At 49.3% G+C, this 66772-nt stretch overlaps 12 protein-coding genes across 12 annotated transcripts; all 12 read left to right on the forward strand.

Annotated features, from left to right (window-relative positions):
• Positions 1–301: 301 nt before the first annotated feature.
• Positions 302–742, forward strand: LOC149975826 (histone H3). The gene has a single exon (XM_090206564.1). The coding sequence runs from the start codon at positions 302–304 to the stop codon at positions 710–712; it is 411 nt and encodes a 136-aa protein (XP_090062690.1). The 3' UTR covers positions 713–742.
• A 9203-nt stretch (positions 743–9945) lies between these two features.
• LOC118940138 (histone H1) lies at positions 9946–11749 on the forward strand. The gene has a single exon (XM_090204274.1). The coding sequence runs from the start codon at positions 10042–10044 to the stop codon at positions 10663–10665; it is 624 nt and encodes a 207-aa protein (XP_090060400.1). The 5' UTR covers positions 9946–10041; the 3' UTR covers positions 10666–11749.
• A 384-nt stretch (positions 11750–12133) lies between these two features.
• LOC118940435 (histone H3) lies at positions 12134–12613 on the forward strand. The gene has a single exon (XM_036949919.2). It carries the CDS (start codon positions 12173–12175, stop codon positions 12581–12583), a length of 411 nt encoding a protein of 136 aa, XP_036805814.1. The 5' UTR covers positions 12134–12172; the 3' UTR covers positions 12584–12613.
• Positions 12614–20199: 7586 nt separating this feature from the next.
• Positions 20200–22873, forward strand: LOC118940136 (histone H1). The gene has a single exon (XM_090204275.1). It carries the CDS (start codon positions 20304–20306, stop codon positions 20925–20927), a length of 624 nt encoding a protein of 207 aa, XP_090060401.1. The 5' UTR covers positions 20200–20303; the 3' UTR covers positions 20928–22873.
• Positions 22005–22873, forward strand: LOC149975827 (histone H3-like). Its single transcript, XM_090204276.1, has one exon. It carries the CDS (start codon positions 22343–22345, stop codon positions 22841–22843), a length of 501 nt encoding a protein of 166 aa, XP_090060402.1. The 5' UTR covers positions 22005–22342; the 3' UTR covers positions 22844–22873.
• A 7595-nt stretch (positions 22874–30468) lies between these two features.
• LOC149975828 (histone H1) lies at positions 30469–32272 on the forward strand. Its single transcript, XM_090204278.1, has one exon. The coding sequence runs from the start codon at positions 30565–30567 to the stop codon at positions 31186–31188; it is 624 nt and encodes a 207-aa protein (XP_090060404.1). The 5' UTR covers positions 30469–30564; the 3' UTR covers positions 31189–32272.
• A 384-nt stretch (positions 32273–32656) lies between these two features.
• Positions 32657–33136, forward strand: LOC149975829 (histone H3). Its single transcript, XM_090206587.1, has one exon. It carries the CDS (start codon positions 32696–32698, stop codon positions 33104–33106), a length of 411 nt encoding a protein of 136 aa, XP_090062713.1. The 5' UTR covers positions 32657–32695; the 3' UTR covers positions 33107–33136.
• Positions 33137–40815: 7679 nt separating this feature from the next.
• On the forward strand, positions 40816–41703 carry LOC149975830 (histone H1). Its single transcript, XM_090204279.1, has one exon. It carries the CDS (start codon positions 40920–40922, stop codon positions 41541–41543), a length of 624 nt encoding a protein of 207 aa, XP_090060405.1. The 5' UTR covers positions 40816–40919; the 3' UTR covers positions 41544–41703.
• Positions 41704–43011: 1308 nt separating this feature from the next.
• LOC149975831 (histone H3) lies at positions 43012–43491 on the forward strand. Its single transcript, XM_090206588.1, has one exon. It carries the CDS (start codon positions 43051–43053, stop codon positions 43459–43461), a length of 411 nt encoding a protein of 136 aa, XP_090062714.1. The 5' UTR covers positions 43012–43050; the 3' UTR covers positions 43462–43491.
• A 9954-nt stretch (positions 43492–53445) lies between these two features.
• On the forward strand, positions 53446–53922 carry LOC149975832 (histone H3). The gene has a single exon (XM_090206589.1). The coding sequence runs from the start codon at positions 53482–53484 to the stop codon at positions 53890–53892; it is 411 nt and encodes a 136-aa protein (XP_090062715.1). The 5' UTR covers positions 53446–53481; the 3' UTR covers positions 53893–53922.
• A 7676-nt stretch (positions 53923–61598) lies between these two features.
• LOC149975833 (histone H1) lies at positions 61599–64272 on the forward strand. The gene has a single exon (XM_090204280.1). It carries the CDS (start codon positions 61703–61705, stop codon positions 62324–62326), a length of 624 nt encoding a protein of 207 aa, XP_090060406.1. The 5' UTR covers positions 61599–61702; the 3' UTR covers positions 62327–64272.
• Positions 63407–64272, forward strand: LOC149975834 (histone H3-like). The gene has a single exon (XM_090204281.1). The coding sequence runs from the start codon at positions 63742–63744 to the stop codon at positions 64240–64242; it is 501 nt and encodes a 166-aa protein (XP_090060407.1). The 5' UTR covers positions 63407–63741; the 3' UTR covers positions 64243–64272.
• Positions 64273–66772: the final 2500 nt, after the last annotated feature.

Consider the following 66772-nt stretch of genomic DNA (forward strand, 5'->3'; position numbering starts at 1 on the left):
ATGAAGGATAACAACTAGTAGGCTAGAATGAGAGCATTATTGCGCGTAAAGTGTAACGTTGCTCGCGGCCCTAACAAAAGACCCAAGCGCGCCTCGGCGAGGGTGGGGGTTGCATTTTGGGGCGGCACGGAGAGGCCGAGCCTCCCGTCCAATGGGCGGCGGAGGAGGCCTCCGCAACGGGCCAATCAGGGCGGTGCGGAGATGGTGACCAATGAGCAGACGCCGCTGCCGGCTTTATAAACTTCACATAGGCATTTTGAGGCTATACTCCGACTGTGAAAGAAGGAAGCTAGCTAGCGCCATGGCCAGAACCAAGCAAACCGCTCGCAAATCCACCGGTGGCAAAGCACCCAGGAAGCAGCTCGCCACCAAGGCTGCGCGCAAGAGCGCCCCGGCCACCGGCGGCGTGAAGAAGCCTCACCGTTACAGGCCCGGCACCGTGGCTCTTAGAGAGATCCGTCGTTACCAGAAGTCCACTGAGCTGCTGATCCGCAAACTGCCTTTCCAGCGCCTGGTGCGAGAAATTGCCCAGGACTTTAAGACCGACCTGCGCTTCCAGAGTTCCGCAGTGATGGCCCTGCAGGAGGCAAGCGAGGCTTACCTGGTCGGCCTGTTCGAGGACACCAACCTGTGCGCCATCCACGCCAAGAGGGTGACCATCATGCCCAAGGACATCCAGCTGGCCCGTCGTATTCGCGGAGAGCGCGCATAAACGATGACCTGATCTCCAAAATCCCCCAAAGGCTCTTTTAAGAGCCACCTCCATATTTCAGTCAAAAAGGCACAATTGTTCCATTTGTACACGCCCCTTTCCCACCGTGTATGTTCCCTGTTCTCGAGTCACTACAGACCGTGGTTCGATTCCAGGCTGTATCACCACCGGCCGTGATTGTAAATAAGAGTTGGTTCTTAACTGACTTGAGTCGTTTCAATAACGCTCTCTATATGTGATTAGATGTATGCCTAGAGTAGAAGAGGGGAAAAATACACTAGCAGTAATGAGTGATAGTAATGATATAGGGCAAAAAGTGTCAAAAATGGTCACTATGTAGCTAAGAACAACTGACTTTGAAAGTCCCATGTTGCAGTGCCGCTGATGAGAGGGGAAAAGTTTACCGTGGAGCACGGAGGCCATCTAGTGGTTAAACGCGGGTACTGTCAGCGTGTGAGCACGTCATAGTGGCTCCCTATTGGTATTTGATCTTCAGGCCAGCGTTTCCCAAACTCGGTCCTCGGGTCCCCAAGTGGGGCACGTTGTGTTTTTTCGATTCCAATTGCTCTTGGAATGTAACATGCTAGAGTCTGTCTATTCCTTTGTGAAAATGGCCATTCAATGATTTCTGGGCCATGTGACATTCCTCGATGGCCCCAAAAATCCATGTTTTGATCCGATCATTACAACGTTAGCTGTGTGCACCCCATAATTCATGCGACTGACTAAGCTATTGAAAGTAAAATGATATATCTCTGTCCGGCGCAAGTGAAAGGTGGTCGAAAAAAATTGTTACCAACGTTGTGGTTGAAGGTACAGGAAATGTTGTAGGCCACCAAATTAGACGTGATATTATTAAGTCGCCCTTCTGTGCTTGTTTGTGTGCGTGCATAGGTAAGTTGTTTCGATATGGTGGAATAAATGGAGAAATGAAAGGAATGTATTTAGTGGGATGAATTCAGTGTGCGATTGAATATTCCAATGCCATACCCATTGATAGGCCTTTAGACTAGATCCGAGATCCCTTAAGAGAAAAGGTATCAGGACAGCAGGAATCAATAGATGTAATCGTCAAGGGCTTGCAAAACAGCTGTTACGAAGCTGCCGGGATGATTGCCCTATTAGTAGTTGACCAATTACAGAATAGCAATCACCAATGCAGGCAGGTACGTGGTGATTGCTGCATTGGCTTCGTAAATAGGCTTCATAGGAACTAAATGGCTCAGCACATGACACCTTCACAGTGCAGAATATTTGATACTATTGACTCCGGTTGAGTAGAGTCGTGTGTCTTTGGCGTGATTTGAAGTCGACTTCTGATGTGGGATTTAGTTCATTTTTCAAAGAAGATTTGCTGACGAATCGAAACCCCTTGACCAAATGATACGACAAAGTAAAGGCCCTAAATACAGGCTGCCAGTTAAATGCAGCAATGACACGGCTAAAGTGTGTCATTGCAGGACAAAAGAGCAGGAATTGTCTGCTGTTGCATCTTCACTCATGAGACAGGTAATAGGGGAGCTCCGTGGTGCTGAAAAGGACAGCGCCCCTGGCCATTTGCCAAGGCCTATTTCCCGTTGGAGGGATTTTTGACATGCTATAGGCACAGTTCAGTACACCCCTCACCCCTATCCTGTAATTGGTCCCAGAATCATCCACTTGATTCCCGACCACCAACCGATTGTCGGGGTGCATTGGTGTAAAATGTGGTCGTCGAGATCAGGTTCTATGGCATCTGTACCTTTTTTTGGAGCTACCTACACCAGTAGGGGAGCTTACAGATAAAGAGTGCACTAGGCTAGAGAGAAAAGTAGCATTCCGTTTTTCATTTTCTCTCTTTTGATACTTGAGAAACATAGATTCACATGACGTCCAAATCTGCAAGAGACAAAAGCAGCAGAAAATCAGCAGGTGAAGAAAAGGGTTAAGTGAATATGATTTAAGAGCAGTCAAATGAAGTAATAGTGACATAGATTGTAAGAAATGAAATGTACCATGTGAACATTGCATTGTGGCTTTAGAAGAGCATGTATTTGTAGATGAATGACAGATTAGGTTTGGTGACAAAGTAACTGTATAATTTGAGGTACTCTACATGAGCATGTGTTTGCCTATTTGATGATCTGTTGTAGTTAATGTTTGATTTTGAGCACATACTTGTTGTGACAATTGCATCAGGTTGAGGGAGAAATGGTCTGTGTGGCCATTGTGAGTGGCACTTCTGATCCAGCAGGTGGTGTTAAGATCCCTCCCTATGTGGCTTTGAATGATGAGCCAGTGTTGGCAAAATGACTTGTGGTCCAGCGGGTGGCGGTGAAATGCCTCCCTATCTATATGACTTGCCCTATTCCTTTGACATTGTTCACTTGATTGGAGATGATTCCGGTCTTCTTCATGAGCACTCCTGCATGTCTTCCTTCCTGTCTTGCCATGTGGGTTCCACGGAGGTGTGTGTTTTTGTTAGATATCACTGGGCACATTCCTAACGTGGAGGTGGTTTGCATAGCTCATGTCATGTGGATATATAAAGTATTGTATTGTAAGGTATGTTAGTCTACGGACGGTCTGACATTGCTCGTCCATATATTGATGTATTCCAATTGCATTTGGGTGTATTGTGTGGAATGTTGGAACATGGTTAGATATTACTTGTTAGACTTGACTGTGCTGTTGGAGCTAGTAACACAAGCATTTCCGACATCTGCTAAACAGGTGTATGTATATCTCTCTAGTCACCCCCAAAACCAATTCTTTCTTTGGCCGCCTCTCCTTCCAGTTCTCTGCTGCCAATGACTGGAACGAACTACAAAAATCTCTGAAACTGGAAACACTTATCTCCCTCACTAGCTTTAAGCACCAACTGTCAGAGCAGCTCACAGATTACTGCACCTGTACATAGCCCACCTATAATTTAGGCCAAACAACTACCTCTTTCCCTACTGTATTTAATGAATTTATTTATTTTGCTCCTTTGCACCCCATTATTTTTATTTCTACTTTGCACATTTCTTCCATTGCAAATGTACCATTCCGGTGTTTTACTTGCTATATTGTATTTACTTTGCCACCATGGCCTTTTTTTGCCTTTACCTCCCTTATCTCACCTCATTTGCTCACATCGTATATAGACTTGTTTATACTGTATTATTGACTGTATGTTTGTTTTACTCCATGTGTAAGTCTGTGTCGTTGTATGTGTCGAAGTGCTTTGCTTTATCTTGGCCAGGTCGCAATTGTAAATGAGAACTTGTTCTCAACTTGCCTACCTGGTTAAATAAAGGTGAAATAAAAAAAAGAATAAACAAATAAATGTGTCTATTTGATTAGGATTAGGACTTTTCCTCTATGTGTCGCACTTCCATTTCCACTTTATGTCCCCGTTAGGGAGCTGTCATTTATGCTGCAGGCTAATTACTACCAATGTCATTGTGGTCCAAGTTCAACTCCTAGCCTATAGGGTGTGGTAACAGGCCCTCTGTTATTTGTTGTTGTACTCTGCATGTGAAGTATCTGCACTGCAGCCTATAGAGGAACTAAGCCCTTGATAATAGGGGAACGTAAGCTGTTGAACACAAACTCCCAGTCCTATGATGTTGCTCTGTGAAGGAGGTTAGCTTTTCAGCATTCAATTCCTGGCAGCCTTCTTCTCCCTGGTTGATTTGTGAATGTGAGTGATTCGAGAATGTTTGGCTTGGGTATCCAAGGTGTTTGAGATTGTTGAGGACCAGTGTTCCGAGGGGCTGACTGTGACATCATAAAGCGGAATGTAGTTAGCGTGCTGTTTGAGGGATTCCAATTCAGTCCGTTGCGGCCTTCCAGGCAGTGCAGTTGTGCTTCAAGTGTGCTCTCTGTGTGATGACTTGTTGTGCCTACACGGAGTACAGCTACGAACGGACGTGGCATTTGGGGTAAGCCTAAGCCTTTTCGTAACCTTAACCTATTTCTTCTAACTTGCTATGACAAAGTGCTTTGATGACACTAGTTGCATCCCAGCTAGTTGAACGCTTGTCAGTCGTTCTCCTAAAAGGCAACCTCTGTTGCTCGATGTACTAAACCGAGGGCCGGCAGCCACTAAGTACATGTAAGAGACAATTGTGGCAACAATAAGTTGTAAGATGATACCTAGTCACATCTGAGATGTGAATCAACTGCACCGATTGGTCAATCGCCAGTATGTGCCCTTGGGCCTCATTTGTCCCCTTTGAAATGACCTGTTGAGATCATTCAATGCAACATCTGAGGCTCTCTGGCCTATAAAGGATCCACCTCATACCACTATTTCCGTAATATAAGGCTATGTTATTGTTTTTTGAAAAAAGTACCATACAATATTTGCACATCCCTATCACCTCTGTACGCATAGGAAAATGATCCCTTTATTGTGTGTGTGTTGGGTGGGTGTCTGAGGAATGTTTTACTGCATTTCAGCTTGCAGAGGTATCACCACCCGTCCCATGGCCACCTGGATCATGTCTAGGGAAGAAAAAGAAGAATGACGTTATTACATGGCCTTCAAGAGCTACATGACTGCTGAGGTGACATTACGGACCCCTTAGGATTTGTGGCATTCCTTGTGTATTTGTTTCCCGTTTGTGCCACTTCGTTTCTCCTTTGTACTTGTGACACTATTTGAGGTTTTTAACGCCTATCTCTATTAGGTGTGACTGGCAACTGCAGTGGGTTGAATCCTACTAGTTCAGTGTTTCCCAACTCCAGGCAGGGGTAGAGTAGGCATTTTTGTTGAAGCCCTGGAGAGGCACAGCTGATTGAAAGAGTTGAATCAGGCGCAACAACAACAACAACAACAAGAACAACACCAATCAATGTGAAGAGTGGGACATCACAGTTGGGCCTTGTGTTCAACATAGCTCAGTATTTGAGTGTGTTTCCCGCGCATGCAAGTAGCTTTGATTTCTTCTTCCTCCATAGTTCCCTAGAACGAACGCCCTCCCCTTTGCAGCAGAGGCCAGGCAAAAGCGCGCGCTTTCTGTGCCACTGGCTTCAATCAGGTCCACCAAACGCAGATAATAAGAGCACCGAGCACCGAAAATTACGTCATTAATTCACTTGAACTCAGCTAGTGAACACACGATGTCTGGAAGAGGTAAAGGCGGCAAGGGACTCGGAAAAGGAGGCGCCAAGCGTCACCGTAAGGTTCTCCGCGATAACATCCAGGGAATCACCAAGCCCGCCATTCGCCGTCTGGCTCGCCGTGGCGGCGTGAAGCGTATCTCCGGGCTGATCTACGAGGAGACCCGCGGTGTCCTGAAGGTGTTCCTTGAGAACGTGATCCGTGACGCCGTCACCTACACCGAGCACGCCAAGAGGAAGACCGTTACGGCCATGGACGTGGTCTACGCTCTGAAACGCCAGGGACGCACCCTGTACGGTTTCGGCGGTTAAACGCACTCTTCTCGGAACGTCAACATCCCGACTTGAACCCAAAGGCTCTTTTAAGAGCCACCCACATCCGCTTCAAAAGGGTCAAATCCATTATCGTAGGAAACCATGAGCCACTCTTGAGTGGACAGGGAGGGAGTATTCGTGACAGGAGGCTATGTTCAGTGCAGGCTTTGCGTACAGTCGTATTAAACCATGAGCCACTCTTGAGTGGACAGGGAGGGAGTATTCGTGACAGGAGGCTATGTTCAGTGCAGGCTTTGCGTACAGTCGTATTAAACCATGAGCCACTCTTGAGTGGACAGGGAGGGAGTATTCGTGACAGGAGGCTATGTTCAGTGCAGGCTTTGCGTACAGTCGTATTACTGAGGCACCACGGCTGGGAAATCCCCACCAAGTACCAAAAAGGGGGGCCTTATTTCTAGCCATTGTAGGACTTTTTTGGAAACACACCATTCCCCACCAGTGACAGAGCATAGGCTATGGTCTTTGTTAGGGAAGCAAGCCTCTGAGTGGAAGGCTCTTATGCGCGCTCAGCTCCACTGGGCAAATGGCAGGGGCGCCTATGAGAAAGCAGGGGTGTGTCCACGGCCGGCGAATTAGCTTAGCTTCGTCTTCATAAGAGGGAAAGGGCTCTCCACCCCCTCATTCGTTTGTGAGAAGCAGCGAGACATCAGCATCATGCCCGAGCCAGCAAAGTCCGCGCCCAAGAAGGGCTCCAAGAAAGCCGTCACCAAGACCGCAGGGAAAGGCGGCAAGAAACGCCGAAAGTCGAGGAAGGAGAGCTACGCCATTTACGTGTACAAAGTCCTGAAGCAGGTCCACCCCGATACCGGCATCTCCTCCAAGGCCATGGGAATCATGAACTCGTTCGTGAACGACATCTTCGAGCGTATCGCCGGAGAGTCGTCTCGCCTGGCCCACTACAACAAGCGTTCCACCATCACCTCCAGGGAGATCCAGACCGCAGTGCGCCTGCTGCTCCCCGGAGAGCTGGCCAAGCACGCAGTGTCCGAGGGCACCAAGGCCGTGACCAAGTACACCAGCTCCAAGTAAACAGCCCATTTGGAGTGCTGTAGTAACCCAAAGGCTCTTTTAAGAGCCACCCAACCTGTCAGTGAAAAAAGCAAATCCATATGTGTGTGTGTGTGGAGGACATGTCAAAAAGGGGGGAGAGGGAATAAATGATGCTGACATGAACAGGGTAGGAATGTGTGCATGGTAGTATAACACAGTGAGTGGGATTCCACTCGTGCTCCGATGACTGGAGCCTGTGTAACAGTATAACTTTAGGCCGAACCAGGGACCCTCTGCACACATCATCAACAACAGTCTCAGAGCAAGTGACGTCACCGATTGAAACTAGCCGTTTCACATCCCTTACACACACCTGTACAAGAGGGAGGAGGAGAGAGAAGAAGAGGCTCCAAATCTCTCTCTCTCTAGGCCTATATCAGGGCGGACAAGCACATGGGGCGCCAGCCTCCATAGCGCCGGCCGCACAGCCAGACACCAAGACCCACAGACACAAAGACCGGCACGAGTGAGTCACGCTGCGGAGTCAAGCGAGGAAGGACTGCGAGAAGGCCACAAGCCTATCTCTCTCTCTCTCTCTCTCTCTCTCTCTCTGACACGCTTTTGAAAGAGACACACAGACAGAGAGAGAGACTACCTAGCACAAGAAAACACACAGGCTCCAAATCCAACTAATAAACTCATACTAATAAAACATCACACACACACACACACACACAGTGCAAGTAATACACAGTGCGAGGAATACCTATGTGAGAATGCTGTTCATCGACTACAGCTCGGCATTCAACACCATAGTACCCTCCAAGCTCGTCATCAAGCTCGAGACCCTGGGTCTCGACCCCGCCCTGTGCAACTGGGTACTGGACTTCCTGACGGGCCGCCCCCAGGTGGTGAGGGTAGGCAACAACATCTCCTCCCCGCTGATCCTCAACACTGGGGCCCCACAAGGTTGCGTTCTGAGCCCTCTCCTGTACTCCCTGTTCACCCACGACTGCGTGGCCACGCACGCCTCCAACTCAATCATCAAGTTTGCGGACGACACAACAGTGGTAGGCTTGATTACCAACAACGATGAGACGGCCTACAGGGAGGAGGTGAGGGCCCTCGGAGTGTGGTGTCAGGAAAACAACCTCACACTCAACGTCAACAAAACTAAGGAGATGATTGTGGACTTCAGGAAACAGCAGAGGGAACACCCCCCTATCCACATCGATGGAACAGTAGTGGAGAGGGTAGCAAGTTTTAAGTTCCTCGGCATACACATCACAGACAAACTGAATTGGTCCACTCACACAGTCAGCATCGTGAAGAAGGCGCAGCAGCGCCTCTTCAACCTCAGGAGGCTGAAGAAATTCGGCTTGTCACCAAAAGCACTCACAAACTTCTACAGATGCACAATCGAGAGCATCCTGGCGGGCTGTATCACCGCCTGGTATGGCAACTGCACCGCCCTCAACCGTAAGGCTCTCCAGAGGGTAGTGAGGTCTGCACAACGCATCACCGGGGGCAAACTACCTGCCCTCCAGGACACCTACACCACCCGATGTCACAGGAAGGCCATAAAGATCATCAAGGACATCAACCACCCGAGCCACTGCCTGTTCACCCCGCTATCATCCAGAAGGCGAGGTCAGTACAGGTGCATCAAAGCTGGGACCGAGAGACTGAAAAACAGCTTCTATCTCAAGGCCATCAGACTGTTAAACAGCCACCACTAACACTGAGTGGCTGCTGCCAACACACTGACACTGACTCAACTCCAGCCACTTTAATAATGGGAATTGATGGGAAATGATGTAAATATATCACTAGCCACTTTAAACAATGCTACCTTATATAAATGTTACTTACCCTACATTATTCATCTCATACGCATACGTATATACTGTACTCTATATCATCGACGGTATCCTTATGTAATACATGTATCACTAGCCACTTTATACTATACTATGCCACTTTGTTTACATACTCATCTCATTGTACATACTGTACCCGATACCATCTACTGTATCTTGCCTATGCTGCTCTGTACCATCACTCATTCATATATCCTTATGTACATATTCTTTATCCCCTTACACTGTGTACAAGACAGTAGTTTTGGAATTGTTAGTTAGATTACTTGTTATTACTGCATTGTCGGAACTAGAAGCACAAGCATTTCGCTACACTCGCATTAACATCTGCTAACCATGTGTATGTGACAAATAAAATTTGATTTGATTTGATTTAAGCATGTCGTTGGACAGTGTATTATTTCGTTTGCCTCCTGGACACATGACGAATACAACGTGAAACTAGTCTCAGCCAGGCCTCACAAGTGCATGTGTTTTAAGGTCCCCAAAAGAGCTCTCCTTTAAAACACCAAGGAGCACATCAGGGGACGCCAAACCATTTGATTCCCTTGCCAGACATCTCGGCTCACTCCACAATCAATGGTGCTCGCAATCGGATGCACTTTTAGGCCATTTAGGAGACAAATAGCACAGGAAAAGCAGTGCGCACCGCTCCACCCGACAGTCGAACGGTGAGGTTTTGAGCGAGTCGCAGCAAAATGCACGGGGCTTCTGCAGCCCACATGACTTTATTCTGAACGGACACAAGTCTGCTCGCTGGGCCGTTCGCTTTTGGGCCAAAAACACGGCTCCGTCGGTGACTTTTGGCCCGATATTGGCGACCAGAAAACACAAGTGAAAGAGCATTTGGCCAGCCCGGAGAAGCCGAGCTGGGTGGCTTGAGTCTACATGGTTCTCATGTCGCGTTTAAGGCCAGCCCCCTGCACGGTGTGGAGCTTCAATAGCGCAGAGCAGCGTCTACAGCAAAGTACTCCTCCTCACAGACTACCGTAGTGTTGTAAGTGTGTGTGTTTACCGGACCGAACGACAGACATGGCAGAAGTCGCACCAGCACCCGCCGCCGCCGCGCCGGCCAAGGCACCCAAGAAGAAGGCAGCAGCCAAGCCCAAGAAAGCGGGACCCAGCGTAGGCGAGCTCATCGTCAAGGCGGTGTCCGCCTCCAAGGAGAGGAGCGGCGTGTCCCTGGCCGCGCTCAAGAAGTCTCTGGCGGCAGGCGGCTACGACGTGGAGAAGAACAACTCCCGTGTCAAGATCGCCGTCAAGAGCCTCGTCACCAAGGGCACCCTGGTCCAGACCAAGGGCACCGGTGCTTCCGGCTCCTTCAAGCTCAACAAGAAGGCCGTCGAGGCAAAGAAGCCCGCCAAGAAAGCCGCAGCCCCCAAAGCTAAGAAGGTGGCCGCCAAGAAGCCCGCCGCCGCCAAGAAGCCCAAGAAGGTAGCAGCCAAGAAGGCCGTGGCCGCAAAGAAGTCCCCCAAGAAGGCCAAGAAGCCCGCTACACCCAAAAAGGCAGCCAAGAGCCCAAAGAAGGTGAAGAAGCCCGCCGCAGCGGCCAAGAAAGCGGCCAAGAGCCCCAAGAAGGCTACCAAGGCAGCGAAGCCCAAAGCCGCCAAGCCCAAGGCGGCCAAGGCCAAGAAGGCAGCCCCCAAGAAGAAGTAAACCTATTACAAACAGTGTTCTTTCTACTCGACACATGTTGTTACCACAAAAGGCTCTTTTAAGAGCCACCCACCTCTTTCCATAAAAGCGCATGTCATTCCATTCCACCTACCTACCCGTGGTGCAAAAGAAATGAAATGAATGACTTTTACGCACCACATTTTCGAGTGGCTAAATGGCTTTACATTTGTCACTCAAGAGTGCAGCACCCTCACCAGTCAACATTGTTGTGATGTGTTAGAATTGGCATGTCACATTGATCCTGATAATAAGAAGCATACATACTATAGTGGGTTGGACAGCAGCCATTGGTATTATGAGCCACTCTCGAATTGATTGATACATGTTTCAGTGATTTGAGTAGTCACTTTGGCGCTCCCGCCAACGTGAAAAAGTCACAAAAGTCGGAGGGAAACAGAGTAGCCTAGCCCTCGTCACTCTGCTGCCTGCCTGCCTGCGGGTGGGTGGGGGCGGGCTTAGGGCTGACTGCCTGTCTGTCTGTCCCTCCCTCACTCCAATTGGATAAGGCCACACCGGTCCGGTGGCCAATCGATGGCTTTTGTGGCGAGGTATAAGTAAGGCTCTCGAGGTGGCCAGCGGCTCATTCAGACTTTCTGTGACATACTGAAGCTACCAATATGAGCGGAAGAGGCAAAACCGGAGGCAAGGCCAGGGCGAAGGCAAAGACACGTTCATCCCGTGCCGGGCTCCAGTTCCCCGTGGGCCGTGTGCACAGGCTGCTGCGTAAAGGCAACTACGCCGAGCGTGTGGGCGCTGGCGCACCAGTGTACCTGGCCGCAGTGCTCGAGTACCTGACTGCTGAGATCCTGGAGTTGGCCGGAAACGCTGCCCGTGACAACAAGAAGACTCGTATCATCCCCCGTCACCTGCAGCTGGCAGTCCGTAACGACGAGGAGCTGAACAAACTGCTTGGCGGCGTGACCATCGCTCAGGGTGGTGTTCTGCCCAACATCCAGGCAGTGCTGCTCCCCAAGAAGACTGAGAAGGCCGTCAAAGCCAAGTAAAATCGCTGGTGCGGCTGCAACTTGACTACTCAACCCCCAAAGGCTCTTTTAAGAGCCAACCACCTAGCTCAACAAAAGCGCAAAGTGTCCGTTCTATGCCTGGCCAACTATTTGGCGTGTTTGTTAGATACACACACACACATATACACGGCACCGTATCAAGTGCCCACATGAGGCCTAAATGAAGGATAACAACTAGTAGGCTAGAATGAGAGCATTATTGCGCGTAAAGTGTAACGTTGCTCGCGGCCCTAACAAAAGACCCAAGCGCGCCTCGGCGAGGGTGGGGGTTGCATTTTGGGGCGGCACGGAGAGGCCGAGCCTCCCGTCCAATGGGCGGCGGAGGAGGCCTCCGCAACGGGCCAATCAGGGCGGTGCGGAGATGGTGACCAATGAGCAGACGCCGCTGCCGGCTTTATAAACTTCACATAGGCATTTTGAGGCTATACTCCGACTGTGAAAGAAGGAAGCTAGCTAGCGCCATGGCCAGAACCAAGCAAACCGCTCGCAAATCCACCGGTGGCAAAGCACCCAGGAAGCAGCTCGCCACCAAGGCTGCGCGCAAGAGCGCCCCGGCCACCGGCGGCGTGAAGAAGCCTCACCGTTACAGGCCCGGCACCGTGGCTCTTAGAGAGATCCGTCGTTACCAGAAGTCCACTGAGCTGCTGATCCGCAAACTGCCTTTCCAGCGCCTGGTGCGAGAAATTGCCCAGGACTTTAAGACCGACCTGCGCTTCCAGAGTTCCGCAGTGATGGCCCTGCAGGAGGCAAGCGAGGCTTACCTGGTCGGCCTGTTCGAGGACACCAACCTGTGCGCCATCCACGCCAAGAGGGTGACCATCATGCCCAAGGACATCCAGCTGGCCCGTCGTATTCGCGGAGAGCGCGCATAAACGATGACCTGATCTCCAAAATCCCCCAAAGGCTCTTTTAAGAGCCACCTCCATATTTCAGTCAAAAAGGCACAATTGTTCCATTTGTACACGCCCCTTTCCCACCGTGTATGTTCCCTGTTCTCGAGTCACTACAGACCGTGGTTCGATTCCAGGCTGTATCACCACCGGCCGTGATTGTAAATAAGAGTTGGTTCTTAACTGACTTGAGTCGTTTCAATAACGCTCTCTATATGTGATTAGATGTATGCCTAGAGTAGAAGAGGGGAAAAATACACTAGCAGTAATGAGTGATAGTAATGATATAGGGCAAAAAGTGTCAAAAATGGTCACTATGTAGCTAAGAACAACTGACTTTGAAAGTCCCATGTTGCAGTGCCGCTGATGAGAGGGGAAAAGTTTACCGTGGAGCACGGAGCCCATCTAGTGGTTAAACGCGGGTACTGTCAGCGTGTGAGCACGTCATAGTGGCTCCCTATTGGTATTTGATCTTCAGGCCAGCGTTTCCCAAACTCGGTCCTCGGGTCCCCAAGTGGGGCACGTTGTGTTTTTTCGATTCCAATTGCTCTTGGAATGTAACATGCTAGAGTCTGTCTATTCCTTTGTGAAAATGGCCATTCAATGATTTCTGGGCCATGTGACATTCCTCGATGGCCCCAAAAATCCATGTTTTGATCCGATCATTACAACGTTAGCTGTGTGCACCCCATAATTCATGCGACTGACTAAGCTATTGAAAGTAAAATGATATATCTCTGTCCGGCGCAAGTGAAAGGTGGTCGAAAAAAATTGTTACCAACGTTGTGGTTGAAGGTACAGGAAATGTTGTAGGCCACCAAATTAGACGTGATATTATTAAGTCGCCCTTCTGTGCTTGTTTGTGTGCGTGCATAGGTAAGTTGTTTCGATATGGTGGAATAAATGGAGAAATGAAAGGAATGTATTTAGTGGGATGAATTCAGTGTGCGATTGAATATTCCAATGCCATACCCATTGATAGGCCTTTAGACTAGATCCGAGATCCCTTAAGAGAAAAGGTATCAGGACAGCAGGAATCAATAGATGTAATCGTCAAGGGCTTGCAAAACAGCTGTTACGAAGCTGCCGGGATGATTGCCCTATTAGTAGTTGACCAATTACAGAATAGCAATCACCAATGCAGGCAGGTACGTGGTGATTGCTGCATTGGCTTCGTAAATAGGCTTCATAGGAACTAAATGGCTCAGCACATGACACCTTCACAGTGCAGAATATTTGATACTATTGACTCCGGTTGAGTAGAGTCGTGTGTCTTTGGCGTGATTTGAAGTCGACTTCTGATGTGGGATTTAGTTCATTTTTCAAAGAAGATTTGCTGACGAATCGAAACCCCTTGACCAAATGATACGACAAAGTAAAGGCCCTAAATACAGGCTGCCAGTTAAATGCAGCAATGACACGGCTAAAGTGTGTCATTGCAGGACAAAAGAGCAGGAATTGTCTGCTGTTGCATCTTCACTCATGAGACAGGTAATAGGGGAGCTCCGTGGTGCTGAAAAGGACAGCGCCCCTGGCCATTTGCCAAGGCCTATTTCCCGTTGGAGGGATTTTTGACATGCTATAGGCACAGTTCAGTACACCCCTCACCCCTATCCTGTAATTGGTCCCAGAATCATCCACTTGATTCCCGACCACCAACCGATTGTCGGGGTGCATTGGTGTAAAATGTGGTCGTCGAGATCAGGTTCTATGGCATCTGTACCTTTTTTTGGAGCTACCTACACCAGTAGGGGAGCTTACAGATAAAGAGTGCACTAGGCTAGAGAGAAAAGTAGCATTCCGTTTTTCATTTTCTCTCTTTTGATACTTGAGAAACATAGATTCACATGACGTCCAAATCTGCAAGAGACAAAAGCAGCAGAAAATCAGCAGGTGAAGAAAAGGGTTAAGTGAATATGATTTAAGAGCAGTCAAATGAAGTAATAGTGACATAGATTGTAAGAAATGAAATGTACCATGTGAACATTGCATTGTGGCTTTAGAAGAGCATGTATTTGTAGATGAATGACAGATTAGGTTTGGTGACAAAGTAACTGTATAATTTGAGGTACTCTACATGAGCATGTGTTTGCCTATTTGATGATCTGTTGTAGTTAATGTTTGATTTTGAGCACATACTTGTTGTGACAATTGCATCAGGTTGAGGGAGAAATGGTCTGTGTGGCCATTGTGAGTGGCACTTCTGATCCAGCAGGTGGTGTTAAGATCCCTCCCTATGTGGCTTTGAATGATGAGCCAGTGTTGGCAAAATGACTTGTGGTCCAGCGGGTGGCGGTGAAATGCCTCCCTATCTATATGACTTGCCCTATTCCTTTGACATTGTTCACTTGATTGGAGATGATTCCGGTCTTCTTCATGAGCACTCCTGCATGTCTTCCTTCCTGTCTTGCCATGTGGGTTCCACGGAGTTGTGTGTTTTTGTTAGATATCACTGGGCACATTCCTAACGTGGAGGTGGTTTGCATAGCTCATGTCATGTGGATATATAAAGTATTGTATTGTAAGGTATGTTAGTCTACGGACGGTCTGACATTGCTCGTCCATATATTGATGTATTCCAATTGCATTTGGGTGTATTGTGTGGAATGTTGGAACATGGTTAGATATTACTTGTTAGACTTGACTGTGCTGTTGGAGCTAGTAACACAAGCATTTCCGACATCTGCTAAACAGGTGTATGTATATCTCTCTAGTCACCCCCAAAACCAATTCTTTCTTTGGCCGCCTCTCCTTCCAGTTCTCTGCTGCCAATGACTGGAACGAACTACAAAAATCTCTGAAACTGGAAACACTTATCTCCCTCACTAGCTTTAAGCACCAACTGTCAGAGCAGCTCACAGATTACTGCACCTGTACATAGCCCACCTATAATTTAGGCCAAACAACTACCTCTTTCCCTACTGTATTTAATGAATTTATTTATTTTGCTCCTTTGCACCCCATTATTTTTATTTCTACTTTGCACATTTCTTCCATTGCAAATGTACCATTCCGGTGTTTTACTTGCTATATTGTATTTACTTTGCCACCATGGCCTTTTTTTGCCTTTACCTCCCTTATCTCACCTCATTTGCTCACATCGTATATAGACTTGTTTATACTGTATTATTGACTGTATGTTTGTTTTACTCCATGTGTAAGTCTGTGTCGTTGTATGTGTCGAAGTGCTTTGCTTTATCTTGGCCAGGTCGCAATTGTAAATGAGAACTTGTTCTCAACTTGCCTACCTGGTTAAATAAAGGTGAAATAAAAAAAAGAATAAACAAATAAATGTGTCTATTTGATTAGGATTAGGACTTTTCCTCTATGTGTCGCACTTCCATTTCCACTTTATGTCCCCGTTAGGGAGCTGTCATTTATGCTGCAGGCTAATTACTACCAATGTCATTGTGGTCCAAGTTCAACTCCTAGCCTATAGGGTGTGGTAACAGGCCCTCTGTTATTTGTTGTTGTACTCTGCATGTGAAGTATCTGCACTGCAGCCTATAGAGGAACTAAGCCCTTGATAATAGGGGAACGTAAGCTGTTGAACACAAACTCCCAGTCCTATGATGTTGCTCTGTGAAGGAGGTTAGCTTTTCAGCATTCAATTCCTGGCAGCCTTCTTCTCCCTGGTTGATTTGTGAATGTGAGTGATTCGAGAATGTTTGGCTTGGGTATCCAAGGTGTTTGAGATTGTTGAGGACCAGTGTTCCGAGGGGCTGACTGTGACATCATAAAGCGGAATGTAGTTAGCGTGCTGTTTGAGGGATTCCAATTCAGTCCGTTGCGGCCTTCCAGGCAGTGCAGTTGTGCTTCAAGTGTGCTCTCTGTGTGATGACTTGTTGTGCCTACACGGAGTACAGCTACGAACGGACGTGGCATTTGGGGTAAGCCTAAGCCTTTTCGTAACCTTAACCTATTTCTTCTAACTTGCTATGACAAAGTGCTTTGATGACACTAGTTGCATCCCAGCTAGTTGAACGCTTGTCAGTCGTTCTCCTAAAAGGCAACCTCTGTTGCTCGATGTACTAAACCGAGGGCCGGCAGCCACTAAGTACATGTAAGAGACAATTGTGGCAACAATAAGTTGTAAGATGATACCTAGTCACATCTGAGATGTGAATCAACTGCACCGATTGGTCAATCGCCAGTATGTGCCCTTGGGCCTCATTTGTCCCCTTTGAAATGACCTGTTGAGATCATTCAATGCAACATCTGAGGCTCTCTGGCCTATAAAGGATCCACCTCATACCACTATTTCCGTAATATAAGGCTATGTTATTGTTTTTTGAAAAAAGTACCATACAATATTTGCACATCCCTATCACCTCTGTACGCATAGGAAAATGATCCCTTTATTGTGTGTGTGTTGGGTGGGTGTCTGAGGAATGTTTTACTGCATTTCAGCTTGCAGAGGTATCACCACCCGTCCCATGGCCACCTGGATCATGTCTAGGGAAGAAAAAGAAGAATGACGTTATTACATGGCCTTCAAGAGCTACATGACTGCTGAGGTGACATTACGGACCCCTTAGGATTTGTGGCATTCCTTGTGTATTTGTTTCCCGTTTGTGCCACTTCGTTTCTCCTTTGTACTTGTGACACTATTTGAGGTTTTTAACGCCTATCTCTATTAGGTGTGACTGGCAACTGCAGTGGGTTGAATCCTACTAGTTCAGTGTTTCCCAACTCCAGGCAGGGGTAGAGTAGGCATTTTTGTTGAAGCCCTGGAGAGGCACAGCTGATTGAAAGAGTTGAATCAGGCGCAACAACAACAACAACAACAAGAACAACACCAATCAATGTGAAGAGTGGGACATCACAGTTGGGCCTTGTGTTCAACATAGCTCAGTATTTGAGTGTGTTTCCCGCGCATGCAAGTAGCTTTGATTTCTTCTTCCTCCATAGTTCCCTAGAACGAACGCCCTCCCCTTTGCAGCAGAGGCCAGGCAAAAGCGCGCGCTTTCTGTGCCACTGGCTTCAATCAGGTCCACCAAACGCAGATAATAAGAGCACCGAGCACCGAAAATTACGTCATTAATTCACTTGAACTCAGCTAGTGAACACACGATGTCTGGAAGAGGTAAAGGCGGCAAGGGACTCGGAAAAGGAGGCGCCAAGCGTCACCGTAAGGTTCTCCGCGATAACATCCAGGGAATCACCAAGCCCGCCATTCGCCGTCTGGCTCGCCGTGGCGGCGTGAAGCGTATCTCCGGGCTGATCTACGAGGAGACCCGCGGTGTCCTGAAGGTGTTCCTTGAGAACGTGATCCGTGACGCCGTCACCTACACCGAGCACGCCAAGAGGAAGACCGTTACGGCCATGGACGTGGTCTACGCTCTGAAACGCCAGGGACGCACCCTGTACGGTTTCGGCGGTTAAACGCACTCTTCTCGGAACGTCAACATCCCGACTTGAACCCAAAGGCTCTTTTAAGAGCCACCCACATCCGCTTCAAAAGGGTCAAATCCATTATCGTAGGAAACCATGAGCCACTCTTGAGTGGACAGGGAGGGAGTATTCGTGACAGGAGGCTATGTTCAGTGCAGGCTTTGCGTACAGTCGTATTAAACCATGAGCCACTCTTGAGTGGACAGGGAGGGAGTATTCGTGACAGGAGGCTATGTTCAGTGCAGGCTTTGCGTACAGTCGTATTACTGAGGCACCACGGCTGGGAAATCCCCACCAAGTACCAAAAAGGGGGGCCTTATTTCTAGCCATTGTAGGACTTTTTTGGAAACACACCATTCCCCACCAGTGACAGAGCATAGGCTATGGTCTTTGTTAGGGAAGCAAGCCTCTGAGTGGAAGGCTCTTATGCGCGCTCAGCTCCACTGGGCAAATGGCAGGGGCGCCTATGAGAAAGCAGGGGTGTGTCCACGGCCGGCGAATTAGCTTAGCTTCGTCTTCATAAGAGGGAAAGGGCTCTCCACCCCCTCATTCGTTTGTGAGAAGCAGCGAGACATCAGCATCATGCCCGAGCCAGCAAAGTCCGCGCCCAAGAAGGGCTCCAAGAAAGCCGTCACCAAGACCGCAGGGAAAGGCGGCAAGAAACGCCGAAAGTCGAGGAAGGAGAGCTACGCCATTTACGTGTACAAAGTCCTGAAGCAGGTCCACCCCGATACCGGCATCTCCTCCAAGGCCATGGGAATCATGAACTCGTTCGTGAACGACATCTTCGAGCGTATCGCCGGAGAGTCGTCTCGCCTGGCCCACTACAACAAGCGTTCCACCATCACCTCCAGGGAGATCCAGACCGCAGTGCGCCTGCTGCTCCCCGGAGAGCTGGCCAAGCACGCAGTGTCCGAGGGCACCAAGGCCGTGACCAAGTACACCAGCTCCAAGTAAACAGCCCATTTGGAGTGCTGTAGTAACCCAAAGGCTCTTTTAAGAGCCACCCAACCTGTCAGTGAAAAAAGCAAATCCATATGTGTGTGTGTGTGGAGGACATGTCAAAAAGGGGGGAGAGGGAATAAATGATGCTGACATGAACAGGGTAGGAATGTGTGCATGGTAGTATAACACAGTGAGTGGGATTCCACTCGTGCTCCGATGACTGGAGCCTGTGTAACAGTATAACTTTAGGCCGAACCAGGGACCCTCTGCACACATCATCAACAACAGTCTCAGAGCAAGTGACGTCACCGATTGAAACTAGCCGTTTCACATCCCTTACACACACCTGTACAAGAGGGAGGAGGAGAGAGAAGAAGAGGCTCCAAATCTCTCTCTCTCTAGGCCTATATCAGGGCGGACAAGCACATGGGGCGCCAGCCTCCATAGCGCCGGCCGCACAGCCAGACACCAAGACCCACAGACACAAAGACCGGCACGAGTGAGTCACGCTGCGGAGTCAAGCGAGGAAGGACTGCGAGAAGGCCACAAGCCTATCTCTCTCTCTCTCTCTCTGACACGCTTTTGAAAGAGACACACAGACAGAGAGAGAGACTACCTAGCACAAGAAAACACACAGGCTCCAAATCCAACTAATAAACTCATACTAATAAAACATCACACACACACACACACACACAGTGCAAGTAAGCATGTCGTTGGACAGTGTATTATTTCGTTTGCCTCCTGGACACATGACGAATACAACGTGAAACTAGTCTCAGCCAGGCCTCACAAGTGCATGTGTTTTAAGGTCCCCAAAAGAGCTCTCCTTTAAAACACCAAGGAGCACATCAGGGGACGCCAAACCATTTGATTCCCTTGCCAGACATCTCGGCTCACTCCACAATCAATGGTGCTCGCAATCGGATGCACTTTTAGGCCATTTAGGAGACAAATAGCACAGGAAAAGCAGTGCGCACCGCTCCACCCGACAGTCGAACGGTGAGGTTTTGAGCGAGTCGCAGCAAAATGCACGGGGCTTCTGCAGCCCACATGACTTTATTCTGAACGGACACAAGTCTGCTCGCTGGGCCGTTCGCTTTTGGGCCAAAAACACGGCTCCGTCGGTGACTTTTGGCCCGATATTGGCGACCAGAAAACACAAGTGAAAGAGCATTTGGCCAGCCCGGAGAAGCCGAGCTGGGTGGCTTGAGTCTACATGGTTCTCATGTCGCGTTTAAGGCCAGCCCCCTGCACGGTGTGGAGCTTCAATAGCGCAGAGCAGCGTCTACAGCAAAGTACTCCTCCTCACAGACTACCGTAGTGTTGTAAGTGTGTGTGTTTACCGGACCGAACGACAGACATGGCAGAAGTCGCACCAGCACCCGCCGCCGCCGCGCCGGCCAAGGCACCCAAGAAGAAGGCAGCAGCCAAGCCCAAGAAAGCGGGACCCAGCGTAGGCGAGCTCATCGTCAAGGCGGTGTCCGCCTCCAAGGAGAGGAGCGGCGTGTCCCTGGCCGCGCTCAAGAAGTCTCTGGCGGCAGGCGGCTACGACGTGGAGAAGAACAACTCCCGTGTCAAGATCGCCGTCAAGAGCCTCGTCACCAAGGGCACCCTGGTCCAGACCAAGGGCACCGGTGCTTCCGGCTCCTTCAAGCTCAACAAGAAGGCCGTCGAGGCAAAGAAGCCCGCCAAGAAAGCCGCAGCCCCCAAAGCTAAGAAGGTGGCCGCCAAGAAGCCCGCCGCCGCCAAGAAGCCCAAGAAGGTAGCAGCCAAGAAGGCCGTGGCCGCAAAGAAGTCCCCCAAGAAGGCCAAGAAGCCCGCTACACCCAAAAAGGCCGCCAAGAGCCCAAAGAAGGTGAAGAAGCCCGCCGCAGCGGCCAAGAAAGCGGCCAAGAGCCCCAAGAAGGCTACCAAGGCAGCGAAGCCCAAAGCCGCCAAGCCCAAGGCGGCCAAGGCCAAGAAGGCAGCCCCCAAGAAGAAGTAAACCTATTACAAACAGTGTTCTTTCTACTCGACACATGTTGTTACCACAAAAGGCTCTTTTAAGAGCCACCCACCTCTTTCCATAAAAGCGCATGTCATTCCATTCCACCTACCTACCCGTGGTGCAAAAGAAATGAAATGAATGACTTTTACGCACCACATTTTCGAGTGGCTAAATGGCTTTACATTTGTCACTCAAGAGTGCAGCACCCTCACCAGTCAACATTGTTGTGATGTGTTAGAATTGGCATGTCACATTGATCCTGATAATAAGAAGCATACATACTATAGTGGGTTGGACAGCAGCCATTGGTATTATGAGCCACTCTCGAATTGATTGATACATGTTTCAGTGATTTGAGTAGTCACTTTGGCGCTCCCGCCAACGTGAAAAAGTCACAAAAGTCGGAGGGAAACAGAGTAGCCTAGCCCTCGTCACTCTGCTGCCTGCCTGCCTGCGGGTGGGTGGGGGCGGGCTTAGGGCTGACTGCCTGTCTGTCTGTCCCTCCCTCACTCCAATTGGATAAGGCCACACCGGTCCGGTGGCCAATCGATGGCTTTTGTGGCGAGGTATAAGTAAGGCTCTCGAGGTGGCCAGCGGCTCATTCAGACTTTCTGTGACATACTGAAGCTACCAATATGAGCGGAAGAGGCAAAACCGGAGGCAAGGCCAGGGCGAAGGCAAAGACACGTTCATCCCGTGCCGGGCTCCAGTTCCCCGTGGGCCGTGTGCACAGGCTGCTGCGTAAAGGCAACTACGCCGAGCGTGTGGGCGCTGGCGCACCAGTGTACCTGGCCGCAGTGCTCGAGTACCTGACTGCTGAGATCCTGGAGTTGGCCGGAAACGCTGCCCGTGACAACAAGAAGACTCGTATCATCCCCCGTCACCTGCAGCTGGCAGTCCGTAACGACGAGGAGCTGAACAAACTGCTTGGCGGCGTGACCATCGCTCAGGGTGGTGTTCTGCCCAACATCCAGGCAGTGCTGCTCCCCAAGAAGACTGAGAAGGCCGTCAAAGCCAAGTAAAATCGCTGGTGCGGCTGCAACTTGACTACTCAACCCCCAAAGGCTCTTTTAAGAGCCAACCACCTAGCTCAACAAAAGCGCAAAGTGTCCTTTCTATGCCTGGCCAACTATTTGGCGTGTTTGTTAGATACACACACACATATACACGGCACCGTATCAAGTGCCCACATGAGGCCTAAATGAAGGATAACAACTAGTAGGCTAGAATGAGAGCATTATTGCGCGTAAAGTGTAACGTTGCTCGCGGCCCTAACAAAAGACCCAAGCGCGCCTCGGCGAGGGTGGGGGTTGCATTTTGGGGCGGCACGGAGAGGCCGAGCCTCCCGTCCAATGGGCGGCGGAGGAGGCCTCCGCAACGGGCCAATCAGGGCGGTGCGGAGATGGTGACCAATGAGCAGACGCCGCTGCCGGCTTTATAAACTTCACATAGGCATTTTGAGGCTATACTCCGACTGTGAAAGAAGGAAGCTAGCTAGCGCCATGGCCAGAACCAAGCAAACCGCTCGCAAATCCACCGGTGGCAAAGCACCCAGGAAGCAGCTCGCCACCAAGGCTGCGCGCAAGAGCGCCCCGGCCACCGGCGGCGTGAAGAAGCCTCACCGTTACAGGCCCGGCACCGTGGCTCTTAGAGAGATCCGTCGTTACCAGAAGTCCACTGAGCTGCTGATCCGCAAACTGCCTTTCCAGCGCCTGGTGCGAGAAATTGCCCAGGACTTTAAGACCGACCTGCGCTTCCAGAGTTCCGCAGTGATGGCCCTGCAGGAGGCAAGCGAGGCTTACCTGGTCGGCCTGTTCGAGGACACCAACCTGTGCGCCATCCACGCCAAGAGGGTGACCATCATGCCCAAGGACATCCAGCTGGCCCGTCGTATTCGCGGAGAGCGCGCATAAACGATGACCTGATCTCCAAAATCCCCCAAAGGCTCTTTTAAGAGCCACCTCCATATTTCAGTCAAAAAGGCACAATTGTTCCATTTGTACACGCCCCTTTCCCACCGTGTATGTTCCCTGTTCTCGAGTCACTACAGACCGTGGTTCGATTCCAGGCTGTATCACCACCGGCCGTGATTGTAAATAAGAGTTGGTTCTTAACTGACTTGAGTCGTTTCAATAACGCTCTCTATATGTGATTAGATGTATGCCTAGAGTAGAAGAGGGGAAAAATACACTAGCAGTAATGAGTGATAGTAATGATATAGGGCAAAAAGTGTCAAAAATGGTCACTATGTAGCTAAGAACAACTGACTTTGAAAGTCCCATGTTGCAGTGCCGCTGATGAGAGGGGAAAAGTTTACCGTGGAGCACGGAGGCCATCTAGTGGTTAAACGCGGGTACTGTCAGCGTGTGAGCACGTCATAGTGGCTCCCTATTGGTATTTGATCTTCAGGCCAGCGTTTCCCAAACTCGGTCCTCGGGTCCCCAAGTGGGGCACGTTGTGTTTTTTCGATTCCAATTGCTCTTGGAATGAGTCTGTCTATTCCTTTGTGAAAATGGCCATTCAATGATTTCTGGGCCATGTGACATTCCTCGATGGCCCCAAAAATCCATGTTTTGATCCGATCATTACAACGTTAGCTGTGTGCACCCCATAATTCATGCGACTGACTAAGCTATTGAAAGTAAAATGATATATCTCTGTCCGGCGCAAGTGAAAGGTGGTCGAAAAAAATTGTTACCAACGTTGTGGTTGAAGGTACAGGAAATGTTGTAGGCCACCAAATTAGACGTGATATTATTAAGTCGCCCTTCTGTGCTTGTTTGTGTGCGTGCATAGGTAAGTTGTTTCGATATGGTGGAATAAATGGAGAAATGAAAGGAATGTATTTAGTGGGATGAATTCAGTGTGCGATTGAATATTCCAATGCCATACCCATTGATAGGCCTTTAGACTAGATCCGAGATCCCTTAAGAGAAAAGGTATCAGGACAGCAGGAATCAATAGATGTAATCGTCAAGGGCTTGCAAAACAGCTGTTACGAAGCTGCCGGGATGATTGCCCTATTAGTAGTTGACCAATTACAGAATAGCAATCACCAATGCAGGCAGGTACGTGGTGATTGCTGCATTGGCTTCGTAAATAGGCTTCATAGGAACTAAATGGCTCAGCACATGACACCTTCACAGTGCAGAATATTTGATACTATTGACTCCGGTTGAGTAGAGTCGTGTGTCTTTGGCGTGATTTGAAGTCGACTTCTGATGTGGGATTTAGTTCATTTTTCAAAGAAGATTTGCTGACGAATCGAAACCCCTTGACCAAATGATACGACAAAGTAAAGGCCCTAAATACAGGCTGCCAGTTAAATGCAGCAATGACACGGCTAAAGTGTGTCATTGCAGGACAAAAGAGCAGGAATTGTCTGCTGTTGCATCTTCACTCATGAGACAGGTAATAGGGGAGCTCCGTGGTGCTGAAAAGGACAGCGCCCCTGGCCATTTGCCAAGGCCTATTTCCCGTTGGAGGGATTTTTGACATGCTATAGGCACAGTTCAGTACACCCCTCACCCCTATCCTGTAATTGGTCCCAGAATCATCCACTTGATTCCCGACCACCAACCGATTGTCGGGGTGCATTGGTGTAAAATGTGGTCGTCGAGATCAGGTTCTATGGCATCTGTACCTTTTTTTGGAGCTACCTACACCAGTAGGGGAGCTTACAGATAAAGAGTGCACTAGGCTAGAGAGAAAAGTAGCATTCCGTTTTTCATTTTCTCTCTTTTGATACTTGAGAAACATAGATTCACATGACGTCCAAATCTGCAAGAGACAAAAGCAGCAGAAAATCAGCAGGTGAAGAAAAGGGTTAAGTGAATATGATTTAAGAGCAGTCAAATGAAGTAATAGTGACATAGATTGTAAGAAATGAAATGTACCATGTGAACATTGCATTGTGGCTTTAGAAGAGCATGTATTTGTAGATGAATGACAGATTAGGTTTGGTGACAAAGTAACTGTATAATTTGAGGTACTCTACATGAGCATGTGTTTGCCTATTTGATGATCTGTTGTAGTTAATGTTTGATTTTGAGCACATACTTGTTGTGACAATTGCATCAGGTTGAGGGAGAAATGGTCTGTGTGGCCATTGTGAGTGGCACTTCTGATCCAGCAGGTGGTGTTAAGATCCCTCCCTATGTGGCTTTGAATGATGAGCCAGTGTTGGCAAAATGACTTGTGGTCCAGCGGGTGGCGGTGAAATGCCTCCCTATCTATATGACTTGCCCTATTCCTTTGACATTGTTCACTTGATTGGAGATGATTCCGGTCTTCTTCATGAGCACTCCTGCATGTCTTCCTTCCTGTCTTGCCATGTGGGTTCCACGGAGGTGTGTGTTTTTGTTAGATATCACTGGGCACATTCCTAACGTGGAGGTGGTTTGCATAGCTCATGTCATGTGGATATATAAAGTATTGTATTGTAAGGTATGTTAGTCTACGGACGGTCTGACATTGCTCGTCCATATATTGATGTATTCCAATTGCATTTGGGTGTATTGTGTGGAATGTTGGAACATGGTTAGATATTACTTGTTAGACTTGACTGTGCTGTTGGAGCTAGTAACACAAGCATTTCCGACATCTGCTAAACAGGTGTATGTATATCTCTCTAGTCACCCCCAAAACCAATTCTTTCTTTGGCCGCCTCTCCTTCCAGTTCTCTGCTGCCAATGACTGGAACGAACTACAAAAATCTCTGAAACTGGAAACACTTATCTCCCTCACTAGCTTTAAGCACCAACTGTCAGAGCAGCTCACAGATTACTGCACCTGTACATAGCCCACCTATAATTTAGGCCAAACAACTACCTCTTTCCCTACTGTATTTAATGAATTTATTTATTTTGCTCCTTTGCACCCCATTATTTTTATTTCTACTTTGCACATTTCTTCCATTGCAAATGTACCATTCCGGTGTTTTACTTGCTATATTGTATTTACTTTGCCACCATGGCCTTTTTTTGCCTTTACCTCCCTTATCTCACCTCATTTGCTCACATCGTATATAGACTTGTTTATACTGTATTATTGACTGTATGTTTGTTTTACTCCATGTGTAAGTCTGTGTCGTTGTATGTGTCGAAGTGCTTTGCTTTATCTTGGCCAGGTCGCAATTGTAAATGAGAACTTGTTCTCAACTTGCCTACCTGGTTAAATAAAGGTGAAATAAAAAAAAGAATAAACAAATAAATGTGTCTATTTGATTAGGATTAGGACTTTTCCTCTATGTGTCGCACTTCCATTTCCACTTTATGTCCCCGTTAGGGAGCTGTCATTTATGCTGCAGGCTAATTACTACCAATGTCATTGTGGTCCAAGTTCAACTCCTAGCCTATAGGGTGTGGTAACAGGCCCTCTGTTATTTGTTGTTGTACTCTGCATGTGAAGTATCTGCACTGCAGCCTATAGAGGAACTAAGCCCTTGATAATAGGGGAACGTAAGCTGTTGAACACAAACTCCCAGTCCTATGATGTTGCTCTGTGAAGGAGGTTAGCTTTTCAGCATTCAATTCCTGGCAGCCTTCTTCTCCCTGGTTGATTTGTGAATGTGAGTGATTCGAGAATGTTTGGCTTGGGTATCCAAGGTGTTTGAGATTGTTGAGGACCAGTGTTCCGAGGGGCTGACTGTGACATCATAAAGCGGAATGTAGTTAGCGTGCTGTTTGAGGGATTCCAATTCAGTCCGTTGCGGCCTTCCAGGCAGTGCAGTTGTGCTTCAAGTGTGCTCTCTGTGTGATGACTTGTTGTGCCTACACGGAGTACAGCTACGAACGGACGTGGCATTTGGGGTAAGCCTAAGCCTTTTCGTAACCTTAACCTATTTCTTCTAACTTGCTATGACAAAGTGCTTTGATGACACTAGTTGCATCCCAGCTAGTTGAACGCTTGTCAGTCGTTCTCCTAAAAGGCAACCTCTGTTGCTCGATGTACTAAACCGAGGGCCGGCAGCCACTAAGTACATGTAAGAGACAATTGTGGCAACAATAAGTTGTAAGATGATACCTAGTCACATCTGAGATGTGAATCAACTGCACCGATTGGTCAATCGCCAGTATGTGCCCTTGGGCCTCATTTGTCCCCTTTGAAATGACCTGTTGAGATCATTCAATGCAACATCTGAGGCTCTCTGGCCTATAAAGGATCCACCTCATACCACTATTTCCGTAATATAAGGCTATGTTATTGTTTTTTGAAAAAAGTACCATACAATATTTGCACATCCCTATCACCTCTGTACGCATAGGAAAATGATCCCTTTATTGTGTGTGTGTTGGGTGGGTGTCTGAGGAATGTTTTACTGCATTTCAGCTTGCAGAGGTATCACCACCCGTCCCATGGCCACCTGGATCATGTCTAGGGAAGAAAAAGAAGAATGACGTTATTACATGGCCTTCAAGAGCTACATGACTGCTGAGGTGACATTACGGACCCCTTAGGATTTGTGGCATTCCTTGTGTATTTGTTTCCCGTTTGTGCCACTTCGTTTCTCCTTTGTACTTGTGACACTATTTGAGGTTTTTAACGCCTATCTCTATTAGGTGTGACTGGCAACTGCAGTGGGTTGAATCCTACTAGTTCAGTGTTTCCCAACTCCAGGCAGGGGTAGAGTAGGCATTTTTGTTGAAGCCCTGGAGAGGCACAGCTGATTGAAAGAGTTGAATCAGGCGCAACAACAACAACAACAACAAGAACAACACCAATCAATGTGAAGAGTGGGACATCACAGTTGGGCCTTGTGTTCAACATAGCTCAGTATTTGAGTGTGTTTCCCGCGCATGCAAGTAGCTTTGATTTCTTCTTCCTCCATAGTTCCCTAGAACGAACGCCCTCCCCTTTGCAGCAGAGGCCAGGCAAAAGCGCGCGCTTTCTGTGCCACTGGCTTCAATCAGGTCCACCAAACGCAGATAATAAGAGCACCGAGCACCGAAAATTACGTCATTAATTCACTTGAACTCAGCTAGTGAACACACGATGTCTGGAAGAGGTAAAGGCGGCAAGGGACTCGGAAAAGGAGGCGCCAAGCGTCACCGTAAGGTTCTCCGCGATAACATCCAGGGAATCACCAAGCCCGCCATTCGCCGTCTGGCTCGCCGTGGCGGCGTGAAGCGTATCTCCGGGCTGATCTACGAGGAGACCCGCGGTGTCCTGAAGGTGTTCCTTGAGAACGTGATCCGTGACGCCGTCACCTACACCGAGCACGCCAAGAGGAAGACCGTTACGGCCATGGACGTGGTCTACGCTCTGAAACGCCAGGGACGCACCCTGTACGGTTTCGGCGGTTAAACGCACTCTTCTCGGAACGTCAACATCCCGACTTGAACCCAAAGGCTCTTTTAAGAGCCACCCACATCCGCTTCAAAAGGGTCAAATCCATTATCGTAGGAAACCATGAGCCACTCTTGAGTGGACAGGGAGGGAGTATTCGTGACAGGAGGCTATGTTCAGTGCAGGCTTTGCGTACAGTCGTATTAAACCATGAGCCACTCTTGAGTGGACAGGGAGGGAGTATTCGTGACAGGAGGCTATGTTCAGTGCAGGCTTTGCGTACAGTCGTATTACTGAGGCACCACGGCTGGGAAATCCCCACCAAGTACCAAAAAGGGGGGCCTTATTTCTAGCCATTGTAGGACTTTTTTGGAAACACACCATTCCCCACCAGTGACAGAGCATAGGCTATGGTCTTTGTTAGGGAAGCAAGCCTCTGAGTGGAAGGCTCTTATGCGCGCTCAGCTCCACTGGGCAAATGGCAGGGGCGCCTATGAGAAAGCAGGGGTGTGTCCACGGCCGGCGAATTAGCTTAGCTTCGTCTTCATAAGAGGGAAAGGGCTCTCCACCCCCTCATTCGTTTGTGAGAAGCAGCGAGACATCAGCATCATGCCCGAGCCAGCAAAGTCCGCGCCCAAGAAGGGCTCCAAGAAAGCCGTCACCAAGACCGCAGGGAAAGGCGGCAAGAAACGCCGAAAGTCGAGGAAGGAGAGCTACGCCATTTACGTGTACAAAGTCCTGAAGCAGGTCCACCCCGATACCGGCATCTCCTCCAAGGCCATGGGAATCATGAACTCGTTCGTGAACGACATCTTCGAGCGTATCGCCGGAGAGTCGTCTCGCCTGGCCCACTACAACAAGCGTTCCACCATCACCTCCAGGGAGATCCAGACCGCAGTGCGCCTGCTGCTCCCCGGAGAGCTGGCCAAGCACGCAGTGTCCGAGGGCACCAAGGCCGTGACCAAGTACACCAGCTCCAAGTAAACAGCCCATTTGGAGTGCTGTAGTAACCCAAAGGCTCTTTTAAGAGCCACCCAACCTGTCAGTGAAAAAAGCAAATCCATATGTGTGTGTGTGTGGAGGACATGTCAAAAAGGGGGGAGAGGGAATAAATGATGCTGACATGAACAGGGTAGGAATGTGTGCATGGTAGTATAACACAGTGAGTGGGATTCCACTCGTGCTCCGATGACTGGAGCCTGTGTAACAGTATAACTTTAGGCCGAACCAGGGACCCTCTGCACACATCATCAACAACAGTCTCAGAGCAAGTGACGTCACCGATTGAAACTAGCCGTTTCACATCCCTTACACACACCTGTACAAGAGGGAGGAGGAGAGAGAAGAAGAGGCTCCAAATCTCTCTCTCTCTAGGCCTATATCAGGGCGGACAAGCACATGGGGCGCCAGCCTCCATAGCGCCGGCCGCACAGCCAGACACCAAGACCCACAGACACAAAGACCGGCACGAGTGAGTCACGCTGCGGAGTCAAGCGAGGAAGGACTGCGAGAAGGCCACAAGCCTATCTCTCTCTCTCTCTCTCTCTCTCTCTCTCTGACACGCTTTTGAAAGAGACACACAGACAGAGAGAGAGACTACCTAGCACAAGAAAACACACAGGCTCCAAATCCAACTAATAAACTCATACTAATAAAACATCACACACACACACACACACACAGTGCAAGTAAGCATGTCGTTGGACAGTGTATTATTTCGTTTGCCTCCTGGACACATGACGAATACAACGTGAAACTAGTCTCAGCCAGGCCTCACAAGTGCATGTGTTTTAAGGTCCCCAAAAGAGCTCTCCTTTAAAACACCAAGGAGCACATCAGGGGACGCCAAACCATTTGATTCCCTTGCCAGACATCTCGGCTCACTCCACAATCAATGGTGCTCGCAATCGGATGCACTTTTAGGCCATTTAGGAGACAAATAGCACAGGAAAAGCAGTGCGCACCGCTCCACCCGACAGTCGAACGGTGAGGTTTTGAGCGAGTCGCAGCAAAATGCACGGGGCTTCTGCAGCCCACATGACTTTATTCTGAACGGACACAAGTCTGCTCGCTGGGCCGTTCGCTTTTGGGCCAAAAACACGGCTCCGTCGGTGACTTTTGGCCCGATATTGGCGACCAGAAAACACAAGTGAAAGAGCATTTGGCCAGCCCGGAGAAGCCGAGCTGGGTGGCTTGAGTCTACATGGTTCTCATGTCGCGTTTAAGGCCAGCCCCCTGCACGGTGTGGAGCTTCAATAGCGCAGAGCAGCGTCTACAGCAAAGTACTCCTCCTCACAGACTACCGTAGTGTTGTAAGTGTGTGTGTTTACCGGACCGAACGACAGACATGGCAGAAGTCGCACCAGCACCCGCCGCCGCCGCGCCGGCCAAGGCACCCAAGAAGAAGGCAGCAGCCAAGCCCAAGAAAGCGGGACCCAGCGTAGGCGAGCTCATCGTCAAGGCGGTGTCCGCCTCCAAGGAGAGGAGCGGCGTGTCCCTGGCCGCGCTCAAGAAGTCTCTGGCGGCAGGCGGCTACGACGTGGAGAAGAACAACTCCCGTGTCAAGATCGCCGTCAAGAGCCTCGTCACCAAGGGCACCCTGGTCCAGACCAAGGGCACCGGTGCTTCCGGCTCCTTCAAGCTCAACAAGAAGGCCGTCGAGGCAAAGAAGCCCGCCAAGAAAGCCGCAGCCCCCAAAGCTAAGAAGGTGGCCGCCAAGAAGCCCGCCGCCGCCAAGAAGCCCAAGAAGGTAGCAGCCAAGAAGGCCGTGGCCGCAAAGAAGTCCCCCAAGAAGGCCAAGAAGCCCGCTACACCCAAAAAGGCAGCCAAGAGCCCAAAGAAGGTGAAGAAGCCCGCCGCAGCGGCCAAGAAAGCGGCCAAGAGCCCCAAGAAGGCTACCAAGGCAGCGAAGCCCAAAGCCGCCAAGCCCAAGGCGGCCAAGGCCAAGAAGGCAGCCCCCAAGAAGAAGTAAACCTATTACAAACAGTGTTCTTTCTACTCGACACATGTTGTTACCACAAAAGGCTCTTTTAAGAGCCACCCACCTCTTTCCATAAAAGCGCATGTCATTCCATTCCACCTACCTACCCGTGGTGCAAAAGAAATGAAATGAATGACTTTTACGCACCACATTTTCGAGTGGCTAAATGGCTTTACATTTGTCACTCAAGAGTGCAGCACCCTCACCAGTCAACATTGTTGTGATGTGTTAGAATTGGCATGTCACATTGATCCTGATAATAAGAAGCATACATACTATAGTGGGTTGGACAGCAGCCATTGGTATTATGAGCCACTCTCGAATTGATTGATACATGTTTCAGTGATTTGAGTAGTCACTTTGGCGCTCCCGCCAACGTGAAAAAGTCACAAAAGTCGGAGGGAAACAGAGTAGCCTAGCCCTCGTCACTCTGCTGCCTGCCTGCCTGCGGGTGGGTGGGGGCGGGCTTAGGGCTGACTGCCTGTCTGTCTGTCCCTCCCTCACTCCAATTGGATAAGGCCACACCGGTCCGGTGGCCAATCGATGGCTTTTGTGGCGAGGTATAAGTAAGGCTCTCGAGGTGGCCAGCGGCTCATTCAGACTTTCTGTGACATACTGAAGCTACCAATATGAGCGGAAGAGGCAAAACCGGAGGCAAGGCCAGGGCGAAGGCAAAGACACGTTCATCCCGTGCCGGGCTCCAGTTCCCCGTGGGCCGTGTGCACAGGCTGCTGCGTAAAGGCAACTACGCCGAGCGTGTGGGCGCTGGCGCACCAGTGTACCTGGCCGCAGTGCTCGAGTACCTGACTGCTGAGATCCTGGAGTTGGCCGGAAACGCTGCCCGTGACAACAAGAAGACTCGTATCATCCCCCGTCACCTGCAGCTGGCAGTCCGTAACGACGAGGAGCTGAACAAACTGCTTGGCGGCGTGACCATCGCTCAGGGTGGTGTTCTGCCCAACATCCAGGCAGTGCTGCTCCCCAAGAAGACTGAGAAGGCCGTCAAAGCCAAGTAAAATCGCTGGTGCGGCTGCAACTTGACTACTCAACCCCCAAAGGCTCTTTTAAGAGCCAACCACCTAGCTCAACAAAAGCGCAAAGTGTCCTTTCTATGCCTGGCCAACTATTTGGCGTGTTTGTTAGATACACACACACACATATACACGGCACCGTATCAAGTGCCCACATGAGGCCTAAATGAAGGATAACAACTAGTAGGCTAGAATGAGAGCATTATTGCGCGTAAAGTGTAACGTTGCTCGCGGCCCTAACAAAAGACCCAAGCGCGCCTCGGCGAGGGTGGGGGTTGCATTTTGGGGCGGCACGGAGAGGCCGAGCCTCCCGTCCAATGGGCGGCGGAGGAGGCCTCCGCAACGGGCCAATCAGGGCGGTGCGGAGATGGTGACCAATGAGCAGACGCCGCTGCCGGCTTTATAAACTTCACATAGGCATTTTGAGGCTATACTCCGACTGTGAAAGAAGGAAGCTAGCTAGCGCCATGGCCAGAACCAAGCAAACCGCTCGCAAATCCACCGGTGGCAAAGCACCCAGGAAGCAGCTCGCCACCAAGGCTGCGCGCAAGAGCGCCCCGGCCACCGGCGGCGTGAAGAAGCCTCACCGTTACAGGCCCGGCACCGTGGCTCTTAGAGAGATCCGTCGTTACCAGAAGTCCACTGAGCTGCTGATCCGCAAACTGCCTTTCCAGCGCCTGGTGCGAGAAATTGCCCAGGACTTTAAGACCGACCTGCGCTTCCAGAGTTCCGCAGTGATGGCCCTGCAGGAGGCAAGCGAGGCTTACCTGGTCGGCCTGTTCGAGGACACCAACCTGTGCGCCATCCACGCCAAGAGGGTGACCATCATGCCCAAGGACATCCAGCTGGCCCGTCGTATTCGCGGAGAGCGCGCATAAACGATGACCTGATCTCCAAAATCCCCCAAAGGCTCTTTTAAGAGCCACCTCCATATTTCAGTCAAAAAGGCACAATTGTTCCATTTGTACACGCCCCTTTCCCACCGTGTATGTTCCCTGTTCTCGAGTCACTACAGACCGTGGTTCGATTCCAGGCTGTATCACCACCGGCCGTGATTGTAAATAAGAGTTGGTTCTTAACTGACTTGAGTCGTTTCAATAACGCTCTCTATATGTGATTAGATGTATGCCTAGAGTAGAAGAGGGGAAAAATACACTAGCAGTAATGAGTGATAGTAATGATATAGGGCAAAAAGTGTCAAAAATGGTCACTATGTAGCTAAGAACAACTGACTTTGAAAGTCCCATGTTGCAGTGCCGCTGATGAGAGGGGAAAAGTTTACCGTGGAGCACGGAGCCCATCTAGTGGTTAAACGCGGGTACTGTCAGCGTGTGAGCACGTCATAGTGGCTCCCTATTGGTATTTGATCTTCAGGCCAGCGTTTCCCAAACTCGGTCCTCGGGTCCCCAAGTGGGGCACGTTGTGTTTTTTCGATTCCAATTGCTCTTGGAATGTAACATGCTAGAGTCTGTCTATTCCTTTGTGAAAATGGCCATTCAATGATTTCTGGGCCATGTGACATTCCTCGATGGCCCCAAAAATCCATGTTTTGATCCGATCATTACAACGTTAGCTGTGTGCACCCCATAATTCATGCGACTGACTAAGCTATTGAAAGTAAAATGATATATCTCTGTCCGGCGCAAGTGAAAGGTGGTCGAAAAAAATTGTTACCAACGTTGTGGTTGAAGGTACAGGAAATGTTGTAGGCCACCAAATTAGACGTGATATTATTAAGTCGCCCTTCTGTGCTTGTTTGTGTGCGTGCATAGGTAAGTTGTTTCGATATAGTGGAATAAATGGAGAAATGAAAGGAATGTATTTAGTGGGATGAATTCAGTGTGCGATTGAATATTCCAATGCCATACCCATTGATAGGCCTTTAGACTAGATCCGAGATCCCTTAAGAGAAAAGGTATCAGGACAGCAGGAATCAATAGATGTAATCGTCAAGGGCTTGCAAAACAGCTGTTACGAAGCTGCCGGGATGATTGCCCTATTAGTAGTTGACCAATTACAGAATAGCAATCACCAATGCAGGCAGGTACGTGGTGATTGCTGCATTGGCTTCGTAAATAGGCTTCATAGGAACTAAATGGCTCAGCAGATGACACCTTCACAGTGCAGAATATTTGATACTATTGACTCCGGTTGAGTAGAGTCGTGTGTCTTTGGCGTGATTTGAAGTCGACTTCTGATGTGGGATTTAGTTCATTTTTCAAAGAAGATTTGCTGACGAATCGAAACCCCTTGACCAAATGATACGACAAAGTAAAGGCCCTAAATACAGGCTGCCAGTTAAATGCAGCAATGACACGGCTAAAGTGTGTCATTGCAGGACAAAAGAGCAGGAATTGTCTGCTGTTGCATCTTCACTCATGAGACAGGTAATAGGGGAGCTCCGTGGTGCTGAAAAGGACAGCGCCCCTGGCCATTTGCCAAGGCCTATTTCCCGTTGGAGGGATTTTTGACATGCTATAGGCACAGTTCAGTACACCCCTCACCCCTATCCTGTAATTGGTCCCAGAATCATCCACTTGATTCCCGACCACCAACCGATTGTCGGGGTGCATTGGTGTAAAATGTGGTCGTCGAGATCAGGTTCTATGGCATCTGTACCTTTTTTTGGAGCTACCTACACCAGTAGGGGAGCTTACAGATAAAGAGTGCACTAGGCTAGAGAGAAAAGTAGCATTCCGTTTTTCATTTTCTCTCTTTTGATACTTGAGAAACATAGATTCACATGACGTCCAAATCTGCAAGAGACAAAAGCAGCAGAAAATCAGCAGGTGAAGAAAAGGGTTAAGTGAATATGATTTAAGAGCAGTCAAATGAAGTAATAGTGACATAGATTGTAAGAAATGAAATGTACCATGTGAACATTGCATTGTGGCTTTAGAAGAGCATGTATTTGTAGATGAATGACAGATTAGGTTTGGTGACAAAGTAACTGTATAATTTGAGGTACTCTACATGAGCATGTGTTTGCCTATTTGATGATCTGTTGTAGTTAATGTTTGATTTTGAGCACATACTTGTTGTGACAATTGCATCAGGTTGAGGGAGAAATGGTCTGTGTGGCCATTGTGAGTGGCACTTCTGATCCAGCAGGTGGTGTTAAGATCCCTCCCTATGTGGCTTTGAATGATGAGCCAGTGTTGGCAAAATGACTTGTGGTCCAGCGGGTGGCGGTGAAATGCCTCCCTATCTATATGACTTGCCCTATTCCTTTGACATTGTTCACTTGATTGGAGATGATTCCGGTCTTCTTCATGAGCACTCCTGCATGTCTTCCTTCCTGTCTTGCCATGTGGGTTCCACGGAGTTGTGTGTTTTTGTTAGATATCACTGGGCACATTCCTAACGTGGAGGTGGTTTGCATAGCTCATGTCATGTGGATATATAAAGTATTGTATTGTAAGGTATGTTAGTCTACGGACGGTCTGACATTGCTCGTCCATATATTGATGTATTCCAATTGCATTTGGGTGTATTGTGTGGAATGTTGGAACATGGTTAGATATTACTTGTTAGACTTGACTGTGCTGTTGGAGCTAGTAACACAAGCATTTCCGACATCTGCTAAACAGGTGTATGTATATCTCTCTAGTCACCCCCAAAACCAATTCTTTCTTTGGCCGCCTCTCCTTCCAGTTCTCTGCTGCCAATGACTGGAACGAACTACAAAAATCTCTGAAACTGGAAACACTTATCTCCCTCACTAGCTTTAAGCACCAACTGTCAGAGCAGCTCACAGATTACTGCACCTGTACATAGCCCACCTATAATTTAGGCCAAACAACTACCTCTTTCCCTACTGTATTTAATGAATTTATTTATTTTGCTCCTTTGCACCCCATTATTTTTATTTCTACTTTGCACATTTCTTCCATTGCAAATGTACCATTCCGGTGTTTTACTTGCTATATTGTATTTACTTTGCCACCATGGCCTTTTTTTGCCTTTACCTCCCTTATCTCACCTCATTTGCTCACATCGTATATAGACTTGTTTATACTGTATTATTGACTGTATGTTTGTTTTACTCCATGTGTAAGTCTGTGTCGTTGTATGTGTCGAAGTGCTTTGCTTTATCTTGGCCAGGTCGCAATTGTAAATGAGAACTTGTTCTCAACTTGCCTACCTGGTTAAATAAAGGTGAAATAAAAAAAAGAATAAACAAATAAATGTGTCTATTTGATTAGGATTAGGACTTTTCCTCTATGTGTCGCACTTCCATTTCCACTTTATGTCCCCGTTAGGGAGCTGTCATTTATGCTGCAGGCTAATTACTACCAATGTCATTGTGGTCCAAGTTCAACTCCTAGCCTATAGGGTGTGGTAACAGGCCCTCTGTTATTTGTTGTTGTACTCTGCATGTGAAGTATCTGCACTGCAGCCTATAGAGGAACTAAGCCCTTGATAATAGGGGAACGTAAGCTGTTGAACACAAACTCCCAGTCCTATGATGTTGCTCTGTGAAGGAGGTTAGCTTTTCAGCATTCAATTCCTGGCAGCCTTCTTCTCCCTGGTTGATTTGTGAATGTGAGTGATTCGAGAATGTTTGGCTTGGGTATCCAAGGTGTTTGAGATTGTTGAGGACCAGTGTTCCGAGGGGCTGACTGTGACATCATAAAGCGGAATGTAGTTAGCGTGCTGTTTGAGGGATTCCAATTCAGTCCGTTGCGGCCTTCCAGGCAGTGCAGTTGTGCTTCAAGTGTGCTCTCTGTGTGATGACTTGTTGTGCCTACACGGAGTACAGCTACGAACGGACGTGGCATTTGGGGTAAGCCTAAGCCTTTTCGTAACCTTAACCTATTTCTTCTAACTTGCTATGACAAAGTGCTTTGATGACACTAGTTGCATCCCAGCTAGTTGAACGCTTGTCAGTCGTTCTCCTAAAAGGCAACCTCTGTTGCTCGATGTACTAAACCGAGGGCCGGCAGCCACTAAGTACATGTAAGAGACAATTGTGGCAACAATAAGTTGTAAGATGATACCTAGTCACATCTGAGATGTGAATCAACTGCACCGATTGGTCAATCGCCAGTATGTGCCCTTGGGCCTCATTTGTCCCCTTTGAAATGACCTGTTGAGATCATTCAATGCAACATCTGAGGCTCTCTGGCCTATAAAGGATCCACCTCATACCACTATTTCCGTAATATAAGGCTATGTTATTGTTTTTTGAAAAAAGTACCATACAATATTTGCACATCCCTATCACCTCTGTACGCATAGGAAAATGATCCCTTTATTGTGTGTGTGTTGGGTGGGTGTCTGAGGAATGTTTTACTGCATTTCAGCTTGCAGAGGTATCACCACCCGTCCCATGGCCACCTGGATCATGTCTAGGGAAGAAAAAGAAGAATGACGTTATTACATGGCCTTCAAGAGCTACATGACTGCTGAGGTGACATTACGGACCCCTTAGGATTTGTGGCATTCCTTGTGTATTTGTTTCCCGTTTGTGCCACTTCGTTTCTCCTTTGTACTTGTGACACTATTTGAGGTTTTTAACGCCTATCTCTATTAGGTGTGACTGGCAACTGCAGTGGGTTGAATCCTACTAGTTCAGTGTTTCCCAACTCCAGGCAGGGGTAGAGTAGGCATTTTTGTTGAAGCCCTGGAGAGGCACAGCTGATTGAAAGAGTTGAATCAGGCGCAACAACAACAACAACAACAAGAACAACACCAATCAATGTGAAGAGTGGGACATCACAGTTGGGCCTTGTGTTCAACATAGCTCAGTATTTGAGTGTGTTTCCCGCGCATGCAAGTAGCTTTGATTTCTTCTTCCTCCATAGTTCCCTAGAACGAACGCCCTCCCCTTTGCAGCAGAGGCCAGGCAAAAGCGCGCGCTTTCTGTGCCACTGGCTTCAATCAGGTCCACCAAACGCAGATAATAAGAGCACCGAGCACCGAAAATTACGTCATTAATTCACTTGAACTCAGCTAGTGAACACACGATGTCTGGAAGAGGTAAAGGCGGCAAGGGACTCGGAAAAGGAGGCGCCAAGCGTCACCGTAAGGTTCTCCGCGATAACATCCAGGGAATCACCAAGCCCGCCATTCGCCGTCTGGCTCGCCGTGGCGGCGTGAAGCGTATCTCCGGGCTGATCTACGAGGAGACCCGCGGTGTCCTGAAGGTGTTCCTTGAGAACGTGATCCGTGACGCCGTCACCTACACCGAGCACGCCAAGAGGAAGACCGTTACGGCCATGGACGTGGTCTACGCTCTGAAACGCCAGGGACGCACCCTGTACGGTTTCGGCGGTTAAACGCACTCTTCTCGGAACGTCAACATCCCGACTTGAACCCAAAGGCTCTTTTAAGAGCCACCCACATCCGCTTCAAAAGGGTCAAATCCATTATCGTAGGAAACCATGAGCCACTCTTGAGTGGACAGGGAGGGAGTATTCGTGACAGGAGGCTATGTTCAGTGCAGGCTTTGCGTACAGTCGTATTAAACCATGAGCCACTCTTGAGTGGACAGGGAGGGAGTATTCGTGACAGGAGGCTATGTTCAGTGCAGGCTTTGCGTACAGTCGTATTAAACCATGAGCCACTCTTGAGTGGACAGGGAGGGAGTATTCGTGACAGGAGGCTATGTTCAGTGCAGGCTTTGCGTACAGTCGTATTACTGAGGCACCACGGCTGGGAAATCCCCACCAAGTACCAAAAAGGGGGGCCTTATTTCTAGCCATTGTAGGACTTTTTTGGAAACACACCATTCCCCACCAGTGACAGAGCATAGGCTATGGTCTTTGTTAGGGAAGCAAGCCTCTGAGTGGAAGGCTCTTATGCGCGCTCAGCTCCACTGGGCAAATGGCAGGGGCGCCTATGAGAAAGCAGGGGTGTGTCCACGGCCGGCGAATTAGCTTAGCTTCGTCTTCATAAGAGGGAAAGGGCTCTCCACCCCCTCATTCGTTTGTGAGAAGCAGCGAGACATCAGCATCATGCCCGAGCCAGCAAAGTCCGCGCCCAAGAAGGGCTCCAAGAAAGCCGTCACCAAGACCGCAGGGAAAGGCGGCAAGAAACGCCGAAAGTCGAGGAAGGAGAGCTACGCCATTTACGTGTACAAAGTCCTGAAGCAGGTCCACCCCGATACCGGCATCTCCTCCAAGGCCATGGGAATCATGAACTCGTTCGTGAACGACATCTTCGAGCGTATCGCCGGAGAGTCGTCTCGCCTGGCCCACTACAACAAGCGTTCCACCATCACCTCCAGGGAGATCCAGACCGCAGTGCGCCTGCTGCTCCCCGGAGAGCTGGCCAAGCACGCAGTGTCCGAGGGCACCAAGGCCGTGACCAAGTACACCAGCTCCAAGTAAACAGCCCATTTGGAGTGCTGTAGTAACCCAAAGGCTCTTTTAAGAGCCACCCAACCTGTCAGTGAAAAAAGCAAATCCATATATGTGTGTGTGTGTGTGTGGAGGACATGTCAAAAAGGGGGGAGAGGGAATAAATGATGCTGACATGAACAGGGTAGGAATGTGTGCATGGTAGTATAACACAGTGAGTGGGATTCCACTCGTGCTCCGATGACTGGAGCCTGTGTAACAGTATAACTTTAGGCCGAACCAGGGACCCTCTGCACACATCATCAACAACAGTCTCAGAGCAAGTGACGTCACCGATTGAAACTAGCCGTTTCACATCCCTTACACACACCTGTACAAGAGGGAGGAGGAGAGAGAAGAAGAGGCTCCAAATCTCTCTCTCTCTAGGCCTATATCAGGGCGGACAAGCACATGGGGCGCCAGCCTCCATAGCGCCGGCCGCACAGCCAGACACCAAGACCCACAGACACAAAGACCGGCACGAGTGAGTCACGCTGCGGAGTCAAGCGAGGAAGGACTGCGAGAAGGCCACAAGCCTATCTCTCTCTCTCTCTCTCTGACACGCTTTTGAAAGAGACACACAGACAGAGAGAGAGACTACCTAGCACAAGAAAACACACAGGCTCCAAATCCAACTAATAAACTCATACTAATAAAACATCACACACACACACACACACACAGTGCAAGTAAGCATGTCGTTGGACAGTGTATTATTTCGTTTGCCTCCTGGACACATGACGAATACAACGTGAAACTAGTCTCAGCCAGGCCTCACAAGTGCATGTGTTTTAAGGTCCCCAAAAGAGCTCTCCTTTAAAACACCAAGGAGCACATCAGGGGACGCCAAACCATTTGATTCCCTTGCCAGACATCTCGGCTCACTCCACAATCAATGGTGCTCGCAATCGGATGCACTTTTAGGCCATTTAGGAGACAAATAGCACAGGAAAAGCAGTGCGCACCGCTCCACCCGACAGTCGAACGGTGAGGTTTTGAGCGAGTCGCAGCAAAATGCACGGGGCTTCTGCAGCCCACATGACTTTATTCTGAACGGACACAAGTCTGCTCGCTGGGCCGTTCGCTTTTGGGCCAAAAACACGGCTCCGTCGGTGACTTTTGGCCCGATATTGGCGACCAGAAAACACAAGTGAAAGAGCATTTGGCCAGCCCGGAGAAGCCGAGCTGGGTGGCTTGAGTCTACATGGTTCTCATGTCGCGTTTAAGGCCAGCCCCCTGCACGGTGTGGAGCTTCAATAGCGCAGAGCAGCGTCTACAGCAAAGTACTCCTCCTCACAGACTACCGTAGTGTTGTAAGTGTGTGTGTTTACCGGACCGAACGACAGACATGGCAGAAGTCGCACCAGCACCCGCCGCCGCCGCGCCGGCCAAGGCACCCAAGAAGAAGGCAGCAGCCAAGCCCAAGAAAGCGGGACCCAGCGTAGGCGAGCTCATCGTCAAGGCGGTGTCCGCCTCCAAGGAGAGGAGCGGCGTGTCCCTGGCCGCGCTCAAGAAGTCTCTGGCGGCAGGCGGCTACGACGTGGAGAAGAACAACTCCCGTGTCAAGATCGCCGTCAAGAGCCTCGTCACCAAGGGCACCCTGGTCCAGACCAAGGGCACCGGTGCTTCCGGCTCCTTCAAGCTCAACAAGAAGGCCGTCGAGGCAAAGAAGCCCGCCAAGAAAGCCGCAGCCCCCAAAGCTAAGAAGGTGGCCGCCAAGAAGCCCGCCGCCGCCAAGAAGCCCAAGAAGGTAGCAGCCAAGAAGGCCGTGGCCGCAAAGAAGTCCCCCAAGAAGGCCAAGAAGCCCGCTACACCCAAAAAGGCCGCCAAGAGCCCAAAGAAGGTGAAGAAGCCCGCCGCAGCGGCCAAGAAAGCGGCCAAGAGCCCCAAGAAGGCTACCAAGGCAGCGAAGCCCAAAGCCGCCAAGCCCAAGGCGGCCAAGGCCAAGAAGGCAGCCCCCAAGAAGAAGTAAACCTATTACAAACAGTGTTCTTTCTACTCGACACATGTTGTTACCACAAAAGGCTCTTTTAAGAGCCACCCACCTCTTTCCATAAAAGCGCATGTCATTCCATTCCACCTACCTACCCGTGGTGCAAAAGAAATGAAATGAATGACTTTTACGCACCACATTTTCGAGTGGCTAAATGGCTTTACATTTGTCACTCAAGAGTGCAGCACCCTCACCAGTCAACATTGTTGTGATGTGTTAGAATTGGCATGTCACATTGATCCTGATAATAAGAAGCATACATACTATAGTGGGTTGAACAGCAGCCATTGGTATTATGAGCCACTCTCGAATTGATTGATACATGTTTCAGTGATTTGAGTAGTCACTTTGGCGCTCCCGCCAACGTGAAAAAGTCACAAAAGTCGGAGGGAAACAGAGTAGCCTAGCCCTCGTCACTCTGCTGCCTGCCTGCCTGCGGGTGGGTGGGGGCGGGCTTAGGGCTGACTGCCTGTCTGTCTGTCCCTCCCTCACTCCAATTGGATAAGGCCACACCGGTCCGGTGGCCAATCGATGGCTTTTGTGGCGAGGTATAAGTAAGGCTCTCGAGGTGGCCAGCGGCTCATTCAGACTTTCTGTGACATACTGAAGCTACCAATATGAGCGGAAGAGGCAAAACCGGAGGCAAGGCCAGGGCGAAGGCAAAGACACGTTCATCCCGTGCCGGGCTCCAGTTCCCCGTGGGCCGTGTGCACAGGCTGCTGCGTAAAGGCAACTACGCCGAGCGTGTGGGCGCTGGCGCACCAGTGTACCTGGCCGCAGTGCTCGAGTACCTGACTGCTGAGATCCTGGAGTTGGCCGGAAACGCTGCCCGTGACAACAAGAAGACTCGTATCATCCCCCGTCACCTGCAGCTGGCAGTCCGTAACGACGAGGAGCTGAACAAACTGCTTGGCGGCGTGACCATCGCTCAGGGTGGTGTTCTGCCCAACATCCAGGCAGTGCTGCTCCCCAAGAAGACTGAGAAGGCCGTCAAAGCCAAGTAAAATCGCTGGTGCGGCTGCAACTTGACTACTCAACCCCCAAAGGCTCTTTTAAGAGCCAACCACCTAGCTCAACAAAAGCGCAAAGTGTCCTTTCTATGCCTGGCCAACTATTTGGCGTGTTTGTTAGATACACACACACACATATACACGGCACCGTATCAAGTGCCCACATGAGGCCTAAATGAAGGATAACAACTAGTAGGCTAGAATGAGAGCATTATTGCGCGTAAAGTGTAACGTTGCTCGCGGCCCTAACAAAAGACCCAAGCGCGCCTCGGCGAGGGTGGGGGTTGCATTTTGGGGCGGCACGGAGAGGCCGAGCCTCCCGTCCAATGGGCGGCGGAGGAGGCCTCCGCAACGGGCCAATCAGGGCGGTGCGGAGATGGTGACCAATGAGCAGACGCCGCTGCCGGCTTTATAAACTTCACATAGGCATTTTGAGGCTATACTCCGACTGTGAAAGAAGGAAGCTAGCTAGCGCCATGGCCAGAACCAAGCAAACCGCTCGCAAATCCACCGGTGGCAAAGCACCCAGGAAGCAGCTCGCCACCAAGGCTGCGCGCAAGAGCGCCCCGGCCACCGGCGGCGTGAAGAAGCCTCACCGTTACAGGCCCGGCACCGTGGCTCTTAGAGAGATCCGTCGTTACCAGAAGTCCACTGAGCTGCTGATCCGCAAACTGCCTTTCCAGCGCCTGGTGCGAGAAATTGCCCAGGACTTTAAGACCGACCTGCGCTTCCAGAGTTCCGCAGTGATGGCCCTGCAGGAGGCAAGCGAGGCTTACCTGGTCGGCCTGTTCGAGGACACCAACCTGTGCGCCATCCACGCCAAGAGGGTGACCATCATGCCCAAGGACATCCAGCTGGCCCGTCGTATTCGCGGAGAGCGCGCATAAACGATGACCTGATCTCCAAAATCCCCCAAAGGCTCTTTTAAGAGCCACCTCCATATTTCAGTCAAAAAGGCACAATTGTTCCATTTGTACACGCCCCTTTCCCACCGTGTATGTTCCCTGTTCTCGAGTCACTACAGACCGTGGTTCGATTCCAGGCTGTATCACCACCGGCCGTGATTGTAAATAAGAGTTGGTTCTTAACTGACTTGAGTCGTTTCAATAACGCTCTCTATATGTGATTAGATGTATGCCTAGAGTAGAAGAGGGGAAAAATACACTAGCAGTAATGAGTGATAGTAATGATATAGGGCAAAAAGTGTCAAAAATGGTCACTATGTAGCTAAGAACAACTGACTTTGAAAGTCCCATGTTGCAGTGCCGCTGATGAGAGGGGAAAAGTTTACCGTGGAGCACGGAGGCCATCTAGTGGTTAAACGCGGGTACTGTCAGCGTGTGAGCACGTCATAGTGGCTCCCTATTGGTATTTGATCTTCAGGCCAGCGTTTCCCAAACTCGGTCCTCGGGTCCCCAAGTGGGGCACGTTGTGTTTTTTCGATTCCAATTGCTCTTGGAATGAGTCTGTCTATTCCTTTGTGAAAATGGCCATTCAATGATTTCTGGGCCATGTGACATTCCTCGATGGCCCCAAAAATCCATGTTTTGATCCGATCATTACAACGTTAGCTGTGTGCACCCCATAATTCATGCGACTGACTAAGCTATTGAAAGTAAAATGATATATCTCTGTCCGGCGCAAGTGAAAGGTGGTCGAAAAAAATTGTTACCAACGTTGTGGTTGAAGGTACAGGAAATGTTGTAGGCCACCAAATTAGACGTGATATTATTAAGTCGCCCTTCTGTGCTTGTTTGTGTGCGTGCATAGGTAAGTTGTTTCGATATGGTGGAATAAATGGAGAAATGAAAGGAATGTATTTAGTGGGATGAATTCAGTGTGCGATTGAATATTCCAATGCCATACCCATTGATAGGCCTTTAGACTAGATCCGAGATCCCTTAAGAGAAAAGGTATCAGGACAGCAGGAATCAATAGATGTAATCGTCAAGGGCTTGCAAAACAGCTGTTACGAAGCTGCCGGGATGATTGCCCTATTAGTAGTTGACCAATTACAGAATAGCAATCACCAATGCAGGCAGGTACGTGGTGATTGCTGCATTGGCTTCGTAAATAGGCTTCATAGGAACTAAATGGCTCAGCACATGACACCTTCACAGTGCAGAATATTTGATACTATTGACTCCGGTTGAGTAGAGTCGTGTGTCTTTGGCGTGATTTGAAGTCGACTTCTGATGTGGGATTTAGTTCATTTTTCAAAGAAGATTTGCTGACGAATCGAAACCCCTTGACCAAATGATACGACAAAGTAAAGGCCCTAAATACAGGCTGCCAGTTAAATGCAGCAATGACACGGCTAAAGTGTGTCATTGCAGGACAAAAGAGCAGGAATTGTCTGCTGTTGCATCTTCACTCATGAGACAGGTAATAGGGGAGCTCCGTGGTGCTGAAAAGGACAGCGCCCCTGGCCATTTGCCAAGGCCTATTTCCCGTTGGAGGGATTTTTGACATGCTATAGGCACAGTTCAGTACACCCCTCACCCCTATCCTGTAATTGGTCCCAGAATCATCCACTTGATTCCCGACCACCAACCGATTGTCGGGGTGCATTGGTGTAAAATGTGGTCGTCGAGATCAGGTTCTATGGCATCTGTACCTTTTTTTGGAGCTACCTACACCAGTAGGGGAGCTTACAGATAAAGAGTGCACTAGGCTAGAGAGAAAAGTAGCATTCCGTTTTTCATTTTCTCTCTTTTGATACTTGAGAAACATAGATTCACATGACGTCCAAATCTGCAAGAGACAAAAGCAGCAGAAAATCAGCAGGTGAAGAAAAGGGTTAAGTGAATATGATTTAAGAGCAGTCAAATGAAGTAATAGTGACATAGATTGTAAGAAATGAAATGTACCATGTGAACATTGCATTGTGGCTTTAGAAGAGCATGTATTTGTAGATGAATGACAGATTAGGTTTGGTGACAAAGTAACTGTATAATTTGAGGTACTCTACATGAGCATGTGTTTGCCTATTTGATGATCTGTTGTAGTTAATGTTTGATTTTGAGCACATACTTGTTGTGACAATTGCATCAGGTTGAGGGAGAAATGGTCTGTGTGGCCATTGTGAGTGGCACTTCTGATCCAGCAGGTGGTGTTAAGATCCCTCCCTATGTGGCTTTGAATGATGAGCCAGTGTTGGCAAAATGACTTGTGGTCCAGCGGGTGGCGGTGAAATGCCTCCCTATCTATATGACTTGCCCTATTCCTTTGACATTGTTCACTTGATTGGAGATGATTCCGGTCTTCTTCATGAGCACTCCTGCATGTCTTCCTTCCTGTCTTGCCATGTGGGTTCCACGGAGGTGTGTGTTTTTGTTAGATATCACTGGGCACATTCCTAACGTGGAGGTGGTTTGCATAGCTCATGTCATGTGGATATATAAAGTATTGTATTGTAAGGTATGTTAGTCTACGGACGGTCTGACATTGCTCGTCCATATATTGATGTATTCCAATTGCATTTGGGTGTATTGTGTGGAATGTTGGAACATGGTTAGATATTACTTGTTAGACTTGACTGTGCTGTTGGAGCTAGTAACACAAGCATTTCCGACATCTGCTAAACAGGTGTATGTATATCTCTCTAGTCACCCCCAAAACCAATTCTTTCTTTGGCCGCCTCTCCTTCCAGTTCTCTGCTGCCAATGACTGGAACGAACTACAAAAATCTCTGAAACTGGAAACACTTATCTCCCTCACTAGCTTTAAGCACCAACTGTCAGAGCAGCTCACAGATTACTGCACCTGTACATAGCCCACCTATAATTTAGGCCAAACAACTACCTCTTTCCCTACTGTATTTAATGAATTTATTTATTTTGCTCCTTTGCACCCCATTATTTTTATTTCTACTTTGCACATTTCTTCCATTGCAAATGTACCATTCCGGTGTTTTACTTGCTATATTGTATTTACTTTGCCACCATGGCCTTTTTTTGCCTTTACCTCCCTTATCTCACCTCATTTGCTCACATCGTATATAGACTTGTTTATACTGTATTATTGACTGTATGTTTGTTTTACTCCATGTGTAAGTCTGTGTCGTTGTATGTGTCGAAGTGCTTTGCTTTATCTTGGCCAGGTCGCAATTGTAAATGAGAACTTGTTCTCAACTTGCCTACCTGGTTAAATAAAGGTGAAATAAAAAAAAGAATAAACAAATAAATGTGTCTATTTGATTAGGATTAGGACTTTTCCTCTATGTGTCGCACTTCCATTTCCACTTTATGTCCCCGTTAGGGAGCTGTCATTTATGCTGCAGGCTAATTACTACCAATGTCATTGTGGTCCAAGTTCAACTCCTAGCCTATAGGGTGTGGTAACAGGCCCTCTGTTATTTGTTGTTGTACTCTGCATGTGAAGTATCTGCACTGCAGCCTATAGAGGAACTAAGCCCTTGATAATAGGGGAACGTAAGCTGTTGAACACAAACTCCCAGTCCTATGATGTTGCTCTGTGAAGGAGGTTAGCTTTTCAGCATTCAATTCCTGGCAGCCTTCTTCTCCCTGGTTGATTTGTGAATGTGAGTGATTCGAGAATGTTTGGCTTGGGTATCCAAGGTGTTTGAGATTGTTGAGGACCAGTGTTCCGAGGGGCTGACTGTGACATCATAAAGCGGAATGTAGTTAGCGTGCTGTTTGAGGGATTCCAATTCAGTCCGTTGCGGCCTTCCAGGCAGTGCAGTTGTGCTTCAAGTGTGCTCTCTGTGTGATGACTTGTTGTGCCTACACGGAGTACAGCTACGAACGGACGTGGCATTTGGGGTAAGCCTAAGCCTTTTCGTAACCTTAACCTATTTCTTCTAACTTGCTATGACAAAGTGCTTTGATGACACTAGTTGCATCCCAGCTAGTTGAACGCTTGTCAGTCGTTCTCCTAAAAGGCAACCTCTGTTGCTCGATGTACTAAACCGAGGGCCGGCAGCCACTAAGTACATGTAAGAGACAATTGTGGCAACAATAAGTTGTAAGATGATACCTAGTCACATCTGAGATGTGAATCAACTGCACCGATTGGTCAATCGCCAGTATGTGCCCTTGGGCCTCATTTGTCCCCTTTGAAATGACCTGTTGAGATCATTCAATGCAACATCTGAGGCTCTCTGGCCTATAAAGGATCCACCTCATACCACTATTTCCGTAATATAAGGCTATGTTATTGTTTTTTGAAAAAAGTACCATACAATATTTGCACATCCCTATCACCTCTGTACGCATAGGAAAATGATCCCTTTATTGTGTGTGTGTTGGGTGGGTGTCTGAGGAATGTTTTACTGCATTTCAGCTTGCAGAGGTATCACCACCCGTCCCATGGCCACCTGGATCATGTCTAGGGAAGAAAAAGAAGAATGACGTTATTACATGGCCTTCAAGAGCTACATGACTGCTGAGGTGACATTACGGACCCCTTAGGATTTGTGGCATTCCTTGTGTATTTGTTTCCCGTTTGTGCCACTTCGTTTCTCCTTTGTACTTGTGACACTATTTGAGGTTTTTAACGCCTATCTCTATTAGGTGTGACTGGCAACTGCAGTGGGTTGAATCCTACTAGTTCAGTGTTTCCCAACTCCAGGCAGGGGTAGAGTAGACATTTTTGTTGAAGCCCTGGAGAGGCACAGCTGATTGAAAGAGTTGAATCAGGCGCAACAACAACAACAACAACAAGAACAACACCAATCAATGTGAAGAGTGGGACATCACAGTTGGGCCTTGTGTTCAACATAGCTCAGTATTTGAGTGTGTTTCCCGCGCATGCAAGTAGCTTTGATTTCTTCTTCCTCCATAGTTCCCTAGAACGAACGCCCTCCCCTTTGCAGCAGAGGCCAGGCAAAAGCGCGCGCTTTCTGTGCCACTGGCTTCAATCAGGTCCACCAAACGCAGATAATAAGAGCACCGAGCACCGAAAATTACGTCATTAATTCACTTGAACTCAGCTAGTGAACACACGATGTCTGGAAGAGGTAAAGGCGGCAAGGGACTCGGAAAAGGAGGCGCCAAGCGTCACCGTAAGGTTCTCCGCGATAACATCCAGGGAATCACCAAGCCCGCCATTCGCCGTCTGGCTCGCCGTGGCGGCGTGAAGCGTATCTCCGGGCTGATCTACGAGGAGACCCGCGGTGTCCTGAAGGTGTTCCTTGAGAACGTGATCCGTGACGCCGTCACCTACACCGAGCACGCCAAGAGGAAGACCGTTACGGCCATGGACGTGGTCTACGCTCTGAAACGCCAGGGACGCACCCTGTACGGTTTCGGCGGTTAAACGCACTCTTCTCGGAACGTCAACATCCCGACTTGAACCCAAAGGCTCTTTTAAGAGCCACCCACATCCGCTTCAAAAGGGTCAAATCCATTATCGTAGGAAACCATGAGCCACTCTTGAGTGGACAGGGAGGGAGTATTCGTGACAGGAGGCTATGTTCAGTGCAGGCTTTGCGTACAGTCGTATTAAACCATGAGCCACTCTTGAGTGGACAGGGAGGGAGTATTCGTGACAGGAGGCTATGTTCAGTGCAGGCTTTGCGTACAGTCGTATTAAACCATGAGCCACTCTTGAGTGGACAGGGAGGGAGTATTCGTGACAGGAGGCTATGTTCAGTGCAGGCTTTGCGTACAGTCGTATTAAACCATGAGCCACTCTTGAGTGGACAGGGAGGGAGTATTCGTGACAGGAGGCTATGTTCAGTGCAGGCTTTGCGTACAGTCGTATTACTGAGGCACCACGGCTGGGAAATCCCCACCAAGTACCAAAAAGGGGGGCCTTATTTCTAGCCATTGTAGGACTTTTTTGGAAACACACCATTCCCCACCAGTGACAGAGCATAGGCTATGGTCTTTGTTAGGGAAGCAAGCCTCTGAGTGGAAGGCTCTTATGCGCGCTCAGCTCCACTGGGCAAATGGCAGGGGCGCCTATGAGAAAGCAGGGGTGTGTCCACGGCCGGCGAATTAGCTTAGCTTCGTCTTCATAAGAGGGAAAGGGCTCTCCACCCCCTCATTCGTTTGTGAGAAGCAGCGAGACATCAGCATCATGCCCGAGCCAGCAAAGTCCGCGCCCAAGAAGGGCTCCAAGAAAGCCGTCACCAAGACCGCAGGGAAAGGCGGCAAGAAACGCCGAAAGTCGAGGAAGGAGAGCTACGCCATTTACGTGTACAAAGTCCTGAAGCAGGTCCACCCCGATACCGGCATCTCCTCCAAGGCCATGGGAATCATGAACTCGTTCGTGAACGACATCTTCGAGCGTATCGCCGGAGAGTCGTCTCGCCTGGCCCACTACAACAAGCGTTCCACCATCACCTCCAGGGAGATCCAGACCGCAGTGCGCCTGCTGCTCCCCGGAGAGCTGGCCAAGCACGCAGTGTCCGAGGGCACCAAGGCCGTGACCAAGTACACCAGCTCCAAGTAAACAGCCCATTTGGAGTGCTGTAGTAACCCAAAGGCTCTTTTAAGAGCCACCCAACCTGTCAGTGAAAAAAGCAAATCCATATGTGTGTGTGGAGGACATGTCAAAAAGGGGGGAGAGGGAATAAATGATGCTGACATGAACAGGGTAGGAATGTGTGCATGGTAGTATAACACAGTGAGTGGGATTCCACTCGTGCTCCGATGACTGGAGCCTGTGTAACAGTATAACTTTAGGCCGAACCAGGGACCCTCTGCACACATCATCAACAACAGTCTCAGAGCAAGTGACGTCACCGATTGAAACTAGCCGTTTCACATCCCTTACACACACCTGTACAAGAGGGAGGAGGAGAGAGAAGAAGAGGCTCCAAATCTCTCTCTCTCTAGGCCTATATCAGGGCGGACAAGCACATGGGGCGCCAGCCTCCATAGCGCCGGCCGCACAGCCAGACACCAAGACCCACAGACACAAAGACCGGCACGAGTGAGTCACGCTGCGGAGTCAAGCGAGGAAGGACTGCGAGAAGGCCACAAGCCTATCTCTCTCTCTCTCTCTCTCTCTCTCTCTCTGACACGCTTTTGAAAGAGACACACAGACAGAGAGAGAGACTACCTAGCACAAGAAAACACACAGGCTCCAAATCCAACTAATAAACTCATACTAATAAAACATCACACACACACACACACACACAGTGCAAGTAAGCATGTCGTTGGACAGTGTATTATTTCGTTTGCCTCCTGGACACATGACGAATACAACGTGAAACTAGTCTCAGCCAGGCCTCACAAGTGCATGTGTTTTAAGGTCCCCAAAAGAGCTCTCCTTTAAAACACCAAGGAGCACATCAGGGGACGCCAAACCATTTGATTCCCTTGCCAGACATCTCGGCTCACTCCACAATCAATGGTGCTCGCAATCGGATGCACTTTTAGGCCATTTAGGAGACAAATAGCACAGGAAAAGCAGTGCGCACCGCTCCACCCGACAGTCGAACGGTGAGGTTTTGAGCGAGTCGCAGCAAAATGCACGGGGCTTCTGCAGCCCACATGACTTTATTCTGAACGGACACAAGTCTGCTCGCTGGGCCGTTCGCTTTTGGGCCAAAAACACGGCTCCGTCGGTGACTTTTGGCCCGATATTGGCGACCAGAAAACACAAGTGAAAGAGCATTTGGCCAGCCCGGAGAAGCCGAGCTGGGTGGCTTGAGTCTACATGGTTCTCATGTCGCGTTTAAGGCCAGCCCCCTGCACGGTGTGGAGCTTCAATAGCGCAGAGCAGCGTCTACAGCAAAGTACTCCTCCTCACAGACTACCGTAGTGTTGTAAGTGTGTGTGTTTACCGGACCGAACGACAGACATGGCAGAAGTCGCACCAGCACCCGCCGCCGCCGCGCCGGCCAAGGCACCCAAGAAGAAGGCAGCAGCCAAGCCCAAGAAAGCGGGACCCAGCGTAGGCGAGCTCATCGTCAAGGCGGTGTCCGCCTCCAAGGAGAGGAGCGGCGTGTCCCTGGCCGCGCTCAAGAAGTCTCTGGCGGCAGGCGGCTACGACGTGGAGAAGAACAACTCCCGTGTCAAGATCGCCGTCAAGAGCCTCGTCACCAAGGGCACCCTGGTCCAGACCAAGGGCACCGGTGCTTCCGGCTCCTTCAAGCTCAACAAGAAGGCCGTCGAGGCAAAGAAGCCCGCCAAGAAAGCCGCAGCCCCCAAAGCTAAGAAGGTGGCCGCCAAGAAGCCCGCCGCCGCCAAGAAGCCCAAGAAGGTAGCAGCCAAGAAGGCCGTGGCCGCAAAGAAGTCCCCCAAGAAGGCCAAGAAGCCCGCTACACCCAAAAAGGCCGCCAAGAGCCCAAAGAAGGTGAAGAAGCCCGCCGCAGCGGCCAAGAAAGCGGCCAAGAGCCCCAAGAAGGCTACCAAGGCAGCGAAGCCCAAAGCCGCCAAGCCCAAGGCGGCCATGGCCAAGAAGGCAGCCCCCAAGAAGAAGTAAACCTATTACAAACAGTGTTCTTTCTACTCGACACATGTTGTTACCACAAAAGGCTCTTTTAAGAGCCACCCACCTCTTTCCATAAAAGCGCATGTCATTCCATTCCACCTACCTACCCGTGGTGCAAAAGAAATGAAATGAATGACTTTTACGCACCACATTTTCGAGTGGCTAAATGGCTTTACATTTGTCACTCAAGAGTGCAGCACACTCACCAGTCAACATTGTTGTGATGTGTTAGAATTGGCATGTCACATTGATCCTGATAATAAGAAGCATACATACTATAGTGGGTTGGACAGCAGCCATTGGTATTATGAGCCACTCTCGAATTGATTGATACATGTTTCAGTGATTTGAGTAGTCACTTTGGCGCTCCCGCCAACGTGAAAAAGTCACAAAAGTCGGAGGGAAACAGAGTAGCCTAGCCCTCGTCACTCTGCTGCCTGCCTGCCTGCGGGTGGGTGGGGGCGGGCTTAGGGCTGACTGCCTGTCTGTCTGTCCCTCCCTCACTCCAATTGGATAAGGCCACACCGGTCCGGTGGCCAATCGATGGCTTTTGTGGCGAGGTATAAGTAAGGCTCTCGAGGTGGCCAGCGGCTCATTCAGACTTTCTGTGACATACTGAAGCTACCAATATGAGCGGAAGAGGCAAAACCGGAGGCAAGGCCAGGGCGAAGGCAAAGACACGTTCATCCCGTGCCGGGCTCCAGTTCCCCGTGGGCCGTGTGCACAGGCTGCTGCGTAAAGGCAACTACGCCGAGCGTGTGGGCGCTGGCGCACCAGTGTACCTGGCCGCAGTGCTCGAGTACCTGACTGCTGAGATCCTGGAGTTGGCCGGAAACGCTGCCCGTGACAACAAGAAGACTCGTATCATCCCCCGTCACCTGCAGCTGGCAGTCCGTAACGACGAGGAGCTGAACAAACTGCTTGGCGGCGTGACCATCGCTCAGGGTGGTGTTCTGCCCAACATCCAGGCAGTGCTGCTCCCCAAGAAGACTGAGAAGGCCGTCAAAGCCAAGTAAAATCGCTGGTGCGGCTGCAACTTGACTACTCAACCCCCAAAGGCTCTTTTAAGAGCCAACCACCTAGCTCAACAAAAGCGCAAAGTGTCCTTTCTATGCCTGGCCAACTATTTGGCGTGTTTGTTAGATACACACACACATATACACGGCACCGTATCAAGTGCCCACATGAGGCCTAAATGAAGGATAACAACTAGTAGGCTAGAATGAGAGCATTATTGCGCGTAAAGTGTAACGTTGCTCGCCGCCCTAACAAAAGACCCAAGCGCGCCTCGGCGAGGGTGGGGGTTGCATTTTGGGGCGGCACGGAGAGGCCGAGCCTCCCGTCCAATGGGCGGCGGAGGAGGCCTCCGCAACGGGTCAATCAGGGCGGTGCGGAGATGGTGACCAATGAGCAGACGCCGCTGCCGGCTTTATAAACTTCACATAGGCATTTTGAGGCTATACTCCGACTGTGAAAGAAGGAAGCTAGCTAGCGCCATGGCCAGAACCAAGCAAACCGCTCGCAAATCCACCGGTGGCAAAGCACCCAGGAAGCAGCTCGCCACCAAGGCTGCGCGCAAGAGCGCCCCGGCCACCGGCGGCGTGAAGAAGCCTCACCGTTACAGGCCCGGCACCGTGGCTCTTAGAGAGATCCGTCGTTACCAGAAGTCCACTGAGCTGCTGATCCGCAAACTGCCTTTCCAGCGCCTGGTGCGAGAAATTGCCCAGGACTTTAAGACCGACCTGCGCTTCCAGAGTTCCGCAGTGATGGCCCTGCAGGAGGCAAGCGAGGCTTACCTGGTCGGCCTGTTCGAGGACACCAACCTGTGCGCCATCCACGCCAAGAGGGTGACCATCATGCCCAAGGACATCCAGCTGGCCCGTCGTATTCGCGGAGAGCGCGCATAAACGATGACCTGATCTCCAAAATCCCCCAAAGGCTCTTTTAAGAGCCACCTCCATATTTCAGTCAAAAAGGCACAATTGTTCCATTTGTACACGCCCCTTTCCCACCGTGTATGTTCCCTGTTCTCGAGTCACTACAGACCGTGGTTCGATTCCAGGCTGTATCACCACCGGCCGTGATTGTAAATAAGAGTTGGTTCTTAACTGACTTGAGTCGTTTCAATAACGCTCTCTATATGTGATTAGATGTATGCCTAGAGTAGAAGAGGGGAAAAATACACTAGCAGTAATGAGTGATAGTAATGATATAGGGCAAAAAGTGTCAAAAATGGTCACTATGTAGCTAAGAACAACTGACTTTGAAAGTCCCATGTTGCAGTGCCGCTGATGAGAGGGGAAAAGTTTACCGTGGAGCACGGAGGCCATCTAGTGGTTAAACGCGGGTACTGTCAGCGTGTGAGCACGTCATAGTGGCTCCCTATTGGTATTTGATCTTCAGGCCAGCGTTTCCCAAACTCGGTCCTCGGGTCCCCAAGTGGGGCACGTTGTGTTTTTTCGATTCCAATTGCTCTTGGAATGAGTCTGTCTATTCCTTTGTGAAAATGGCCATTCAATGATTTCTGGGCCATGTGACATTCCTCGATGGTCCCAAAAATCCATGTTTTGATCCGATCATTACAACGTTAGCTGTGTGCACCCCATAATTCATGCGACTGACTAAGCTATTGAAAGTAAAATGATATATCTCTGTCCGGCGCAAGTGAAAGGTGGTCGAAAAAAATTGTTACCAACGTTGTGGTTGAAGGTACAGGAAATGTTGTAGGCCACCAAATTAGACGTGATATTATTAAGTCGCCCTTCTGTGCTTGTTTGTGTGCGTGCATAGGTAAGTTGTTTCGATATGGTGGAATAAATGGAGAAATGAAAGGAATGTATTTAGTGGGATGAATTCAGTGTGCGATTGAATATTCCAATGCCATACCCATTGATAGGCCTTTAGACTAGATCCGAGATCCCTTAAGAGAAAAGGTATCAGGACAGCAGGAATCAATAGATGTAATCGTCAAGGGCTTGCAAAACAGCTGTTACGAAGCTGCCGGGATGATTGCCCTATTAGTAGTTGACCAATTACAGAATAGCAATCACCAATGCAGGCAGGTACGTGGTGATTGCTGCATTGGCTTCGTAAATAGGCTTCATAGGAACTAAATGGCTCAGCACATGACACCTTCACAGTGCAGAATATTTGATACTATTGACTCCGGTTGAGTAGAGTCGTGTGTCTTTGGCGTGATTTGAAGTCGACTTCTGATGTGGGATTTAGTTCATTTTTCAAAGAAGATTTGCTGACGAATCGAAACCCCTTGACCAAATGATACGACAAAGTAAAGGCCCTAAATACAGGCTGCCAGTTAAATGCAGCAATGACACGGCTAAAGTGTGTCATTGCAGGACAAAAGAGCAGGAATTGTCTGCTGTTGCATCTTCACTCATGAGACAGGTAATAGGGGAGCTCCGTGGTGCTGAAAAGGACAGCGCCCCTGGCCATTTGCCAAGGCCTATTTCCCGTTGGAGGGATTTTTGACATGCTATAGGCACAGTTCAGTACACCCCTCACCCCTATCCTGTAATTGGTCCCAGAATCATCCACTTGATTCCCGACCACCAACCGATTGTCGGGGTGCATTGGTGTAAAATGTGGTCGTCGAGATCAGGTTCTATGGCATCTGTACCTTTTTTTGGAGCTACCTACACCAGTAGGGGAGCTTACAGATAAAGAGTGCACTAGGCTAGAGAGAAAAGTAGCATTCCGTTTTTCATTTTCTCTCTTTTGATACTTGAGAAACATAGATTCACATGACGTCCAAATCTGCAAGAGACAAAAGCAGCAGAAAATCAGCAGGTGAAGAAAAGGGTTAAGTGAATATGATTTAAGAGCAGTCAAATGAAGTAATAGTGACATAGATTGTAAGAAATGAAATGTACCATGTGAACATTGCATTGTGGCTTTAGAAGAGCATGTATTTGTAGATGAATGACAGATTAGGTTTGGTGACAAAGTAACTGTATAATTTGAGGTACTCTACATGAGCATGTGTTTGCCTATTTGATGATCTGTTGTAGTTAATGTTTGATTTTGAGCACATACTTGTTGTGACAATTGCATCAGGTTGAGGGAGAAATGGTCTGTGTGGCCATTGTGAGTGGCACTTCTGATCCAGCAGGTGGTGTTAAGATCCCTCCCTATGTGGCTTTGAATGATGAGCCAGTGTTGGCAAAATGACTTGTGGTCCAGCGGGTGGCGGTGAAATGCCTCCCTATCTATATGACTTGCCCTATTCCTTTGACATTGTTCACTTGATTGGAGATGATTCCGGTCTTCTTCATGAGCACTCCTGCATGTCTTCCTTCCTGTCTTGCCATGTGGGTTCCACGGAGGTGTGTGTTTTTGTTAGATATCACTGGGCACATTCCTAACGTGGAGGTGGTTTGCATAGCTCATGTCATGTGGATATATAAAGTATTGTATTGTAAGGTATGTTAGTCTACGGACGGTCTGACATTGCTCGTCCATATATTGATGTATTCCAATTGCATTTGGGTGTATTGTGTGGAATGTTGGAACATGGTTAGATATTACTTGTTAGACTTGACTGTGCTGTTGGAGCTAGTAACACAAGCATTTCCGACATCTGCTAAACAGGTGTATGTATATCTCTCTAGTCACCCCCAAAACCAATTCTTTCTTTGGCCGCCTCTCCTTCCAGTTCTCTGCTGCCAATGACTGGAACGAACTACAAAAATCTCTGAAACTGGAAACACTTATCTCCCTCACTAGCTTTAAGCACCAACTGTCAGAGCAGCTCACAGATTACTGCACCTGTACATAGCCCACCTATAATTTAGGCCAAACAACTACCTCTTTCCCTACTGTATTTAATGAATTTATTTATTTTGCTCCTTTGCACCCCATTATTTTTATTTCTACTTTGCACATTTCTTCCATTGCAAATGTACCATTCCGGTGTTTTACTTGCTATATTGTATTTACTTTGCCACCATGGCCTTTTTTTGCCTTTACCTCCCTTATCTCACCTCATTTGCTCACATCGTATATAGACTTGTTTATACTGTATTATTGACTGTATGTTTGTTTTACTCCATGTGTAAGTCTGTGTCGTTGTATGTGTCGAAGTGCTTTGCTTTATCTTGGCCAGGTCGCAATTGTAAATGAGAACTTGTTCTCAACTTGCCTACCTGGTTAAATAAAGGTGAAATAAAAAAAAGAATAAACAAATAAATGTGTCTATTTGATTAGGATTAGGACTTTTCCTCTATGTGTCGCACTTCCATTTCCACTTTATGTCCCCGTTAGGGAGCTGTCATTTATGCTGCAGGCTAATTACTACCAATGTCATTGTGGTCCAAGTTCAACTCCTAGCCTATAGGGTGTGGTAACAGGCCCTCTGTTATTTGTTGTTGTACTCTGCATGTGAAGTATCTGCACTGCAGCCTATAGAGGAACTAAGCCCTTGATAATAGGGGAACGTAAGCTGTTGAACACAAACTCCCAGTCCTATGATGTTGCTCTGTGAAGGAGGTTAGCTTTTCAGCATTCAATTCCTGGCAGCCTTCTTCTCCCTGGTTGATTTGTGAATGTGAGTGATTCGAGAATGTTTGGCTTGGGTATCCAAGGTGTTTGAGATTGTTGAGGACCAGTGTTCCGAGGGGCTGACTGTGACATCATAAAGCGGAATGTAGTTAGCGTGCTGTTTGAGGGATTCCAATTCAGTCCGTTGCGGCCTTCCAGGCAGTGCAGTTGTGCTTCAAGTGTGCTCTCTGTGTGATGACTTGTTGTGCCTACACGGAGTACAGCTACGAACGGACGTGGCATTTGGGGTAAGCCTAAGCCTTTTCGTAACCTTAACCTATTTCTTCTAACTTGCTATGACAAAGTGCTTTGATGACACTAGTTGCATCCCAGCTAGTTGAACGCTTGTCAGTCGTTCTCCTAAAAGGCAACCTCTGTTGCTCGATGTACTAAACCGAGGGCCGGCAGCCACTAAGTACATGTAAGAGACAATTGTGGCAACAATAAGTTGTAAGATGATACCTAGTCACATCTGAGATGTGAATCAACTGCACCGATTGGTCAATCGCCAGTATGTGCCCTTGGGCCTCATTTGTCCCCTTTGAAATGACCTGTTGAGATCATTCAATGCAACATCTGAGGCTCTCTGGCCTATAAAGGATCCACCTCATACCACTATTTCCGTAATATAAGGCTATGTTATTGTTTTTTGAAAAAAGTACCATACAATATTTGCACATCCCTATCACCTCTGTACGCATAGGAAAATGATCCCTTTATTGTGTGTGTGTTGGGTGGGTGTCTGAGGAATGTTTTACTGCATTTCAGCTTGCAGAGGTATCACCACCCGTCCCATGGCCACCTGGATCATGTCTAGGGAAGAAAAAGAAGAATGACGTTATTACATGGCCTTCAAGAGCTACATGACTGCTGAGGTGACATTACGGACCCCTTAGGATTTGTGGCATTCCTTGTGTATTTGTTTCCCGTTTGTGCCACTTCGTTTCTCCTTTGTACTTGTGACACTATTTGAGGTTTTTAACGCCTATCTCTATTAGGTGTGACTGGCAACTGCAGTGGGTTGAATCCTACTAGTTCAGTGTTTCCCAACTCCAGGCAGGGGTAGAGTAGGCATTTTTGTTGAAGCCCTGGAGAGGCACAGCTGATTGAAAGAGTTGAATCAGGCGCAACAACAACAACAACAACAAGAACAACACCAATCAATGTGAAGAGTGGGACATCACAGTTGGGCCTTGTGTTCAACATAGCTCAGTATTTGAGTGTGTTTCCCGCGCATGCAAGTAGCTTTGATTTCTTCTTCCTCCATAGTTCCCTAGAACGAACGCCCTCCCCTTTGCAGCAGAGGCCAGGCAAAAGCGCGCGCTTTCTGTGCCACTGGCTTCAATCAGGTCCACCAAACGCAGATAATAAGAGCACCGAGCACCGAAAATTACGTCATTAATTCACTTGAACTCAGCTAGTGAACACACGATGTCTGGAAGAGGTAAAGGCGGCAAGGGACTCGGAAAAGGAGGCGCCAAGCGTCACCGTAAGGTTCTCCGCGATAACATCCAGGGAATCACCAAGCCCGCCATTCGCCGTCTGGCTCGCCGTGGCGGCGTGAAGCGTATCTCCGGGCTGATCTACGAGGAGACCCGCGGTGTCCTGAAGGTGTTCCTTGAGAACGTGATCCGTGACGCCGTCACCTACACCGAGCACGCCAAGAGGAAGACCGTTACGGCCATGGACGTGGTCTACGCTCTGAAACGCCAGGGACGCACCCTGTACGGTTTCGGCGGTTAAACGCACTCTTCTCGGAACGTCAACATCCCGACTTGAACCCAAAGGCTCTTTTAAGAGCCACCCACATCCGCTTCAAAAGGGTCAAATCCATTATCGTAGGAAACCATGAGCCACTCTTGAGTGGACAGGGAGGGAGTATTCGTGACAGGAGGCTATGTTCAGTGCAGGCTTTGCGTACAGTCGTATTAAACCATGAGCCACTCTTGAGTGGACAGGGAGGGAGTATTCGTGACAGGAGGCTATGTTCAGTGCAGGCTTTGCGTACAGTCGTATTAAACCATGAGCCACTCTTGAGTGGACAGGGAGGGAGTATTCGTGACAGGAGGCTATGTTCAGTGCAGGCTTTGCGTACAGTCGTATTACTGAGGCACCACGGCTGGGAAATCCCCACCAAGTACCAAAAAGGGGGGCCTTATTTCTAGCCATTGTAGGACTTTTTTGGAAACACACCATTCCCCACCAGTGACAGAGCATAGGCTATGGTCTTTGTTAGGGAAGCAAGCCTCTGAGTGGAAGGCTCTTATGCGCGCTCAGCTCCACTGGGCAAATGGCAGGGGCGCCTATGAGAAAGCAGGGGTGTGTCCACGGCCGGCGAATTAGCTTAGCTTCGTCTTCATAAGAGGGAAAGGGCTCTCCACCCCCTCATTCGTTTGTGAGAAGCAGCGAGACATCAGCATCATGCCCGAGCCAGCAAAGTCCGCGCCCAAGAAGGGCTCCAAGAAAGCCGTCACCAAGACCGCAGGGAAAGGCGGCAAGAAACGCCGAAAGTCGAGGAAGGAGAGCTACGCCATTTACGTGTACAAAGTCCTGAAGCAGGTCCACCCCGATACCGGCATCTCCTCCAAGGCCATGGGAATCATGAACTCGTTCGTGAACGACATCTTCGAGCGTATCGCCGGAGAGTCGTCTCGCCTGGCCCACTACAACAAGCGTTCCACCATCACCTCCAGGGAGATCCAGACCGCAGTGCGCCTGCTGCTCCCCGGAGAGCTGGCCAAGCACGCAGTGTCCGAGGGCACCAAGGCCGTGACCAAGTACACCAGCTCCAAGTAAACAGCCCATTTGGAGTGCTGTAGTAACCCAAAGGCTCTTTTAAGAGCCACCCAACCTGTCAGTGAAAAAAGCAAATCCATATGTGTGTGTGTGTGTGGAGGACATGTCAAAAAGGGGGGAGAGGGAATAAATGATGCTGACATGAACAGGGTAGGAATGTGTGCATGGTAGTATAACACAGTGAGTGGGATTCCACTCGTGCTCCGATGACTGGAGCCTGTGTAACAGTATAACTTTAGGCCGAACCAGGGACCCTCTGCACACATCATCAACAACAGTCTCAGAGCAAGTGACGTCACCGATTGAAACTAGCCGTTTCACATCCCTTACACACACCTGTACAAGAGGGAGGAGGAGAGAGAAGAAGAGGCTCCAAATCTCTCTCTCTCTAGGCCTATATCAGGGCGGACAAGCACATGGGGCGCCAGCCTCCATAGCGCCGGCCGCACAGCCAGACACCAAGACCCACAGACACAAAGACCGGCACGAGTGAGTCACGCTGCGGAGTCAAGCGAGGAAGGACTGCGAGAAGGCCACAAGCCTATCTCTCTCTCTCTCTCTCTCTCTCTCTCTCTGACACGCTTTTGAAAGAGACACACAGACAGAGAGAGAGACTACCTAGCACAAGAAAACACACAGGCTCCAAATCCAACTAATAAACTCATACTAATAAAACATCACACACACACACACACACACAGTGCAAGTAAGCATGTCGTTGGACAGTGTATTATTTCGTTTGCCTCCTGGACACATGACGAATACAACGTGAAACTAGTCTCAGCCAGGCCTCACAAGTGCATGTGTTTTAAGGTCCCCAAAAGAGCTCTCCTTTAAAACACCAAGGAGCACATCAGGGGACGCCAAACCATTTGATTCCCTTGCCAGACATCTCGGCTCACTCCACAATCAATGGTGCTCGCAATCGGATGCACTTTTAGGCCATTTAGGAGACAAATAGCACAGGAAAAGCAGTGCGCACCGCTCCACCCGACAGTCGAACGGTGAGGTTTTGAGCGAGTCGCAGCAAAATGCACGGGGCTTCTGCAGCCCACATGACTTTATTCTGAACGGACACAAGTCTGCTCGCTGGGCCGTTCGCTTTTGGGCCAAAAACACGGCTCCGTCGGTGACTTTTGGCCCGATATTGGCGACCAGAAAACACAAGTGAAAGAGCATTTGGCCAGCCCGGAGAAGCCGAGCTGGGTGGCTTGAGTCTACATGGTTCTCATGTCGCGTTTAAGGCCAGCCCCCTGCACGGTGTGGAGCTTCAATAGCGCAGAGCAGCGTCTACAGCAAAGTACTCCTCCTCACAGACTACCGTAGTGTTGTAAGTGTGTGTGTTTACCGGACCGAACGACAGACATGGCAGAAGTCGCACCAGCACCCGCCGCCGCCGCGCCGGCCAAGGCACCCAAGAAGAAGGCAGCAGCCAAGCCCAAGAAAGCGGGACCCAGCGTAGGCGAGCTCATCGTCAAGGCGGTGTCCGCCTCCAAGGAGAGGAGCGGCGTGTCCCTGGCCGCGCTCAAGAAGTCTCTGGCGGCAGGCGGCTACGACGTGGAGAAGAACAACTCCCGTGTCAAGATCGCCGTCAAGAGCCTCGTCACCAAGGGCACCCTGGTCCAGACCAAGGGCACCGGTGCTTCCGGCTCCTTCAAGCTCAACAAGAAGGCCGTCGAGGCAAAGAAGCCCGCCAAGAAAGCCGCAGCCCCCAAAGCTAAGAAGGTGGCCGCCAAGAAGCCCGCCGCCGCCAAGAAGCCCAAGAAGGTAGCAGCCAAGAAGGCCGTGGCCGCAAAGAAGTCCCCCAAGAAGGCCAAGAAGCCCGCTACACCCAAAAAGGCCGCCAAGAGCCCAAAGAAGGTGAAGAAGCCCGCCGCAGCGGCCAAGAAAGCGGCCAAGAGCCCCAAGAAGGCTACCAAGGCAGCGAAGCCCAAAGCCGCCAAGCCCAAGGCGGCCAAGGCCAAGAAGGCAGCCCCCAAGAAGAAGTAAACCTATTACAAACAGTGTTCTTTCTACTCGACACATGTTGTTACCACAAAAGGCTCTTTTAAGAGCCACCCACCTCTTTCCATAAAAGCGCATGTCATTCCATTCCACCTACCTACCCGTGGTGCAAAAGAAATGAAATGAATGACTTTTACGCACCACATTTTCGAGTGGCTAAATGGCTTTACATTTGTCACTCAAGAGTGCAGCACCCTCACCAGTCAACATTGTTGTGATGTGTTAGAATTGGCATGTCACATTGATCCTGATAATAAGAAGCATACATACTATAGTGGGTTGGACAGCAGCCATTGGTATTATGAGCCACTCTCGAATTGATTGATACATGTTTCAGTGATTTGAGTAGTCACTTTGGCGCTCCCGCCAACGTGAAAAAGTCACAAAAGTCGGAGGGAAACAGAGTAGCCTAGCCCTCGTCACTCTGCTGCCTGCCTGCCTGCGGGTGGGTGGGGGCGGGCTTAGGGCTGACTGCCTGTCTGTCTGTCCCTCCCTCACTCCAATTGGATAAGGCCACACCGGTCCGGTGGCCAATCGATGGCTTTTGTGGCGAGGTATAAGTAAGGCTCTCGAGGTGGCCAGCGGCTCATTCAGACTTTCTGTGACATACTGAAGCTACCAATATGAGCGGAAGAGGCAAAACCGGAGGCAAGGCCAGGGCGAAGGCAAAGACACGTTCATCCCGTGCCGGGCTCCAGTTCCCCGTGGGCCGTGTGCACAGGCTGCTGCGTAAAGGCAACTACGCCGAGCGTGTGGGCGCTGGCGCACCAGTGTACCTGGCCGCAGTGCTCGAGTACCTGACTGCTGAGATCCTGGAGTTGGCCGGAAACGCTGCCCGTGACAACAAGAAGACTCGTATCATCCCCCGTCACCTGCAGCTGGCAGTCCGTAACGACGAGGAGCTGAACAAACTGCTTGGCGGCGTGACCATCGCTCAGGGTGGTGTTCTGCCCAACATCCAGGCAGTGCTGCTCCCCAAGAAGACTGAGAAGGCCGTCAAAGCCAAGTAAAATCGCTGGTGCGGCTGCAACTTGACTACTCAACCCCCAAAGGCTCTTTTAAGAGCCAACCACCTAGCTCAACAAAAGCGCAAAGTGTCCTTTCTATGCCTGGCCAACTATTTGGCGTGTTTGTTAGATACACACACACATATACACGGCACCGTATCAAGTGCCCACATGAGGCCTAAATGAAGGATAACAACTAGTAGGCTAGAATGAGAGCATTATTGCGCGTAAAGTGTAACGTTGCTCGCGGCCCTAACAAAAGACCCAAGCGCGCCTCGGCGAGGGTGGGGGTTGCATTTTGGGGCGGCACGGAGAGGCCGAGCCTCCCGTCCAATGGGCGGCGGAGGAGGCCTCCGCAACGGGCCAATCAGGGCGGTGCGGAGATGGTGACCAATGAGCAGACGCCGCTGCCGGCTTTATAAACTTCACATAGGCATTTTGAGGCTATACTCCGACTGTGAAAGAAGGAAGCTAGCTAGCGCCATGGCCAGAACCAAGCAAACCGCTCGCAAATCCACCGGTGGCAAAGCACCCAGGAAGCAGCTCGCCACCAAGGCTGCGCGCAAGAGCGCCCCGGCCACCGGCGGCGTGAAGAAGCCTCACCGTTACAGGCCCGGCACCGTGGCTCTTAGAGAGATCCGTCGTTACCAGAAGTCCACTGAGCTGCTGATCCGCAAACTGCCTTTCCAGCGCCTGGTGCGAGAAATTGCCCAGGACTTTAAGACCGACCTGCGCTTCCAGAGTTCCGCAGTGATGGCCCTGCAGGAGGCAAGCGAGGCTTACCTGGTCGGCCTGTTCGAGGACACCAACCTGTGCGCCATCCACGCCAAGAGGGTGACCATCATGCCCAAGGACATCCAGCTGGCCCGTCGTATTCGCGGAGAGCGCGCATAAACGATGACCTGATCTCCAAAATCCCCCAAAGGCTCTTTTAAGAGCCACCTCCATATTTCAGTCAAAAAGGCACAATTGTTCCATTTGTACACGCCCCTTTCCCACCGTGTATGTTCCCTGTTCTCGAGTCACTACAGACCGTGGTTCGATTCCAGGCTGTATCACCACCGGCCGTGATTGTAAATAAGAGTTGGTTCTTAACTGACTTGAGTCGTTTCAATAACGCTCTCTATATGTGATTAGATGTATGCCTAGAGTAGAAGAGGGGAAAAATACACTAGCAGTAATGAGTGATAGTAATGATATAGGGCAAAAAGTGTCAAAAATGGTCACTATGTAGCTAAGAACAACTGACTTTGAAAGTCCCATGTTGCAGTGCCGCTGATGAGAGGGGAAAAGTTTACCGTGGAGCACGGAGGCCATCTAGTGGTTAAACGCGGGTACTGTCAGCGTGTGAGCACGTCATAGTGGCTCCCTATTGGTATTTGATCTTCAGGCCAGCGTTTCCCAAACTCGGTCCTCGGGTCCCCAAGTGGGGCACGTTGTGTTTTTTCGATTCCAATTGCTCTTGGAATGAGTCTGTCTATTCCTTTGTGAAAATGGCCATTCAATGATTTCTGGGCCATGTGACATTCCTCGATGGCCCCAAAAATCCATGTTTTGATCCGATCATTACAACGTTAGCTGTGTGCACCCCATAATTCATGCGACTGACTAAGCTATTGAAAGTAAAATGATATATCTCTGTCCGGCGCAAGTGAAAGGTGGTCGAAAAAAATTGTTACCAACGTTGTGGTTGAAGGTACAGGAAATGTTGTAGGCCACCAAATTAGACGTGATATTATTAAGTCGCCCTTCTGTGCTTGTTTGTGTGCGTGCATAGGTAAGTTGTTTCGATATGGTGGAATAAATGGAGAAATGAAAGGAATGTATTTAGTGGGATGAATTCAGTGTGCGATTGAATATTCCAATGCCATACCCATTGATAGGCCTTTAGACTAGATCCGAGATCCCTTAAGAGAAAAGGTATCAGGACAGCAGGAATCAATAGATGTAATCGTCAAGGGCTTGCAAAACAGCTGTTACGAAGCTGCCGGGATGATTGCCCTATTAGTAGTTGACCAATTACAGAATAGCAATCACCAATGCAGGCAGGTACGTGGTGATTGCTGCATTGGCTTCGTAAATAGGCTTCATAGGAACTAAATGGCTCAGCACATGACACCTTCACAGTGCAGAATATTTGATACTATTGACTCCGGTTGAGTAGAGTCGTGTGTCTTTGGCGTGATTTGAAGTCGACTTCTGATGTGGGATTTAGTTCATTTTTCAAAGAAGATTTGCTGACGAATCGAAACCCCTTGACCAAATGATACGACAAAGTAAAGGCCCTAAATACAGGCTGCCAGTTAAATGCAGCAATGACACGGCTAAAGTGTGTCATTGCAGGACAAAAGAGCAGGAATTGTCTGCTGTTGCATCTTCACTCATGAGACAGGTAATAGGGGAGCTCCGTGGTGCTGAAAAGGACAGCGCCCCTGGCCATTTGCCAAGGCCTATTTCCCGTTGGAGGGATTTTTGACATGCTATAGGCACAGTTCAGTACACCCCTCACCCCTATCCTGTAATTGGTCCCAGAATCATCCACTTGATTCCCGACCACCAACCGATTGTCGGGGTGCATTGGTGTAAAATGTGGTCGTCGAGATCAGGTTCTATGGCATCTGTACCTTTTTTTGGAGCTACCTACACCAGTAGGGGAGCTTACAGATAAAGAGTGCACTAGGCTAGAGAGAAAAGTAGCATTCCGTTTTTCATTTTCTCTCTTTTGATACTTGAGAAACATAGATTCACATGACGTCCAAATCTGCAAGAGACAAAAGCAGCAGAAAATCAGCAGGTGAAGAAAAGGGTTAAGTGAATATGATTTAAGAGCAGTCAAATGAAGTAATAGTGACATAGATTGTAAGAAATGAAATGTACCATGTGAACATTGCATTGTGGCTTTAGAAGAGCATGTATTTGTAGATGAATGACAGATTAGGTTTGGTGACAAAGTAACTGTATAATTTGAGGTACTCTACATGAGCATGTGTTTGCCTATTTGATGATCTGTTGTAGTTAATGTTTGATTTTGAGCACATACTTGTTGTGACAATTGCATCAGGTTGAGGGAGAAATGGTCTGTGTGGCCATTGTGAGTGGCACTTCTGATCCAGCAGGTGGTGTTAAGATCCCTCCCTATGTGGCTTTGAATGATGAGCCAGTGTTGGCAAAATGACTTGTGGTCCAGCGGGTGGCGGTGAAATGCCTCCCTATCTATATGACTTGCCCTATTCCTTTGACATTGTTCACTTGATTGGAGATGATTCCGGTCTTCTTCATGAGCACTCCTGCATGTCTTCCTTCCTGTCTTGCCATGTGGGTTCCACGGAGGTGTGTGTTTTTGTTAGATATCACTGGGCACATTCCTAACGTGGAGGTGGTTTGCATAGCTCATGTCATGTGGATATATAAAGTATTGTATTGT

This window comes from Oncorhynchus mykiss, chromosome 17 (assembly GCF_057628025.1).
Source record: "Oncorhynchus mykiss isolate SJ-2025 chromosome 17, ASM5762802v1, whole genome shotgun sequence".
Lineage (NCBI taxonomy): Eukaryota > Metazoa > Chordata > Actinopteri > Salmoniformes > Salmonidae > Oncorhynchus > Oncorhynchus mykiss.

Coding starts and splice junctions, on each gene's coding strand:
- LOC118940435 (XM_036949919.2), top strand. CDS start 12,173: ATGGCCAGAACCAAGCAAACCGCTCGCAAATCCACCGGTGGCAAAGCA.
- LOC149975832 (XM_090206589.1), top strand. CDS start 53,482: ATGGCCAGAACCAAGCAAACCGCTCGCAAATCCACCGGTGGCAAAGCA.
- LOC149975834 (XM_090204281.1), top strand. CDS start 63,742: ATGAGCAGACGCCGCTGCCGGCTTTATAAACTTCACATAGGCATTTTG.
- LOC149975826 (XM_090206564.1), top strand. CDS start 302: ATGGCCAGAACCAAGCAAACCGCTCGCAAATCCACCGGTGGCAAAGCA.
- LOC149975833 (XM_090204280.1), top strand. CDS start 61,703: ATGGCAGAAGTCGCACCAGCACCCGCCGCCGCCGCGCCGGCCAAGGCA.
- LOC149975829 (XM_090206587.1), top strand. CDS start 32,696: ATGGCCAGAACCAAGCAAACCGCTCGCAAATCCACCGGTGGCAAAGCA.
- LOC149975830 (XM_090204279.1), top strand. CDS start 40,920: ATGGCAGAAGTCGCACCAGCACCCGCCGCCGCCGCGCCGGCCAAGGCA.
- LOC118940138 (XM_090204274.1), top strand. CDS start 10,042: ATGGCAGAAGTCGCACCAGCACCCGCCGCCGCCGCGCCGGCCAAGGCA.
- LOC149975828 (XM_090204278.1), top strand. CDS start 30,565: ATGGCAGAAGTCGCACCAGCACCCGCCGCCGCCGCGCCGGCCAAGGCA.
- LOC149975831 (XM_090206588.1), top strand. CDS start 43,051: ATGGCCAGAACCAAGCAAACCGCTCGCAAATCCACCGGTGGCAAAGCA.
- LOC149975827 (XM_090204276.1), top strand. CDS start 22,343: ATGAGCAGACGCCGCTGCCGGCTTTATAAACTTCACATAGGCATTTTG.
- LOC118940136 (XM_090204275.1), top strand. CDS start 20,304: ATGGCAGAAGTCGCACCAGCACCCGCCGCCGCCGCGCCGGCCAAGGCA.